Genomic DNA, 72089 nt, shown 5'->3' with positions numbered 1-72089 from the left:
AATAGTCTTTTAGCGATAGTCAAGGCCCAAGACAATTTGAATACACATTTCTCTTTCAACTATCTAAGACACCTTTTAAGGACAAAACAGAAACAAGAGTTCTAAGCTCAAAAGAAAACAATACCTCATATGTGGTGATTGACCCTATGATATTATCACAATGGAATTGAGGTCAAAACACTTGATAAATATGATTAATAAGCACCAACTCAAATAGAAATGTTAGATATTATTACCAGACCATCCATTAATATTTAATCTCATCACTAGTACAAAAACAGCGTATAATGTCGAATATTTTTGGCCTTTCACGTCGAATTCGATAACGACGTTATATCAAGAGACGTTAAATTGATGTCGAATTTAAAAAATTTGACATTAATTTAATGTCGAATTTTGCCAATATATGACATTAATCATTTTTTTTTTATTTTTTTTAAAATAATTGTAATCCTCTTTTACAGCTCTACGAGACCTGAAAAGCAGAACAAACAACAATTTTCAATTTTTGGTATTTTATAAAGCATAAACTATGAACAATAATATAGGATCAACCAAAGAACAATAACAAACAACAAAGAAGTTCAATCAAACATCAAACAATAATAACAAACAAGTTCAACCAAACAAAAAAAAAAATAACAAACAAGTTATCAACAAATAACTTATTCGAAACGAAAACGAAAACTAACCTCGATTCATCGGAATAAAGTGTTGCCACCAGTGAGAGAGAAAGTAGAATGCGTCTATGAAGGACAAGAACACGAAAATAATCGGTGAAAACAAACAAAAATCATACCTAAAGTAGTTAATTAACATGCATTTGTATCAAATGAAAGAAAGATTACATGTGATGGTCATCAAACTTCATTTGAAAAAAGTTTGAGCAGGTCCTGCGCGCTAAGATAAAATGAATGAATTTTCAATCTCCCGCTCAAAACTTTTTTGAATTCACTACGGGGCATTCGACGTTTTATGTTCTTTTACGTCGAATTGTAATTCTAAACAACGTTTAATAATTGCATTTATTTACAAAAATGTCACCGGTCATTTTTAACATTGGCTATTGAGTGGTTCGACGTTAAACGCGTGACGTTAGAAGCTATTTTTGCACTAGTGCATACTCGAGATGTATATGTCTCAACAATAAGAAGATATATTAGAAGTTTCACGTCATTTAGAGATAAGATCAATTCACAATGTATAAGTAAGTATGAACTTCACCTTACAAACCAATTTTGTAAGGATTGAGTTGGATATAAAATTCACTTCTTAACAAATATATATTATATATAATATCATTTATATTAATCGTGAAATGGACTTCTTCTGTGTGATTTTCTTTATTACAAATACATATACGTGTATTTTAAGGAATTAATCATGTGTCTCCTTTTTCTTCTATTTCAACAAAATATATATATATATATATATATATATATATATATATATATATATATATATATATATATATATATATATATATATATTTTTTGTTTGTTTGTTTCTAAACTTCCTAAACATTTTTTATCATTTTGGGCATAAAATGAAAATGATTACACTCATGTTTGTTTTAGAGTTTAGAATATTTTCATGGAACGTAAGAAATAGCAATTATTCAAAATAGTTACAATTTTAATTAATAATTGAAATAGAATTAATTAACATCACATTAAAAGATGAAATGGGATAAAATAAAAAATTAAGCTATTGAAGGATGAATTAAGTATTAACGGGTTGAAAATAAGGAGGTGGATTAAAGGTGGATAAAATATTCAAAGAGATTCAATTCATAACTATCCAAATTATTTGAATTTCATTTTAAATGAATTTATTCCAAACTCAAATCTATATATTTGGATTTATAATCCAATCCACATAATTGAATTAGATCGGACAATCTTTTACATTTTGAAAATCCAAAATCAATACGTATTTAAGGAAAACAAGTGAAATTAAAAACCAAGTTGAAGATCGACATGAGTTAGTTTAGATTAAATGTTAGTTATGTTTAAAAATTGACTTGAGTCAATCTTGATTGTCTTATTTCAATTCTATCGTAAGTCAACTTCTTAATAGGTCGTGGTCAAATGTCGATCCAAACCGACTTAAGTCGAAGGTCCATCCAAATCGATCTAAGTCGAAAATCAAACCATGTTAATAAAGTCTAAAAACCAATTGAGCTAATCTCAGTAATCAATCCAAATTAATCCAAATCTAATTACTCTAATTAAAAAATTTAAATTAAAATCGAGATTCATTTTAATTAGATAAAGTACATTAAATTATAGATCCAGTTGATTTGATAGGATTATACTAAATATTGAAAAATGTTGTCCACCCGCATGTCATGTGAAACATTGTAGGATTGGCATGAAAGAGTGCTGTTGTGATAATAGGAGAAAAAGTTAACAGTAGAAGGAATGAAGTCCATATCATGGCAACTAGTGCTCCATTGAATAAAATTTACAAGTGTCATTTTCAGGAATGCAAAATAGAGACCCTAGCTGGTATTATCGAATGGAAGTTAATTCAGAAAGAAATTGATTGGATTATGATATGTAAGGGTTTGCTTGTCCCTATTCTTCATATTGCTTCCATCCTTTCCCTTTTTGAAATGACCCCACATACCTCTATTGTTGTCGCGCGTGCATAATTGGGTAAGTCACCACTGTGCCTTAGTTTTTGCTTCACAGGCATGGGTCGACATGCACTGCTATATATACATATATATATATATATATATATATATATATATATATATATATATATATATATATTTTCTTTAAGAGTCTTTTTTTCCAAGAGTCGAAGATTGATTCCTTGGTCACTTTTTTTTCCTTTTTGGAGGTTGTTTAACTAAAAAGATAATATAACATCACCAATGTAATGTGTGTCTAAGAAAAAATAAACATAAAAAATAATCGATGATATTTTTATAAATAAAATAAAAAATTTGACGTCAAACTTTGTTGATGATATGATGTCGGCTCTTTAATATTTGACATCTAAGAATGTAGATTTCACACTTATTCGATGTCAAATGGTTTTAAAACATTAAAAAATCTAGTGTGTAGATCATTTTCCTATATTATTTCTTCGTGTTTTCTCTTCTCAAGCGAACTAGCATATGCGACGATATGTGAGACGACAACCAAAGTTTAGTTTTGCTTTATTTTACTTAAATGCATGTATTCCTATGTTTCTTAGTTGTGATTTTTGTTTGTTTTGACCAATTGTTTTCATGCAAACAATGCATTTTGAACCTCCTTGAGTGGCGACGAGTTATCCATTCTCATTGTTGGCTCTTCCTCCTCCTCCTTTGTCCAAGGACAGTTTTGAGAACATAACCTCCATATTTGTGGATCATGACTTGGATATAAAGTTAGTTTGATTTGTGGTTTGTATTTCATTTTGGTTTCCATTATTTAATTTACCTTTGCCAAATTGTTTTGGCGATGAGAAAAAAAATTGAAGATTTTTTAACCAACTTTTTTGTTTTAGAATGTTTAGCATTAAATATTTAGTTTTACATTAGTTTTATCTCAATTTTAATATGAATATTTAATTTTATTAGTTTTATTTTAGTAGGTGTATTTTTATTTATATTATGATCTATTGGGTGTTGATATTAATTTAATTGTTAGTTTTTATTAGTTATTTAATTGATTTTAAATTCATTAAATTTTGATATAATTTAGTTTTATTAGATACATTAGAAGAATTTATAAATTAAGTTCATTTTAGTTAAACATTAAGCGAACCTTAGTTTCTGTTTGAGATTTAGTATAAATGACTAAACTTTTAATTGTTTGTATTAAATATTGAATTGTTCGATCAAACAGTTTAGAAAAATTATTTTTCATAATTCTCTATAACGTGTACAATGGAGTTTATGTATAAATTTGATAATACTTTAGTTGAGACCATTTTATGTTGTTTTCCAGATACATACTTTGTTGTGATCATAAGTGATCACTTTCATTTCGTGCACTTTGTAGACTAATGAGCACTGTTGAAATTTTATCAAATTTATAATGTTAGACCTCTTCGTATAAGAGTTGACAAATTTTGAAAAAGAAAATTGATGGAAATAGTGGTTATAAAGACAAAGATGGTCCCCTTGCTAAGGTGGTATGACATTTGCCTTTAATACCTAGGTTAAAATGATTGTTTGTCATTAAAGAATATGTGAAGAATTTGAAATGACACGTTGATGGAAGAAAGTGTGATAAACTTTTTTGACACCCAATTGATATTCTCCACATTGGAAAAAGATGGGTTAAAAATTTTCAAAATTTGGTGTAGAGGCAAGAAAATTAAGACTTGGACTTACTATAAATGATATGAATCCATACGAGAACTTAAGTAGCAAACATAGTTCATGACCAATTTTGTTGATGATATACAATCTATCTTCTTTGTTGTGCATGAAGAGAAAATATATGATGTTGTCTATGATGATAATGAGTCTTAGACAACCTATAAATGACATTGATGTATATGTGAATTCATTGATAGATGATTTGAAAATGTTATGGGAAAAAGGCATCGATGTGTCTTATTCATATTGTCAAGAACCTTTTTGTTTGAGTGCAGTGTTATTTTGCACCATAAATGATCTCCCAAGCATATAGAAACTTGTGGTTACAGTGTTAAAAGTCATTTGCATGTCCCATTTGTGAAGAAAACACGAGTTATATTTAATTGAAGCATGGTCAGAAAATTGCGAATACAAGACATAAAAAATTTCTTCCTCAAAATCATCCTTATTGTAGAATGAAAAAAAAAATTAATGGAAGTCCTGAGGATGAAGTTGTGTCAAGACCTCACAATGGTAAAAAATATACAACCAGGTGAAAAACAATGACATTAAGTTAGGAAAATATCAAAAGAAAAAGATCACTTAGAAAAAATTTTCGGAAGAAACGATCAATATTCTTTTAATCTTTCAAATTAGTGTAAACCTGATGTGCGACATTGTATAGATATGATGCACATTGAAAAATGTGTGTGATAGTGTCATCGAGACTTTACTAAATGTAAAAGAAAAGACAAAATAAGGAGGAAAAGTGCGACAAGATTTGGCTGACATGGACATCCATTTTGAATTACATCCACAATTAATTGAAAGATGCACCTACCTACCCCTAGCCTATCACACTCTTTCTTAAAAAGAAAAACAATTTTTTTTTGCGTGTTTAAGTAGTTTGAAAGTTCCACAAGGTTACTCTTCAAATATTAGTAGCCTTGTTTTATGTAAGATTTAAAGTTGGTTGGTTTAAAGTCACACGATTGTCATGTGTTGATGCAATAACTTTTACCAACAACTATTTGAGCCATCTTACCTGCTTTTGTTATAGGTATTCTAGCATGTTTGAGTATTTTCTTTAATGTCATATGCGAGAAAGTTATTGATCCTCAAGTGTCAGATGATTTGGAAGATGAGGTCATCAGACTATTGTGTCAATTAGAAATGTGTTTTCCACCCTTATTTTTTGATATATGGTCCATTTGATAATTCATCTAGTGAGAAAAATTCGATTATGTGGGTCAGTTTTCTTAAGATGGATGTACCCAATTGAGATATACATGAAGATCTTAAAGGAATATGTTAAGGACGACAACTTAAATGTGGCAGGCTATCCATGGTGCTCCACTATTTCCCTAAAACGTGTGCAACGATTAATGAAGTTTGATATCCCTATGCTCGAGTGTTTGTGTCAACTTCAAAAATCCAATTTGTGGGAATGCCTTTGACACATTTATAGTTTGGCCTAAAGCATTAATCATGCCATAATTTGGCCTACCATAGGTATTATAATGTTATTCTTAATATTTTTATCTTAGAGTTTATAAATAAATGATCCATACCTTTGAGAGTCTTTATTTTAGTTCTATTGTTCCAAAAAACAGGTTATGTGTCAAATTGTTATCCATAAAGATGATGACATGACAAAAGCAAAAGATGATCCTCTAGGAAAGCTCCTAAGGAAAGTAAACAAGTTGAATAGATGACATTAGTGCTAGAGAGAGAGTTAAGAGTATTTGGTCTCTAGTGTCGTGTCCTATAGTACATTACTCTAAATGATGCACTAGAGATAATTGGTGGAGACAAGATGTTGAATATTTCAATAATACAACTTTGGTGCATGTAACATTTTTCATTGTATTTCATATTTAAATCTTGGAATTTCTATTTTTTTAATTTATACTTAACTATCTTTTTATAAGTATATGGATATAGTCATTTAGGACTAAGGTCAGACTTCCATGTATGAATTTAATTAACCTCGGATAATTCAATCTTCTAGAATCACACTTGACCACAAGCAAACGTATTTGTAAACATGGATGTCTGAGTCAAAAAAGAGATGTACGTTGTGTCCTACCTTGTGAGGTAAGTGTTATTGAATGTAATATTTTATGAAGTAATGTTAATTATTGGACTAATTATTTATGATTCATGATAGAACCCATTATTAATGGTTATCATTCTAAAATAATAGACAATTGTATAGTTTTGTTCGTTGCATAGAAAGATGAAAGATGATTTGAAATCCATGTTACTAATGTAAGTGTTACTTTTTTCATATAATCTTAGTTATATTAATCTAGTCTATGTTTCTAATTTAATTAGAGTTGGGGATAAGCCTAAAGCATAACAAATTCAAGTATTATATCCAAAGGTTGGAACTCATTTATCTTAAAGTTATTAACTTTTGCATGTCAATTTATGAGTTTGATATATGATTATCTTATTTGTCATGTTATATATATATATATATATATATATATATATATATATATATCTCAAAAATTAGAAATGAAATCAAACTTTAAACATTAATATTCATACATAATGAAGTTGTGTTACTTATTCAACGGTTTTTCATGAATTCATCCCCTATATAACGGATACCACTATGAAAAGAATAAGACAAGAATAAATACTGACACGATGAAGTTAGGATCCATAATAGCATTAAGGGACATCAAACTCTCACATAACTGATGTTTTTGACGTCTATTTTCAATTCTATTATCAATTTGATGTCTGAATAATTTTAAAAGTAAAAAATAACAAACGTGAAAAATTATTTTTGTAATAATATTATAAGTTTAATATAAACATGGAAAGAATTGTTTCACTCGGTGTGGATATATATAAATATATTTACGAGCAGAGAAGGAAAAGAATGTAATAAAAATATAGTTAAACAATACAAAATATTTCTATTTTGATGCAATGAAAACTGGTGAGAAAAAAAAATATTTTAAAATTATATAATTTGATTAATTTAATAAAAATAAAAAAGACCAAAAAAATACTAAAATAAAAAACAATATAATAGGTGATACAATTTTAATTTTTTTTTCCTTTTCTCCTTTGATCATACATTCAACATTAAATCTCTCATTATCCTTTCTGTACACTCTTCCAAATAAAGAGTAAGGAATATGGTAAATTGCCAAATGATAGGGCAAGAAAAATCTTAAAAATTCTTCATTACTCTTTAGTTTTTGCTATAAACCTTTATTGATGCAAAATAATATTAAAAGATAAATAAAATAAAAAAACAAATTAGTTTCTTGTAAAGCTAGGAAGTAAATAATAGAGAAATTTAAAATTTAATAACTAAAATGTCGATTTATAAATTTGGGAATTTTGTGATGACCTAGACCTTTTTGCCATCCGATAAAAGAAATCTTTAGTGGGAAAGAATATTGCCTTGTCAGCTAAGTGGCTTCGGCATTTTAATTTGGTAAGTCCTCTTTTCGGCTGTCCTTTTCTGGTAATCTGCTTCTCTTCTGGTAATGATTATTGTGTGAAATTGATGAGCTTCATTATTTGGCCTACTTTTTCCATCTAATTTCTTCTAAAACTAGTTAATTAAGATCGTTTTCAAGTCACAAAAATTAAAGAATTTTATGGTATCATTAAAAAGGAAAGGAAGAAGAATTCGTGTGCAGACATGTCTTTAGAAGGAAATTCACTCAAATGAGACTTGAGTTCAATATCCTTTAAACTATACTTTTAATACTTTTATCAATGTGAAATTTAAATTCACGTTTAAATTCTTATAACATTAATCTGAATTCTTTTTTATGAATCACTAACCAAAACTAATCTGATTATGATAGAATTAATAAGTGTTTGGAGAACAAAACATCGAAAGAATAAACAATACTAATATAATATAAGTTTAACTTATACCTATGTAATTTATGGCAAAAAAACTGATATCGAAGTGTCAAACCTTTTCGTCAACATGAATTTTTATGAAAGATTAATATGTTATTTCTAGAATAATTTTTATCTGTTGAGTAACGACATTTTCATTCGATATTGTCAGATTATTAAGATCGACTTTTATCCCTACTTAATGAATAGATCTTACAGTCAAGTTTTCTTCTGCCTTTACACTCGAGGACCAATCTCTATCCAAGAGAGATGTTTAAAGAAAAAAAGAAAAAAAAAAAACATATGTAATTTTTAGACCAAACCTTATACAAAAGGTCATTTAAGAGTGAATTACATATTGACCATTTTGTTTGTGACAAAATAAGGTAAAAAGTAGTGAGGATCATGCTATATAAACTCCATCTCCCCTCACTTCCCTTGATCACCCTCTCTCTCTTTCTCTCTATATCCACTCTTTATAAAATAACTTTCTCATACAGATAAAAACGAATAAGTGGCAGTACATAGACAACATCAATGGAGTCGGGAAAGAATTTGATGTTGCCACTCTCTCATGAAGATTCTAAACAAAAAGAAGAGAGACAGCGAAAAGTTTCAGCCATGACCAAAAAAGGAGTCTTCGTTGCTTTATCTTATATGGCCTCTTCTGGTTTGTGATTCTTTTTCTTATATACTACTTTTAGACTAAGTATTCTTGATTATGTACATTAATATCTAGTATTTTTTAGCGTATATTGCATAAATCTTTTAGTTTTCTAACTGTTCTCATCGTCTGAACATGTTCTTTGTTTCTAAATTAGCTTGAACATGTGAGATGGGATCGCATAGAATGAAAATGATTATGTTCATGTTTGTTTTAGAGTTTGTAATCTTTTCATCGTGTTTTGAATGTGAAAAATAGAAATTATCCAAAAATAGTTTGAGTCTCCGCTGATTAAGAATTCAAATTTGATAGAAAAAGTTAAATTTCATATAAATAATGAGTTTTTTAGAAAATTGATTAAAAGAATACAACACAAATATGACAGGAGTCTAACTTATATATATAAAAAAAACTAATATTAGTTATAATTTAAAATCCTAAGTTTCATATTATAATATTATAAAGATGATTAGACTTAGATTGAATAACTTAGACTTATCCTTAACCTTTGGACACTTTTATATAAACTTTATTTACATTTAATTGGTGTTGAATCTTCTAAATCTCTCTTCGGAAAAAAAAAAAAAACATAACACAATTGAGATGTATACTTTTAAGAAGCAGAGTAATAAGTTGTTGTTTTTGAAGGTTCATTGAAAATAAGGTGGTGGGTGGGGACCATATCTCATGTGAAACATTGTAGGATTGACATGAAGCTGTGGTGGTAGTTGTTCTTATGATAATAGAAGAAAAAGTTAACAGTGAAAGGAATGAGGTCCATATCATGGTATAAGTGCTCCATTAAATAAAACTTACAAGTGTCAACTTCAGGAATGCAAAATTGAAACCCTAGCTGGTATTATTGAATACACGTTTGACATTGCATCCCGAAGCCATTTTCATTCACATTATTTATATTTTCAATATTACTCTAATCAAATTTATTGCTGTGGTTGAATTTTAATTAGAATATTCAAATCAATATTCAGTTTTCATTCATATATCTTGAAAGTTTCACATCGATTAAAAATAAAATTAATTTAGAGTATATAAATAGATGATAGTCCAATAACGGATGAAATAATATGTCCAACAAATAACAAATATTGTTATAATAGGCTCTATACCAAATTAAGTCTAATTCAATCCCACAAAACCAACTTGTAAAGTATGGTTTGCACCCACTTATATACTATGAATTGACCTTATCTCTAGTCAATGTGGTACTTTCAACACACCCCCTCACATCGAGATATATACATCTCGAGTGTGGGAGTAGACATTAATAGGTGATCCAATAGAGGCCTGATAGTGGGTGAAACAATATATCCAACAAACAATAAATATCGCTAAGATAGGTTTTAACGATGACTCTGATACCATGAAAGTCCAATTTATATTTTTAATATTACTCTAATCAAATTTATTGTTGTGGTTGAATTTGAATTAAAATATTCAAATCAATTTTCAGTTTTCATTCATATATGTTGAAAGTTTCACATCGATTAGAAATAAGACTAATTTAAAATATATAAATGGATGGTGGTCCGATAACGGTCCGATAGCGGGTGAAACAATATATTCAACAAACAACAAATATTATTGTAATAGGCTCTAACTTGGCTCTGATACCATGTGTTAAGAAGTGAATTTTATATATTGGTTTTATGGGATTGAGTTAGACTTTTTAAAGTTCATTTCTTCACATTATATTTAACTTTTTTTAGAACTAATTATAATGCTAAGTTATTTTTCTTTTAACTTCACTTAAATTCAATTAAATTCAATTCATGTGAATTTTCTCAGTGAAATTGGAACCTGCTCTAATTAATTAGTATGTGGAATATATTGTATAGAAATTTTGGGAGGATGTGGGGTCTATTCTGTGGAATATATATAGTTTTGGCTTTTGTAAAGATGAGGCAATTTTTAGGCAGTTCTACTATGTGTTGGTTGTTAAGTGACCCAATTTCAGGTTCAGGTGCTTCTTTGTTGTCTCATTTGACCAAGTTTTTTCATTCATTACAGTTAATTTTCTTCCTTGTCATTTCCCTTTCTTTCTAAAAGCATATAATACATAAATTTTTTATTATATGGAGTCCAAGTCAAATATAATTTATACTTTTTTTTTTCCTTTTAAAACTGAAAATTCGATCTCTGAAATTGATAACCAAACATTTAATCCCTTAAGGATTCTATAATTTTTTCTTAAATTTCAACTTCTAAATCGGACTATTGGACGTGATAGTAATCAAACTTTTTTTTAAACATGTCCTCTTATACAAATTATAACTTATGAAAAAGTTCTTCCAAAAATATGTAACTTCAATTAAAAACTAATTCCTACAATTAATTACCAAAAAAATATGTTAATTTAGAGCTGGTTAAAAGCGAAATAGTTAATAAATCATTAAATTAGGAATGCTAGTTCATTATCATCCAATTTTAAAAACCGGCTTTAAATAACTAATGCTATTTCATAACTAAATTTTAAATTAATTTTTAATTAAAACACTTAACTGTTAACTAAATTGATTCTAATTAATATATTTTTATTTTAAATTTATTTAATTAACGTTAATTTAATTGAAGTTAACGAAATCTATTTTTAAATATAATTTAATTTGTATTAGTATAATCAACACTGGTAACAATAATTTAAACAAAAAAAAAGTGTACATTGGCTCTATTTTTAACAAAAATAAAACAAAAAAAATAGATAAAAAAAACAATTTGCAGTATATGAAGAAAATAAATAGAGATAAATGAGATCATTGTGAAAAAAATTATATAGAAAAATAAATAAAAAGATTTGTCAGTTTTAAATTTAAATATTTAAATTAAGTATAAGCTATCGTTTTAATTCATTTTCATAAATATACATATCACATATCGCTTAAAACGATACTAGCTTAAACAAATATTATTAAAATTATATTATATCAATATTAATCTAAATAAAAGATATAAAAAATAAAATTAGTGTTAATTTTACAAATACTAATTTAAATAAATATAAATATTAAAAATAAATAATATTAATATGATGTTAATTTATTTATTTTTAAGATTATTTTTAATTAGTGTAAACTAAGTCAATACTCACTAACACAAATATTTTACGTATCAACAAGAATTAAAAATAATTAGTTCAACTGAAGTAAGTTGACTCTATAACTGTCTAACAGAAGACTCTAATATTAGCATAAACTAGTGAGTTCTAATTCAATACTAAAACAAGTACTTTACTTTTATTTATTAAAAAGTTAGCATATATTTAGAATTGACTAAACTGATATATATTTTTTATAGTGAACATTGACTTAAATGATAAACACATTTTACATAGTATAAAATTAAATATAAAAATAATTTATTCTTTTTTAATTTAAAAAAATTTGCATTTGGTATTGAGTTGTTCCTGGTTGAGTTTTGCTTAAGATGATATTTTGACAGTATATTTTAATAATTTTTTTAACAATAAAATACATGTTATTAAGTCTATTTAAATTTACACTTAAAAAATATTTAAAATAGACAAATCAAAAAACTGTGACGTTGTTAAAAAGTCGTTAAAAAAAAAAAATGTTATCAAAAGAAATTTTTTCTGCATATAATTTGCCACACTGTAACAGTTGAATGTAATGACTGATTCTTGTACAGTTCTCTTGGTCATGTTCAACAAAGCAGCCCTCTCCTCTTACAATTTCCCTTTTGCAAATGTCATCACACTTTCTCAGGTTGCTCTTTTTTGAAGATGATTTTTCACCATTTCTTCGAGCTTCTTGTTGAAAAGTTACGGTACTTGTTGATTTCAGATGGTTTTCGCGTTTATGATTCTGTGTGTGATGAAATCCTTGAAGGTGATTTCTTTCACAACTAGTGAATCGCTGAGCGGTTCTAGCAATTCAGCAGTATTTGTGTCCTATAGGGCATTGGCCCAAACACTTCCTCTTGCGTTAACTTATTTGCTTTTTATGGTAAGCAGTTTTTTTTTTTTAAGTTTTGAGCCATTTCCGTTGAGAAGAGAAACGTACAAGCATTGTTTATACCTTTGTGATAATAGATAGTGACGATGGAAGCAGTGCGAGGCATAAACATTCCGATGTACACCACCCTGAGGCGAACTGTAGTGGCCTTCACAATGGTTATGGAGTATTTTCTCTCAGGGCAGATACATTCAAGAGTTGTTGTTGGAAGGTATCTCTCTCTCAATCTTCTCTTTGAGTAATGGTATCTAATATACATTCATTTGACATTGATACCCACAATAATATGATGTATTTGAGCAAAGAGGTGGAGTTGTGGCGATTAGGTTTTTCCTACATTGAATTATTGAGCGATTTTGTTACTTTGCCTAACGAACTAAGGGATTTTTCAGCGTTGGGATAATCATAGCTGGGGCTTTTGTTGCTGGAGCTCGCGACATCACATTTGATTCTTATTCCTATTCAGTTGTATTCATAGAAAACATGTGCAAGGCGGTGTACCTTGCTTCTGTTTCTCGTCTTGGTAAGATTTCATCATTTTCTTCTTCTACCCATTCTGTTCATTATTTTACCCATTTCTTCATTCAATATTCACAAATTCACAACTTTTCATAGGTAAATCCAGCGGCCTTAACATTTTTGGCATTGTATGGTGCAACGGTAACATTCATTGATCTTGGAGTTTTCTTTAATCTTCAATGCCATTTTCTTCTTAGCATAATAATTGAAGTTTTCTCGATTTTTATTTTCTATTTAGTGGTGATTTGTGGTCCAATCTTGTTTCTCTGGTCCTTACTCAGAGGAGATCTCCAAACAACACTAAACTTCCCATACTTCTTCTACCCTGGATTTCAGGTGCTTCTTTTTTTTTCTTAACTTCCTCTACAAATCGAATTCTGATACTTCCATCACAAACTTCTTTGTAATCTGATATTCATAGGTTTTTAATAAAACTACAGCATGTGTTTGTGTCATGCATTTCTTGTTATATAGCGTCACTGTCTATGATAGTTTTTGGAGGCATTATATGAAATTTGAATCTTACTGTTGTGCAGGTTGTGATGTTTCTTTCTTGTGCTTTCACTTTCTTTATAAACTACATCGTAGTGTTGAATACAACTATCAACTCGGCACTTACACAGGCAATTTGTGGTAATTTAAAGGTCAGTTATGTATAGTTTTGTCGTTACTCATTTTGCCATCCTCAAAGTATGTATCAAAATTACCTTAAGATTTTTCTGGCAGCACAAACCGTTAGTTTAAACATGAAAATTATTTTTCTCTCTGTTCATAGCCATGGACTCTTGTTCTATCTCTGATGGGAGGTTGATTCATAAGCAAAATTGTGTTTAAAAATATTCACTGTGGAATTGTATGAGCCATTTGTTTTTCTACTTACACAGGCAGCATTACTTCATAACAAGGTACACAAAATGTTTGAAGTAATGCATGCATTGTAGATGTTATGTATACCAATTTAGTTTTGAAAAATACAAATTTGTGCTTCTCATGATTCATATGTTTACTGTTTCCTGATCTGTTCCTCTGGTCCAGGATGTTTTTACTAGTGGCTTTGGTTGGTTACTATTCGGAGGACTTCCATATGATCTGGTAAGAACAAATTCCTTCGAATTCTTGAATTTCTTGATCACTAAGCTCACTAAACTTTTCTTCTTATGCTTTATCTGTTCACAGTTCAATATTCTTGGACAAGTTCTTGGCTTCCTGGGTTCTTGTTTGTATGCCTATTGTAAACTTCAAGGGAAATAGGGAAATAAGGACGAGCTTTTATAGTTTAACAGGGATTGACTACTTCCCTAAATGGATCAGAAAACCAGAAAGCATTGTATTGTGCCCCCCAAGTTTTGTAGATTTTTCATAGTGGGAAGGAAGAAAAATCAAGTATCAAACCATCTTTATAACTATTTACACTATAAAGTGTTCTTGTCTGCAATAGTATACCTTAGGGAATGAAAATAGAAAATGAACTAAATGTACATTAGAAATTAGAATTAACACATTTATAATGACAATAGATTCACTCAGCCACAAAGAACTATTAACACTATTTCAGCATTATAAGATAGAAAGAATTGTATGTAATTGATGTGTGTTCTTCTTCATCCTGATTCCTTTCCATAGGCTTCTTTAAATGACCTTTGCGACAATTCTTTGCTAATAACTGAGCTTTGCTTGATCTTTGTCATTAGTATGGAATCTTTTCTGCATTCCTCAATGTGTTCTTAATTAGGAGCTTCATACAGAAAGTCTTGATCATATATTTTTTGTGTGCTTCTAACTTTACTTGATAAGAAAACAATTCATAAACACATAGAATAAATATATAACATTAAATGTTGTTAAACATACATAATATACTATTTCATATAAATGTTGTTGAAGATATGAATCTTTATATTTGAAAAAACTTTTATGTAATATATACCTTAGAGAAACATTTGTTGTTACGTCTTGTTTACGCAAGACACAGTTTTGAATATACATAGCAAATATAAGAACGTACAGATCATCCATCGCTAAGGCTGATTGAATCAAAAGTCTATGTAAAGAATACTGAATTTTAGTCCTAAGTGATTATATTCAAAAAATACTTAATTTTATTTAAAAGACTGATTCCAAACAATACTCAATTTGAATTAAAATAGTTATATTTCAATCAATACTTAATCTTAACAAAAAATAATTTCAAGAAATAAAAATGATTGTTTATTAAATAATACTCAATTTTAGTTAAGTGTTTCTTAATTTCAAATAATAACTTGCTTAATTTCTAAAGATGTTTATAAATTTTTAATTTATAAAAGATTTTTACATTTATACCATATGAAAAATTTACCATAGTGAATAACATTTATTTTTGTTGACAAAAATTAGCTGAAAGGAGAATAAATGATGTTAAAGAAAGTCTTATAAGTTGCACACGAAAATAAAGGCACACCAATAAAATTTAAGAAAAATATTAACCATAAAAAAGTAAATTATCGATCTATATAAGCATATTTTCTCATGTGGTGGATGTTATATTCCTTTGTTAATGAAATACACCGTTTGGTAGCTTATTCTAGAGGTATTTTTAATCGGATAATTTTACTTTTCGATAAGTAATAAACAATTTTTTTAGTAAAATAAGTAATTGAATAACTTTATTAATTCAAAATAATTAAGTATTTCTTTTAAAATAACGTCACATAATTTTATTAATATTATTTTTAAAAATTTACACACTCATACACACATATATGTATATATTTATTTATTTATATTAAATTATATCAATTTGTTATTTTTTAATTAATTAATCATAAAAACAGCATAATTATATAAATAATAAAATTATACAGTTATGTATATAATTAAGTAATTTTATTTTAAAATTTCAGGATTATATTATTTTTTAAATACTATTTTCTCAAAATTATATATATTATTTTAATATAATAAAAATGTGAATAGTTTATAAAATTTGTTTTTTTTCCTTCCCTTCCTTTTGAGTATCCAACTATCCATTGCTTTGCTGAAATCAGTGGATCGATAGATACATCGTTTTGGCCTTCGAGGCATACACGCTTGCAGAGGAAACGAACGTAGATTCTGCAATTGAAAACTAATCATGTCAACTGTCTTCTCAGCTGGAACCCTTTCCCCTCTACGGTCGCTATCCTCTACACTAAAATTTTCTGATGTTTACCCTTTCAAATTTCATCCAAATGGGTACCATCCAATTCTCTCCAAATCCAGGTCACAGTCCCTAATTGCCAACTCTTTGCTATCTGATAAGTTTCCGACGGTGGCTGCCCCATCAGTAGGGCCTATTCCTCCGTCTCAGCTCATTGAAGTCGTTAAAACTGCAGCAAATACTGGCGCTCAGGTTTTCCGGTTTCCCCTTTTGCATTGTTATTTTCGCTCACATTTGTTATTCTCTGCCGCTTGGCTGTGCATTGAGTTTAGGATTTCATGATAACTCTGTGTGTTTAATTTATTTCCATTTTTTAGCTACTAAGGTTTCTTTCCTCTCCCCATTATTAGCAGGAAAGTAAGGGTCAATATTTCTTTTCGGACTCGAAAATCGAAATGCTATTATATTTCTGTGCAGCTTATATGAGACTCTCTCATTTTGAATATGGTTTTGGCATACGACCTTCTTAAGATGGATATTACAACTTGTTTACAGGTTGTGATGGAAGCAGTCAATAAGCCTCGAAATATTACATATAAAGGATCAACTGACTTGGTGACCGAGTAAGGTTTCATTGTAACTATAATTGATGTTTACCTTCCTATGTTCAAATCAATTTATCGAAACAAAAATGTGCTCTCTCCTCTTTTATCTTCCGTTTTGTTATCATATAGTTGGATAGCGCAGAATTTGGGCAATCCTTTGAGTTGCCCAATACTTTTCTTTTCAAGCTTTGTTATATGATGCATATTTCATGCCCTTGAGGTGCATTAAATACTAATCTTTGAACTTCTAGGCCTATTTTGGCAACTATTAGGATATATAAAATAAATCTTAGATTATCCTTTATGACTAGTTTCCCTTTTTCCATTATCCCTTTAAGACTGTTGTGTTTAGAATATTTTCTTAGATCATGATTTTGTCTTCATATTAGTTAATAAATGTTAGTGCTCTAGGTTTTAAGAACATACCATCTCATTGTAATATATTACAATATTCAAGATTCTATTGTTCAAAATTTCTTTACTCTCTTATCTCCATCAATAGCTAAAAGTCCTTTATTTAAACATGATATTGTAGTACCCTCCTTCTCCTTCTTTACCCGTCTTGTCAATATTCCATTGTTAACTACCTAGTTCCCTAATTGAGATTTCTATTTTAGTTCATAGTTCTTCAGATTGGTTTTTGTCTCTGGCTATTGTTAGCACTAAAGGACTTGCCTTGCCCTGCTCTCCCCCAATCTTCCCTTTACGCATCTATGGCCCCTTTTCATAGTCTCCTCTCTCAAACATGGTTTAAACGCTAGATTGGGGGCCAAAGGGTACATGCAAATCTATGGTCTTAGTTATGGCAACACCTTTCTCCCCTGCAACGAAGGTGAGTTTATTCATCTCTTTCTTGCAACGATTGCTATCCATAATTGACCATTTCATCTGTCAGAAGAAATCTGGAGCAATATCCTAGGTTTCATGAGTCCAAATTGGTTTGCAAAGTTAATTGATCTCTTTATGGCATCAAACAATTTCCACAAGTTTGGTTTGAAAAGTTCAATTTTGTTTGCAAAATTTTGATTAATTAGATCATTCAATCTTCTATTGTTGCACTTCATCGTTAAATGTGTATGTTGGTTCTCTATAGTTGTTAAAGTATCATAAATAGAAAGACATTATTACATTGAAACCGTGTATTCCTGTGACTACACATGTGCTTTATCTATTAGAATCACTATAAAAAATAGAATGGTATACTCTAATAATGAAGATATGATATGGAATTAAATAAAAAAATTGTAGTAATAAATATATAACCTAGATATCCTTGATTTTAAAATATTATAAAAGTTGTGTCTTATTTATATTATTTATATCATTATTCCCTCTCAAGTTGGGACATATAAGTCATATGTGCTCAACTTGTTGCAAATATGATTGATTGTTTGTTCATTTTTTAGATTTGGTGAATATGCCTGCCAACTATTCACCAGAGTTGACAAATGTAGTGGTGATGTCTCCTAAATCCAGATTTTCTACAATCAATCTCAATATGTTTGGTCCTTTCATAATAGACAGGATTAAAGACAACATGTAATGTTGCTTGGTTGTCCCATATGAGTGTTTTTGAGAATTTTCTTTAAAGTTTAAGTTCTTTGAGGAGTTGATTTAGCCTATAAGCTTGTAAGTGACTAGTACCATTGCCGTGATTTTGCTTTTTCACTTAATCTTGCCACTACATTTTATTTTTTTAATTACCTCTAACAATAACACAATACCCTGAAGTGGAGCATCTATCACTTGGTGATCTTGCCTGGTCAACATTAGAATATCTGCATAGTAATTAGTGAAAAATGTCTTCAAAATCTTCTTATTTATTTCAACATTTTTTTTAAGGTTTTGGTTATTACAAATATTAATGCTGAGAAAGTAATTTATGTGATTGATATCAATAAAATAATGTTTCTGTTTCCTATTTAATCGCCTTCACCACCATTATTTGCCATCGTTGATGTTAATGGTGGGATTGAAAGTTATGATCCACCCACTAGCACCATTGTTTGTGTGTTTTTCAATGTCTAGTATGAAATCTTTTTATTACATTCCATACTATTGGCCCTTTCTCTCCGGATGTTTGGATTCTTGATTTAGTACCAACTAATCACATGAGTTCCTTTTCGTAGTTCTTAATTTCACATGTCAAAATGAACAAAAAACTACCAATTATAACTTTAGATCACCTATTGTATTAAATTTTATTTTATATGTCCCACAATTGACCAATAACGTTGCTTTTGTACAAAAGCTTACAGATGATTTGCATTGTATATTTTAGAACCATGTCACGGAAAGAAAATTTTAATTGTTAAGTGTGAATAATGGAGAAGATTGGAAGAAATCTCCCTTATGTCTTTTACATACACATAGGATAGTTTATTTATAATGTAAGATATGGGTCAAGGCCCTTAATACAGAATGGGCTGAGCCCAATTAACATAAACACACATCTTAACATCTAACACTCCCCCTCAAGCTGGAGCATATAAATCATATATTCCAAGCTTGTCACAAAGATAGTCAATTCTAGGTAATCGTAAGGACTTAGTGAATATGTCTGCCAACTAGTTATTTGAGTTAAAAAACTCAGTCTTGATATCTTCGGATATGATTTTTTCTTGAATAAAATGACAATCAACTTCAATGTGCTTGGTTCTCTCATGGAAGACAGGGTTAGAGCTAATATGGAGAGCAACTTGATTATCACATATAAGTGTGTGAGTGACATCTCCAAATTTCAATTCACTAAGTAATTGTTTAAGCCACACAAGCTCGCAAGTAGCTGATGCCGTAGTTCTATATTCTACTTCTGCACTGGACCTTGCCACAACACTTTAGCCCACATTCTCTTTACTATAAATACATTACCCTATGAGTATTCTCTACACAAGATTAACCCTATACCTAGTTTTTTATTGTATTCAACAATACAAAAGACCAAACATTGCTTCTACATTTAGTGTGATAGGTCAATTTATGTATGATTGAGAGAAAGACACATGCAAACATTTGATACAATTCTTTAGTACTTGAAGTGAAGTCCAAGAAAGGGATTATTCTTCAAGAAAGAAGCAATTTGACCTTGAAGATATATACTAATGCAAATTGTGCAGATACTGACATAAAATGTACATATGGGTACTGTACTTTTTTTTTTTTTTTGAAGAAAGTCAAGTGATATGGAGAAGTAGGAAACTGGATAGAGACTCATTCTAGAGACTGGATTTGAGTCCTTGCTCAAAGTGTGTGTGAAGGGCTTTAGATGAAGATCATACTTAATTATCTCAAAATAAAGGTTGATATTCCTATGCAATTGTACTGTGATTACAAGTTAGCCGTGAACATTGCCCAAAATCCAGTTCATCATGATTGGACCAAACATATTGAAATTGATAGACACTTCATCAAAGATAATCTTGACATAGGGTTAGTGGTTACAACTCATGTCTCTACAAGATTTCAGATAATGTACATTTTCACTAAAAGGGCTTTCTTAAGATAGATTCCTGGATCTTGTAAGTAAGTTGAGAATGATTGATATTCATTTACCAACTTAAGAAAGAGTGACGTAAATAATGTATATTAGGATAAGAAGTATTCTCAATATGTTCATAGTAATTAGGTTAAAATATCTTCATAATCTTCCTATTCATTTCGGCATATTATTATTTCGTTTTTTAAAAGTTTTGGTTACTACAAATAGAGATGATGAGAATGTAATTGGTATAACTCTTTATTTTCTTACTTAGTTCAAGTATATATATATATATATATATATATATATATATATATATATATATATATATATATATATATATTATTTAAATAAAACATTTTTAAAAATGACTTAAATGAAATGTTAAATCTAAAATTATCTGAATCTATTTAAAAAGTAGTTTAAATTGATTTAAACAATCCGGTTCTTGTATAAATTTTTGAAATGTATTAAGTTTTTTAGAGTAATATATATTTCATCATGCCTATAAATTCTCATACATAATTAAATTAGTATCACATATAATTAATATAATAAGATGTGTAATGTAACATGTAAAATAATTATGATTATTATAGTATCAGTGCTAGTATTATTAATATAAAAGATTTTTATTGTTACAATATTTTTAAATATTGCTTGTTGCTATTAAATTTTTTCATAATACGCATAAATTGATTCGCGAAAACCCACTAACAAGTATATATTATATGAATATTTATTTTAATTGAACTAAAATATTCGAGCAATTTAAACTTTAGAAAAAAGAATTTAAAAAATTGAAAATAAAATAACTTTAGAGTAAAACTAAAATTTAAAATTTAAAACTTAAAATTAGAAAACGTAAATCAAAACTAAAATTTAGAACAATAAGCTGATCCAAACACGTTCCTGGTTTCTTTTGTTGTTGATCTTCATCGTATTGTGTAGAACTATATTTTCTTTACAGAACTGCACAAATGGAAATTAGATAATCTTGACTTCTGCAGAATGATAATGGAACTAACGAGATAACAGACAATAGCTCTTAACAACTTGTTTGCATGTTTTGTTTGTTTCGTTCTCTAACCAAATACGAGTCATTTTCTTAACCTTATTTTCATTAGCTTTTGAATAATTTGCAGGACTGATAAAATGAGTGAAGCTGCCATATTAGAAGTGGTGAAAAAGAATTTTGATGATCATCTTATTCTTGGGGAAGAAGGAGGAGTTATAGGAGATACGGCATCTGATTATCTCTGGTGCATCGATCCTTTAGGTCTGGGATTTCAAGTATTTATGGTTTAAAGCACGCAAACATTTATATGGTTTAAAGCACGCAAATATCTATATGGTTTAAAGCACACAAGTATTTATGGTTTAAGTCCTTATAAAGATTTTCTTTGTTTTTAAATCAAAGGAAGGAATTCTATAGCACCTCTAATTATCCACTTATTACGTTTAACAAAATAATGTGATTAAACTCCCTACTGGGGATTCAAAAAGTGTTCTTTGTACTTTTTAGGAACTAAAAATGAATAAATTTTGTATCCAGTGTCATACTTTTTGGCACCAAAAATAAATTTAAGCCTTAAATATTTTTTTCCTCCTTCAATGATTTTCTCAGACTGCATGTTCCTCATCCATTGATTTTTCTGCACATTATTTGTGTAGTTTAATTACAAAATTTGGATAAATTTGCAGACGGAACAACAAACTTTGCACATGGTTATCCGAGCTTTGCTGTCTCTGTTGGAGTTCTATATCGAGGGAAGCCTGCTGCTGCTGCAGTGGTAATTTAACCAAACTGTTTATGTGAACATGGGGAAAATAAACAATAATGGCTTCATATAAATTGTCTTTGTATCTCTGTATTGTGATATGTGCCCATATAATGGCTTCATGTAATGACTGTGTTTTAGCTTTTTGTAGTGTCTTGTTATGAAGACTCTCTTGTCTTGACTTGCATCTAGCAGTTTTGTTCACAATTCAAGCTCTTCATCTATGCTTTGTGACCGAGCATCTCATGCTTTTTTAGACTATTTTTAATACCTATTTTCACACTTAAGTTAATTGTTAAACACACCAAAACACTTATTATTTGTTATTATGAAAACATGAGTGTTCTAGGTTTGATATTAAGATTAAGACTTGTGTCTTATACGTCTATACCTAACATTATTATCACTTTTATAAAGTAAACTCTTATGTGTTTGAGTGAAGCTTATAAGTCGAGTTCAAGAAAACTTGGCAAGCAGCTAAACTCGAGTTTAACAATTTTGGACAAGAGAAGATATGCCAACTCATGATGGTTTTTTGTTTTCAGGTTGAGTTTGTAGGAGGTCCTATGTGTTGGAATACTCGCTTATTCTCTGCAACTGCAGGTGAAGAATTTTCCTAACTTCCATCAGTCCTTTAATAAAATTTAATACTTTATTTTTAATAGGAGTAAAGAAAAGGGACAGAGTGAAACCTTGTGTCTGAATACTGTAGGATAGATATATAGAAATAAATACATAAATGGAGAATATACTGTCTCCTCTAAATTAAAGATAATGTGTACATTTATTAGAATATATTTTAATAACTAATTTCCGACATATTTTCAACAGAAAGGATTATGCTAATTTTTTTCGATGGTTTTAATTTTTTCTGCTGATATAGTTTTCTTCTAGGTGGTGGAGCATTTTGTAATGGCCAAAGGATTCAAGTGAGCGCAACTAATCAGGTGATTAATGACAAAATGATATTGAATACAGAAAGTGAACAACGATCATGGGTCAACATGATTTCAACCCTTTATGGAACAATCTGAAATACTATTTGTATGGTGCTTCATGATTGTTGTATAACTAATCTTCTCCCTTTGTCTTAGGTGGAACAATGTCTTCTAGTGACAGGCTTTGGGTATGATCATGATGATGCATGGGCTACTAACATCGACTTATTCAAAGAATTTACAGATGTCAGCAGGGTATCCATCTGAAATCTATTGAACTGCACCTCATTTCTCTGCATTCCACTTCAATTTATTGACCTTGATATTCAGGGTGTAAGACGGCTTGGTGCAGCTGCTGTGGACATGTGTCATGTAGCATTAGGAATTGTAGAAGCTTATTGGGAATATCGTCTAAAGCCATGGGATATGGCTGCTGGTGTTTTGGTATGCTCTTCTAGTTTTATATCATAGAAAGTTATTCTGACAAGTTAGTAAGCCTTGCATCTTTGAGATTAAATCATGTTTGGGTTTTGCATGGAAAGAGTAATTTTTCTTGAAGAATTATTTCTGTAGTTATTATGACAATCAATCAAATAGTGGTTTAGGAAATCTTTCTAACAGAAACTTTGGTAAGAACAGGCTCAAAAGAGTAATTTTTCTTGAAGAATTATTTCTGTAGTTATTATGACAATCAATCAAATAGTGGTTTAGGAAATCTTTCTAACAGAAACTTTGGTAAGATCATGCTCAAGATGTATATATAAGGTAATGTGTAAGGTATTCAAACTTCAGAGTGTCCATGGACGTATTTACATTGTATCCCAAAGCTGACAACCAAGGACTAATATTGCATGTTGGGTGTGGCTTCCGCTGGCCAAGCACTATTTTAACATTGTGGTAGTTGATTTTGGAACCACTAGGTCGACCCTTGTCACAAGATAGACTTTACAACTAAGATAGTCAAAATCGAGATCTTACTATTGGAAAGGGAAGTATGGATTGTAAATTGGTAGATCATAATATGAATTGTATGATCCTACAAAGTTTCTAAAATTCAGACATATGTACACATCTTTCATAAACCAAAATATATTACATTGAGTTAGTTTTTGTTTTTAGTTTTAAAACCCATAAATAAATAAATAATTATATAGACAATTAGATCAGATACCTCTTGATAAGTACATGGATAGGATATGATAAAAGGCCAAGGAGGCTTGAGGCTAGGATAGAAATCTTGTATATTTTGTAATTTTTTGTATGGGACTCGTATTGGCCTTGCAAATTATTTGTAATTAGAGACTTTTAGACATTAGTTTTTATTAAGAGGCTTGTTGGATAGGCCTCATTAGTGATTGGGCCTAGGAGTACAAGGTCCATAGTGTAAAAAACTTTTTGTAAGCTCTTGTACTCATAATTGCTCATTTTGGAAGTTGAATAATTTCTTGAGTGAGAAATTCTCTCTACGTTGTTAAAATGAAATTTTGATTCTTATTCAAAGTGGCTAATCTTCTTTGACTCATCAATTTCTCTTGATTGTGGTTTTTCAAACTTATCAATTAGGTTAAATTGTGGTTTCTTCATCTTTGATCTCTTCTATATGTTTTATCCTTTGGTGGAAACTGTGGAAATAATCCCATTCAGTTTTAATAAACATTGTTCAATCTTTTTGCTTAGAACATTAAAAACCACTATTGCTTTGTTGATTTTGGAATGTAATTAGTAAAACAATGAGTTGCTTCTTGAGTTACAATTGAGAAAAACAAACCATGGTCTCACAGACAAAAAGAAAGAAAAACAAATCAAAGAAAGAAAGAAATAGAAAGAACTGAGACATATAAGATGCAAAGAAAAGAAAAACGAGCAACTGAAAGGAAAACAATACTCTTTGATACAAACCTTCACACTTAGTTAATCCTTTGGCTTGACCTCGTGTCTAGTGGCAAGCATTTTAGAGTTTAAAATTTGTTTAATTTCAAATTGAATTTGCAATTTGTTGTGTTTTGTTCTTTGATTCAACTTTCATTTTCTTTTGTTAATCAAATTTAGAACCATCCCTTTGGACTTCATTTTGTGTGCTAGTTTCTAAAATTAGCCTTTAATTCTAGTTTGTCTTTTTCTTGCAATTCTTTGAAGTATTGTCATTGTCTCTCTTCTCTTTGGAGTTGATCAGTTCTAATTGAGTTTTCCTTTATTTTCATTCCTCATATTCTTGATTGGAAGTGATTTGGTTAACCAATGTTTCTTTGAGAACTCACATCTTTCTAAGTTATCATCTTAGGTATTGTGGAAGCCTAGTTGGAACAACACCTTTGGTTAGAGAAAACACCAAAAAGAGTGTAAACACTTGAGAGAAAGGAAAAGAATAAATGCTGGACCATTTAAAAAAAAAAAAAATCAAAACATATAAGATTTCTATCCTAGCCTCAAGCCTCATTCTTGGTCTTTTATCATGTCCTATCCATGTGTATTCATGATCTTTTTTGATAGCATTAAAAGCCTTTTGTATCTTCTCTTTAGCTTTGTTCATTGCTTCACAAATGAACCTCATGGCTAGTTTTTTATCCAAATCAACCACTCAGAATTTATTGCATCTTTTAAACAAAATATGATATTCCTCCAAAAACTCCTTATCCAAAACCACATCTTCAATTATTTTTGCATCCTTTGTTTTGGTAAACCTACTAGACTTCCATTCATTACTAATTAATATTTTAATTAAAACTCTCTTGTTCTCATGATGAAACCCTTATCTCAAGTAAGATGATAAAAAGTGAGTAATACTCAGCCTCACCAAATCTCCTCCTTTTGTGAAATGTTGTAGTAGAGAAATTAGAGAAGTTCTTGAATAGATAAAGGTTGTAATTATTTTATCTTTTTGAATTCTCATCTCATGAATTGGGATATTCTTCTCATAACTCTCCAACATTAAGTCAACATTGTCCAACACAAGATGTCCAAAATAGCCTTTTCCACTTTGCCATGAACATTTGACTGGCAACTTTATAGTTTGTTGTATTATCCCCTAGCTATTCTACAATTGTATTTATCATCTCAAACTTTTTAAGCTGTTTTGAAATTGCAAATGCGTCAATGGACTTCAAAAACATGATTCCTTTTTGGGTTATTCACTAGGAAGTTTATTGTTGTCGTACTTTTCTTATTAGTCTAACCATCAGTCATAATTGTTCACTTGTTTTCTTATGAGCTTGTAAAGCAAGTGATGTATGTGTTACTTCCTCCATATATTAGCATTGAATTCCTCACTCTGTCACATTGAAAGGTATAGCACTATTGCAAAAAAACTTAGCAATTGCCACACATCCTTTCTCACACCTTTCTTAAGCATGGTACTGATGAAGGCTTGTGTGCTAACTACTCTCTTCGAGCATAAGAATCACACAAAATGAAAGGAATTAACAGTTGTATTAAATTTATAGGATTAATTGAATGCTGTTTCCTTTACCTTCCTATTTCAGTATTTAATTTTTTATTTACTAGTAATCCCTCGATTGAATTCAGTTTTATCACTTCACTTTCTTAACAGAATCATTTAATTATGAGAATATTGTGTACTCAGATGGTTGAAGAAGCTGGTGGCACAGTTTCTCGGATGGATGGAGGAAAATTTTGTGTTTTTGATAGATCTGTTTTGGTTTCGAACGGCCTGCTCCATACAGAGGTCAGTCTTTTCTGATTCTGCTTTTGGGCAGACAATCATGTTGCACCTATTGAACAGGATGAACCGGTTGTCCTTACACATGAATGTCTCCAAGTTTCATCACCATTTAAAGACAAATGTTTATAACAAGCAATCTATTTTTATTTTCATGTTAGTTTCACATCCCTATGCATAGTTAAAATATCCAAAGCATATTAAAAAATACAATTCTATCGTTGGGTTGTGTCACCTCAATTCCAAAGAAATATATAAGTTTGTCAAGGTTGTCTAAAAATGATGACAAATGTGATGATAATCACTATATGTAAGAACAATGTCATTACTATACATTACTAGGTATATATACACTCAACCCCTAAATGATGATAAAACACAAAATGATTAATGTCACTTTAAGTAATACCAAATTGTTGGATTACTATACTAAATCTTTCAAACCATGCCTTCAGACACTGTTTAAGACCATATAAAGATTTGTTGAGATGAAATATCGTGTGAAAGTAGGAACACATTTTTTTCATCCAGCTAATAGAGGGAACAACGTTGAAGAGCAGTAAAAATAATCTAACAAAGGACATCTTGGCAATCAAAGAAAAGGTGTCACCATAATCTGGCCCAAAGATCTTATTAAAACCTTTGGCCACCAAACATGACTTTGGCCTATCAATAGTGCGAGTAAAGCCAACTTTGATTATAAAGACCCATTGACAACCAACGACAAATTTCTCAGAAGGTTGAAGTACAAGATCCCAATTCTTACTGTTTTGAAAAACACAGTTCATCAAGCGTGACTTGTCTCCAATCAGGGTGTGTTAAGGCATCACTTGTGGTTTTATGAATTGACACAGAGAAAAGGGAAGAAAAACGAATATAATGAGATGGGGACAATCTAAGATAAATCAAAGTGACATATTGAGTGGAAACATTACGAGTGGAGCATGTAGTTTTGGAAAATGTAAAAGGGAGATCAAACACGAGAAGGGGGGACAAAGGAGGTGGCATCAAAGTAGAGTTAGAAGTTGGCCTATCAAAAAGGTGTAAATTGCTATCAATGATGATAAACTCAGATACTGAAACCCTAAAGTAGACCTAACATCACTCGGTCCCCAAATATGAGTGAACTAAAGCAAAATGAGACAAAGATCGTTCAACAATACTCTTAGCAAACAAACTACAACTATATTTGCCGAATTGACATGACTCACATTACAACGTAGATAACTTAGACAAACATTGTACAAGGCGTTGAAGCTTGAAAAGGCTAGGATGACCCAATTTTTCATGGATGAGAGAAGGGAATGTACAAACCAACTTGAGCAGATGCTCATAGTAGATAAAGGCCGTGGGACTAACATTTAATGTCTATCATTAGCATTGAATTTCGATATTAAAAATAAACAAAATCTTTAGTAAAATAAATAAGACAATCAAGAGAACAAGTAAGACTATTAAAGGATAATAAATTACGAGTGGAGTCTTTGGAACATAGAGGACATTGTCAAGGGAGAGAGAAGGAAGAAGTTGGACAACCCTAACACCGTAAGAGGGGTATGGGAGCCATTAACCATAGTGATAGATGATAAAAGACTATAAGTGGAAAAGGATGAGAAAAGAAACTTATTACCAGGTATATGATCAATGGCACAAGAGTCAAGGACTCAGGAGCCAAGAGAAGCAGGGTAAGTGAGACCAGTAGATGAGAGGCTTGTGTACAATGGAAGTGAAACTGTAGGCTTGATGTTCCGTATACCATTTTAGGGAGTCGTGGAAGAGAATGAAGGTCCGAATCATCAAGTTGAGGGGGCACCAAAATCAAGTCGAACAGGGAGGGCAGGCTGAGCACCAACAAGAATAGCCTGCCTAGAAAGGCAACCATCTAAGGCATAACATCGGTCAGTGGTGCAATAAAGTTTGTGACAACGATTGCACTGGGATGATCTCTATCGAGTTTGCACAAGCAGATGCAGTCAAGTGCTAAGATACCATCAAGTTGAGTTCAATGTGGGCACAGTTGGAGACCTCAAAATCTGATCACAAATTGATTAATCACCCATTGAAAAATCCATACAATGCCATCAACGTAAAGAAGGTGTGACATTGCTCAAGGTTTCTAGGCAGGAGTGACAACATGAGCAAATAGTTCATTGAAGAGAATAGCATGAACCTTGCGCATGTTTTCAACCATGGGACTATCAAGGCGTTCAGGGACAGTGATACTCAGAAGATTTTGGCGAACACCATTGAGGGATTGAGTATTATTGGTGTATAGTAACCATGGTCCATACTTGCTCCCAAATCCCAACAAAGGTGTCATGGGTGCGAAAAATATGCTTCAGAAAATGGTAAATAGTTGACTTAAGAATATACAGACTTAGACATCAGCTTCTGATCATGAAAGACAATCTTTTTGATTAGTTGAGGCTGCTTTCTAGGTAAGATGATCAATATAATTGTGGAAAATAATACTGATTTATTATTCAAATCAGTATTATTTTCCACATGGTATCAGAGCTTGTCTGATCCGCTTCCGCTGTTTTTGCTGTCTGATCCGCTTCCGCTATCTTTGCTCTCTGCCGGCGGCCGACCGCCATGGTCGCCGGGAGCCCCCTAAATTTCTCGATTTTTAACCTGTGTTTTGTAATGGGCTCCAATTGTCCTAGTCAAGTTCTGACTTTTTTCTTCAAGTATTGCCCAGAGTTTGTCTGAGTATCATTAGAGTGGGATTTGAACCCATTCCCTTGAACGCTATTGCCTTTGTTGTTTTTCTTCCGCTGTGAATTGCTACTCTTCCCCGCCGTCCACCGTCTGCCGCTTGTCTCGCATCTGTCCGATGTTGCCATCTTGCCACCGTTGCCGACCACTTTCGCGACCATCTTTGCAATTTTTTTTGGAGGCCTTCTTCACAATTTTTTCATCAGATCAATTTCCATGTGCAACTAGATGGCACCTTTCAGGATGGAGAAGAAAATAGCGGAAGCAGTAGAGGTAGGGATGACAACTGACTGTAACGGCAGCGACGGATTGCAGTGGCGGCACAAGCGGCGGATGATCGAAGCCCTGTTGCTCGAGAAACCAAAACTGGAGAGCGAAGTGAGCACCGACTGTGGTCCGATAGCGGCCCGATAACGGATGGAACAACATGCCCAACGACAACATAAATCGTTAGGATAGGCTCAAATTATGGCTCTGATACCATGTTACAAGCCGGTTTTGTGAGGTTGGGTTAGGCCTAAAACCCACTTCTAACAATACTCATGCCCCTTAAGCCAAAAGCCAAAGATTGATATAATAGACCAGTACATTAAACAAGAACTATAACTAACAGCTTGCAACTAAATAAGCAAGCTAACATCTCATACAAATTGATCTAAGATTTAGGCATCCCATAATATTTAAGTCCCTTCTAGTTTCACAATTATTAGTTTTCTTACACTTATTTATTGATTTGTTTGCATACAATATAAATGACTAGAATGAAGTGAACGAATTTTATAGACTGTTGCTAACGCAAATGAAAATACGATTTTTTGTGCCTGCTCCACAGCTTTTGAACAGAATTGGACCTGCAACAGAGAAATTAAAAAACAAGGGAATTGATTTTTCATTGTGGTATAAACCGGAGAACTACAGGGCAGACGTTTAAGGTACCAAATAATTGCTTTTGTTCACTGGAACCGTCATAGACTTTTATTCTCTGTATTTTGCGTCAAACACAGTAATTTCTATGATAACATCCATTTATCGTTCTACTTTAAACCCACTAGTGTTATGCTTACTTTTACGTTTTCATTACTACTTGTACACAAAGTCCTATCGTTATTACATATGTATGTGTTTATCTTTTTTTTATAATAATAAAACATAACAAAATTATAATTATAAAAATAATATAAATAACTTTTACAATTTGATCGTAGGTAGTTATAAAACAGTCATGATAACATTGAAATAAAAATGTGAACAATAAAAAAAAAATATCTTTAGATAAAGAAGTTTACTATTCCACTATATTATAAATCTTTAAATATTATTTTCTTTATCAAACAATTTATTATTAAAAATGTAATATTTAAAGGTGATAAAGAAAACTGTTCACTATTATATTTGTTGAACCCTCCAAAATATAATGGAAAAGAAAAAAATAATGCGCTTTTAAAATGAAACCTACCCATTGTAAACATTGAGAAAGTAAAGCTGACATACAAAATTATGGAATACAAAATTATGGAAGACCTACATCAGAAATATAAAGAAAAACATTGAGATTGATTTGAGTTGAACATGAATTTTCAAACAACAATCAACATTGAGTCTTTTAAAATTGCAAAGAGAGGTGAATATGTATGAAAACTGATATAATAATAATAATAATAATAATAATAATAATAATAATAGTAATGATGATGATAATAATGATAATGATACATATGTATCCTTGAAATAATCTCATTACTCGAAACTTTTGGATAGCGTCTGAAAAGTACCTTATTCAACATCTAATTTCAAAAAAGATAATCGTATTGGTCCAAAACTAAGACACCAACAACTTTGAATTACATTCCCGAATACATTTATACGCTCAAATGCACCCACACCCACGATGCTTGCATATTCCTTAACTTTCAGTTTGGATAACTCATTCATATAATTCCAGAAAATTGAAATACGATATGATCTATCCAAATCTTGAGTGTTGATTTTGTAGACAAATGAGAAGATCCTAATGATATTTGGATTGTTTATTCTATTTGAAGAGTCGTTGATAAGAGGGAAAGATTTACCTTAAAGACTTTATAATGATGAAATCAGTAGGAGAGATAAAATCTATAATATGTGAGTAATCATTAAATATCAAGTGTGAAGTGAGTATTTCTTAAGAGTTACTCTTATATTTATCGCATCGACATGGGTTGTGGATTTATCTTCCTATTAAAATAATACTTATTTAAAGAATATAATAACAATCTAATAATAATAGTAGAAATATAAATAATAATCAACAAGTCTAATAATAATAGTAGAAGTATAAATAATAACCAACTCGTTAAACTACTGAAATTTAATTATAATATGTAAATATGATCTAAATAGGTATAGGTTTGGACTACTTCATAATGAAAAACTCTAAATGACCTTATTAGGTCATGCACTTAATATGTCTTTTGAGTCACGTAAGAACATAAGTCTCCCAATCTCAAGAGTTTGATTTGGGTCGAGTTGTATGGCTTGCAAACGGGTTGGCCATTCGGTTGAGTTCATAGTTAGGTTATTTGGCCATGCTTTGTAGGTGGATTGGCCTCGAGGTTAAGTTCATGATATAATTAGGCCATTTGGTCATGCTTTGTAGGTGGATTGGTCTTAGGGTTTGGTTCTAATATACAATCTAGCCTTAGGGTCGAACTTTCTCTAGACTTTTAAGTAATTCTAACCTCGTGGCCTAGCTCTTAACTGAACTTTAAAGTAATCCAAGCCTCGTGGTCGAGCTCTTATCCAAGTTTCAAAATTATTCTTGTCTTGCAGTCAAGCTTTATAATTTTGGCCTCGTGCTCGAGCTTTATCGAAGCTTCAAAGTACTTGACTTCAAGGTCAAGCTCTCTCTAAGCTTAAAGTAGGATGGCCTCAAGGCCGAGTCCTCTTTGAGATTAAAGTAATATGGCCTCAGGGTCGAGGTCTCTCTAAGCTTAAAGTAATGTGGTCTCGGGGATCGAGCTCTCTATGAGCTTAAAGTTATGTGATCTCGGGGTCGAACTCTCTCTGAGCTTAAAGTAGTATGGCCTTGAGGTCGAATTTTCTTTAAGCTTAAAGTAATATAGTCTTGGAGTCGAGCTCTCTTTGAGCTTAAAGTAATATGGTCGAGGATAAGCTCTCTTTAAGTTTAAAATAATATGGCCTCGGGGTCGAGCTCTCTAAGAGCTTAAAATAATATGACATCGGTGTCATATTCTCTTTGAGCTTAAAGTAGTATAACCTCAAGGTCAAACTCTTTTTAAGCTTAAAGTGATATGGCCTAGGGGTCGAACTCTTTCTGAGCTTAAAGTAATACGGCTTCAAGAATGAGCTTTCTGGAAGTGGTGATCACAGAGACTGAACTCCTTGATGGCCATTGAGGCTGAGCTCCTTGGATGTGAAGGTTGTTTAGCCAAACCCTATGATGACAAATATGGTTGAGCTTCTTGATGGTTATAAAGGTCAAGCTCATTGGATGTGATGGCCACGGGACAAAGCTCCTTGATGACTACGAAGGTCGAGCTTTTTAGAGGCGATGACCATAGGGGCTGAGCTCCTTGATAGTTGTGAGTGTCGAGCTTCTTGATGGCTACAGAGGTTGAGTTCTTTGTTTGGCCTTGAGGCCTAGTTTCTTGGGTGGCTTGTCAAGCTCTTCACATCTCGCTTGGGTATGGCCTTTCCACCTTGTTTTGTTGATTTTAGGCCATTTTAGCCTCGTTTCATCATTTCAAGGCGAGCTTTTGTGTTGTTGATTTAAGGCCTTCTCAACCTAGTGCTTTGTTTATATTGTTTTGATGTCTCACTTATAGGACTTTAGATGTCTCGTTTAGATGTCTGGTTTCATCTAATATTTACATAGTTTTAAATAAAGTATTAACAATTTTATCATGTTATTAACATTTGTTTTAATATTTATAATAAATATTTTATAACAAATATATTTTTGTTTCAATACGTTTTATCTATTAGAGCGGTATAATATTTATGAACATTTTTATCTTCTAAATAAAATAAAATAAAATTAATATTATTGAAATCAGAATTCATCTAATATCACAATTAACTAAAAAAAATTGTAAAATTCAATATTTATTAATTATTCTTAACCAAATAGACCGATTACCATACCCACTATTTATATACACAAAACATCGTGATTCTTTATAAATGGAGTGTTTTTGACAATAAATTATAAATCATTTAATATTGCATAAAATATGTTTAATACATATTTACATATCTAAGTGGACATACACAAACTTGAACATGAAAATTTATGAAAAACAAGAAACATACAAAAATAGAATATTGAATTGCGTTTTAAAATTTTTGCAGTTTATCGTTTGTATAGTTGGATAATGTAAGGTGAGACAATATACGAACGATGCTTTATCAAATTCTTTTCTACACATCACTAAAAAAAATATTTCGATGAATTAGAATTTTTTATAACAACTTTTTAATAATAAATTATATGTTATTATTTTATTAGTCTACTTAAATTTATTAAACCAATTATAAACTATAACATAAATCGTTGAAAAAATATAATTTTCGTAAAAAAACCTTTGTGAAAACTGTCAAAAAAAATTAATACACATGTCAGTCTCTCTTCTTATATACTTATATGCTTGAAAGTTTTCACACTCCTATTGAATGAAAAGTATAAATAAAAGTTATTGAAATTCCTGAGTGCTAAATTTTGCATACCTTGAAATTAATTTTGTAATGTTTCTTTAAATTTGTAGAAAAATAAAAAAGACTATAATCTTAATTGAAAGTTATTTAGGTTATTAGTCTAAATAAAAAAATAAATAAAAAGTGATTATTCTTTTATTGGAAAAAAGTATTATTGATAGGGTTGGTGATCCTTTTTTAAAAAGTTGATGCCATTTTCTTTCTTGTGTTCAACTTGTTCTATTATTCCTTCCTTTTTTTCTCCATCGAATTCAACTTTATTCTTCTTCTCCTCAATTTTTATAATATTAATTTATTCTCTTTCTCTTCCTTCTTATCTATATAAACTCCTTCACTTCTTCTTCCCTCACACAACAAATTACTTTTTTATTTTTATTTTTTGCAGATTTTCTACCATGCCTTTCAAGAAGCCTCATCACACCTCTGACAAGAGCTGCATGAAAAAGGTAACTATATATGTATTTTCAAAATCAATTCCTTTGTTTGTAAATAGACTAGTTTAATTATTTTTTCTAATTATATTGTTTTCAAGGATTATCTATCAACTATATCAATAATTAATCTTCCTTCAGGAATTTCTCTAATTCTCTTTAGTATAATTTCTTTCTGACAACATTTTTTTACTTATAAAACTATAATTTTCTTGTCATATCAAAATTTGTTTAGTATTTTTTTTTTCCTTTTATTTGTGTGTCCTAAAAGTTTTTAGTGATACTCAGACCGGTTTTTTCCTTGAGTTATAAAGGTAACCATCATATTGCTATATTATTTTCTACTTTCAATTTTTTTTTAAAACACAAAAAGGAAGATTTTTATATTTTAATGCAAGTTCTCAAACTGAAATCAATTTGTGTATACAAAATTAAAATTAATTGTTTTCCTTATACCAAAACAGACACTCATTTGATACATAACCCTGAAATGAATATTCAAGTTTCAGAGCTGCAACTATAGAAAAATTATTGATGCACATCTACAATATTCCATTAACACTTGAGATATAGTTAGAGAAAACAAAAGCTTATAGATCTATAAAATATATAAGATGATAAGATGAGAAATATAAGAAAATAAATAAATATTTGATATATGTAATAAAGATATTTAACTATAGTTTGCGGTAACAATAACAATGTGCAGGACGACGACAAGTTCGAAATACTTCCCAGAGGACTCAATATTGTGTGGGGAAATGATTCACGATACTGGAGAATACCAGAGTGAGTATTGTCATCAGAACTATGATAATAATTTTTTTTAATAACTTTTTATAATAGGTTATATCAGAGTTTCAAAATGGGTCATTCAGTTTGATTCGGTTCAATCCATCACGGTTTGATCATTTAATCAGTCAACTCAATCTGATTTATTTATTAACAAGTCAGACAAATTTTAATCTGATCTGACCCACCACAGATTGTGGGTAAACGAGTTGGGACTCACTTAATTACAAATTTTTTTAAATAAAAAAAATTACAAACTTTCGATAATTCAAATCTAAACAAATTTCACCGGTGTTTAATTCATTTTAAAAATAGAAACTTAAATAATAATTTTTTTTATATAAAATTAAAATTAAATTTTAATAAAATAAAATTAAGTAGGTGGATTGGTGGGCCAACCTGACCCACCACGGGTTCAATCCGCATGAACTGGGTTTAAATCTGATCTGCATAAAAAAAATACAATTTTCTCAAACCCAACCCGGTTCGAACTCTTAGTGGACCAGGTTGACCCGCGGATTATGACCCATTTATACAATTCTAAATTATATGTCACTATTTTATTGATATCTATATTTGAAACAGACCAATCACAAACTATGAAAAATTGTCAAAAGTTATTAAAAAGACATTTTGTATTATTTTAAGAATGATGATGGAGATAAAGATTAATTTTGAGGAGAGGAATGATTTCAGGGAAGGTCCTGCAGAGCTTATACAAGTTTCATGGCTGGAGGTATCGGGTGTGGTACAAATAACAAAAGCAGGGACATATTCAGTTTCATTTGAGGTTAAAGTTAAAGAAGATGGATTTGGATGGGCAGGCACAGATGTTCTAGTGATGGCTAAAATCGGTAAAACAGGAAAATATAGGTTTCAAGCAAACAGGCTAAGTCCTGGTGAGAACATCATTCCCTTCAAACGACTTGAGATTCCTGTGGTCGGCCCATCGGATCTTCACTTTGGACTTTATGAAGTCTGGAGCGGAAAATGGAAGGGAGGCCTTCAAATTATCAAAGCTGTGATCCAACCTCTCAATTAACTTCATCACCTTCTTCCTATCTATATTCTTCAAATTATCAAATAATTCCATACTTATATATTTCTAATAAATTTTCTATTTTAAATTACTAATTCAAACAAGGCATTCCTATATCACGCATTCGTTTTACTTTTGCAAATTATTTCCAGATGGAAGAGTGTGGGATTGACAATACATTATGAGTCACTGTTTTATTGATTTGTATATTTGAAACAAATAAATCACAGACGGTCACGTAAACAATCCTTAAAAAGTTATTAAAAAAATTGTTAAACATATATTTTTCATTGAAAATATGGTGGAATTAAAAAGCAATTACTAACTCTGTCTTTACTTTACTGGTACTAGTTATTGGTATATGTGAGAGAGTGTTAGCTTTTTATCTCTTGTTATTCCAATTAGATATAAACATCAAAAGAAAAAAAAAAGATTTTAACGATATTTTAAAAAGTTTTTTAATGAAAACTATAACTTCTTTTAATGATAATTAAGAATTTTTTTGATTTGTTCATTTGAGTGGATTTAGGAGAAAGTAATGGAGAGAATTTGAAAGTAATTTTTTTATGTTTATTTGAATAAATTTGGAGGTAAGTGAGAATAGATTTGGAAGTAAAATTTGTGAGAATTAGTGTGAGATTTAATTTATGTGACAAATTAAAAAAATTTACTTCCAAATCTATTTTCACTTACCTTCAAATTTATTCAAATGAACAACAAAAAAAATTTATCATCAAATCTTCTCAATTACTCTCCCCTAAATCCACTCAAGTGAACAAGACCTCCATTTTACATAATATTATTGTTGAAAATCAAACATTTTCAATGGAAACTTTAACCATTAGATATGTACACAATATGAGAATAATTTTGATGAAAATTATTGTTATATGTGAAATATAAATGAAAAGTTATTTTAGTGTAATAATCTCGTTCAAAGAGGATATTTTCTAAATATGATTAGTAATTAGTATAAGGAATTATTATAAATTATATACACAATCTTTTTCCATTGATAAATAATCTCTACTATTAAATTTTGTAATTATTTTTTCTAGAAAGCTTTTTTGATTATTTGTGTACTAAGCAAGTGATATTTGGATCTGTATAGTGAAATGTGAAAGTAATTTCTAATCTTCTATTATTAAAGAATGTGTTTCTATACTTTCATGTTTTACTCCAATTTGAGTGACAGCTCTTTAAACTACCCATGATAAGTCATGTAAGCTATTAGGATGTTGTATACCTAATATATAAGTATTCAATGTTACATTAAGCGTATTTAATGTATATTTACATATGTGCGGAACAAACAACAACTTGAAGGTGAAAACTTGATATGAAGCTTCTCAATTGCTAGAAAAATATTTATAATGATTATTTCCTCAATACCCTATATAAAGAAGTCTTTCAAGTTGAAGAATAAAATGTGATTTATATTTGTCAAAATGTTGTCAATATTCTTGCTCAAAGTTTTTTTGTCATAAGCTTCAAAATAACATTGTTTGTGGTCTTCTTAGGAATTCAAGTGTGAGTCTAAGTCTCACATTTGGTAAAAATGAGAAAGTGAAGCACCATGTAAAGATGGAGACTCGTTAATCTATTGCCTTCAGGTTTTGAGTTGAGAGTGACATTAATTTTTTATGTGATTGGACTCATTGCTTAGTATCTAGTTGACTCAGAGCTAAATATAAATATTGTAGGAACACAACCACTTATGACTACAATTTGATATTATTTGAATCCAACCATTCTTAGATAAACTATTATGTTGAACTTCAAGAAGAGAATAGTCGTTGCAAATTCTTATGCCTATTTATAAGCTTCAAAGAAGATCTTATTTTCAACTTATCTCTATCTACCCTTAAATATAGACCCGTCAATTTGACTCTCTTTACATGATTTGGCCCTAACTCACGTGGGGTCAGAAAAATCCACAGGACCAAAAAGTCTCCTATAAAAAAAGTCCACAAGATCAAAATATTTACAAAAGTCTTATGGGTCAAGGTCAGTCCATGAGTCTCTTTTTAGAAAAAGTATTTATTTTGAACACAAAAAAAATATAATTAACTTCTAATTTATTGCAAGGGTGAAAATTAAAACAATAAAGATTTCACCATTAAAATAAAATTATTCTTTGCAGTATTTAAAAGAATTTGTATTTGGTCTTTAATAAAAAAAAAATTACTTTTCATTCTTTAAATATTTTTATATTTTAAATTTAACTTCTGAAAATTTATTTTAGTATGTTTTATCCTTAGTATTATATTGACTCTTATGAATTTAGTAAAAACACAACTTTTATTTTTGAAATCTGAACATTTTCATGATAAATTGACAACAAAACAAAATAAATATAACTTTAACTAACTCATCCAAATAAAAATTCATCTTTATCCCTACTACATCCACTTATTTACTATTTCAAATATTGATATTTTTTTACGAAAACAAAAATCACAATAAAAAATATAATAGTATCAACAATGTAAAAATTATACACATTTGTTTCTCTAATATAAAATTTTAAGAAAAAATTATAATTATTTAAATGTCAAATAGAAACATCAATTATATTAAAAAAATCAAATAATTATAAAAAAAGAAGAAGAAAGAATCTAGCTTAAAATTAAGTTTCAAAATAAAAGACTATAAAACATTGATATACACTTCTTAAATCACCTAATAAATTTCATGTTTTAAAACAGATATAAACAAGCATAAAGACATGTATTAAGCTCTGCATAAAAACGGAAACACATGCATATTTATCACATTATATCCAATTTAAAAAAAAAATATAAATTAAACAATAAACAATTTTTGGTAATTTTTTTTATAAATTAAACAATAAAAAAAATACACTTTTTTATAAAAAAAAAGACTTTAAGTTTTAATTCATATAAAATCAATATTTATATATTTATATTTAATTCAAAAATATATTAGTAAAATATCATGCAAAATTTAGAAACTATTAAATTTGTAAAACAAATAAAAGAAATAATTAAAAATGAATTAATTTAGTTTGAAGGCTAGCTACATCCTAACCTTACTCCAATTCATTTACGTGGACTTTGAGGGTTATGACTTTTAAAGAAAATTCCTATTAAGTAGACTAAAGAAATGGGGCTTGATTCTAGAAGAGGTCAGGGTCAATCTATGGGCTAGAGGCTCAAATGACACCTCTACTTAAATATAAAGATGCATTGCACATTCTCCATAGCTAGCTTAATCTAACAAACTTAGATCAAAGAACTTTTATTCATATAAAAGTAAAACATAGGATCATGTGAGGAATTTAATCCTTCCAAAATTGATACAGAGACTTGTCAGAATAATTGGTGGTCTACAATAACTTTAGCACATCTTTCAAGACACAGGACCATATGAGGAAGCCAATCCTTCCAAAATTGATACAGAGCCCTGTTATAATGATTAATGGTGTAGAATAACTTTAGCACATCTTTCAAGACACAGGATCATGTGAGGAAGATAATCCTTCCAAAATTGATACAGAGGTATGTTAGGATGATTGATAGTCTAAAATAATTTTAGTACATCCTCCAACACAGTAGTAAAAAACATGACTTATACAAAATTTTATTAGTAAACATGAGATAGAAATATTTTCTAAAACACAATAAAATAAAGTTGTATGAATTAAGTTGAACATGAATCTCTCATCCCCCTTTTCTCTCTTTATTGTTCTATGCAAAGTATATTTTAGTTGCTGGGAGTTCAAATCATTTTTCTTTTTTTCAATCTTTATTTCGAGAAATTTTAGTTGTTTTACTATTTCTAGATTAAATATAATTTCATTTAATGTCTTCAATTAGTATTATTATCAAATTTTTGTTCAATTTTAAATTAAATTAATCTTTGTATCAATTTATTTGATTGAAAAAAAGTTATTTTAATTTACTTAATCAAACAAATGAATATAACAGAATCATTTCACACATTTCAAAGTTAAATGCAAGTGTATTCAGATATAAAATTAATTTCGAAACAACATATACCATTCATTAAATAAATAAATAAACAAAATGGATTTAAAGCAAAGAGCTATAAAGATTATATATGCGAAAAGCTAAACCAGATCCTTTTGGCTAGCTTTATACTTTTTAATAACTAAAAAGTATAAATTTAAGTCTTTTATTAATAAATATTGATAACTAATATTTATCATTAAAAATAATAATAAAGAATTGTCGATAGACAAAGAAATGGACTTTGATATGAAAGGTTATGTGAATATGATAAACTAAAATTAAGAAGACTCCTTAAGGGTCCTTCGTTGGTCCAAACTAATAAAATAAAATGTTTTAGTGTAATGAAATCGTTTCTAGAGATTATTGATTAAATAAAATTAGTATTGGTAACGACATGTCTTTATAAATCATTCATATCTAAATAATTTTTATTACTAAACTTTTGAATTTATTTTATTCAACAAGCTTTCTTTATTACTTTTGAGTGTGAGATCTTTGTGGAGATAATACAGTGGAAAATGAAAAAGTAATTCTTAATATTCTTTTCACAATGTTGATTACACAAGCTGGTATTGACTTTTAATTTTTTATTATTATTTTCATAAGGTATGAACCTCAAAAGAAAAATTAATGACCGTTAAATCTTTTTAATGAAAGTTAGAGATTTCTTTTAGTGGTGATTAAGAATTTCCTTTAATGATGATTCTTCGGTTATTGTTAATAAAATTATTATCGAAAATCAAGTACTTTTAGTTACAACTTCAATCGTTGTGTGTAGGCAAACAATGATTTTACTGATAATTGTTGTTATATGTAATAAACTCATTTTAATTGTGAGGTTAATCGTTGAATAAAATCAGTAATTGAATTAAAAAGCAGTTACTAACTTTCTCTTTGCTAGTACTAGTTATTGGTATATGTGGGAGAGTGTTAGCTTTTTATCTCTTGTTATTCCAATTAGATGTAAACAAAAGAAAAAAAAAAGAATTATAACAATTTTTTAAATTTTTTTTTTTAATGAAAACTAGAACTTCTTTTAATGATGACTAAGAATTTCCTTTAGTGATTATTATCTAGTTGACAAAATAATTATCATTGAAAATCAAATATTTTCAGTGAAAACTTCAACCATTAGATATGTATGCAATATGATAATAATTTTGATGAAAATTGATGTTATATGTCAAATATAAAAGAAAAATTATTGTAGGAACACAATCACTTATGACTACAATTTGATATTATTTGGATTCAATCAGTTTTAGATAAATAATTTTGTTGAACTTTAGAGAAGAAAAGTCATTGTAAATTTTTATGTCTATTTAAGCTTCAAAGAAGATCTTATTTTATGTCTATCCACCCTTAAATATAAAGATGCATTACATATTCTCCATAGTTAGTTTAACCTAACAAACCTAGATCAAGGAGTTTTTATTCATACCAAAGTAAAACATAGGACTATATGAGAAATATAATCTTTCCAAAATTGATACAGAGACTTGTCAGGATGATTGGTATCTAGAATAACTTTAGCACATCCTTCCAGACAGAGACCATATGAGGAAGATAATCCTTCCAAAATTGATACAGAGACCTGTTATGATGATTGATGGTGTAGAATAATTTTAGTACATCCTTCAAGACACATGATCATGTGAAGAAAATAATCCTTTCAAAATTGATACAGAGATATGTCAGAATGATTGGTGATCTAGAATAACTTTAGCACATCTTTCCAGAAAATATTAAAAGTCATTATTTATACAAAATTTATTGATAAATATGAGTTTTCTACAACTGAATAAAATAAACATGAAAGATGTATCAAATTATACAATAGTAACATTATGCTGGATCACTTATCATATAATTATCTATTTATGTCTATTATAATTTATTTTTATTTTTAAATATGTTTGAACTCATATAAGTTTTTAACAAAAGAAAAATATCAAATTAACTTTTGCAGAAATTAATTGTTAGAAATTTTTAAATAATTTCTTTAAATTTGTGTATAGATTAATTTTAATTTATAAATAAACTAGTTTTCTTTTTATAATCATTTTATAAAAGTTTTTATTTAATGGAAGAGTATCTACAACACCCCATAAATAATAAGGTACCAATTTCTATCAGTGAAAGGTAACTATTTGCAGGAAAAGGTGATGGGAGGGCATACTCTGTTTTTGAAATTAAGTTGAACATGAATCTCTTATCCCCTTTTCTCTCTTTTATTGTTGTATGCAAAGTATATTCTAGTTCCTGGGAGTTCAAATCATTTTTCTTTTTTTCAATCTTTATTTCGAGAGTTGTTTTACTATTTCTAGATTAAATATAATTTCATTTAATGTCTTCAATTATTATTATTATCAAAGTTTTGCTCAATATTAAATTAAATTAATCTTTGTATCAATTTATTTGATTGAAAAAAGTTATTTTAATTTACTTAATTAAATAAATGAATATAACAGAATCATTTCACACATTTCAAAACAACATATACCATTGATTAAATAAATTAATAAATAAATAAATAATGGATTTAAAGCAAAGAGCTGTAAAGATTATATATGCGAAAAGCTAAACCAGATCCTTTTGGCTAGCTTTATACTTTTTAATAACTAAGTTGATATTGGATAAGTTTTGTCATCTTGTATTGTTTTGGGTGTACGAAAGAGGCACAGCTGGCCATGATAATGAAACAATAAAAGGAAAATTGAAAGTAATTATTTGACATGTTTGTATTGAAATGAAATAGAAAAACTGTTAAAATAGAAAAATAAAAAAGGTGTAACATGTTTTTTGGTGTATAAATTATCATAAAGAAAAAGAAAAAATAAAAATAAAAATAGTTAAAAATGATAGTGTTAAGTTAAAGTGAAAGCAGAGAGAGAGAGAGAGAGAGAGAGAGAGAGAGTTTAATGTCCAGGTACCTTTTGACGTTAACCGAAGCGGTCTCGTTTTCGCAACAGGCGTGATCTGACCCCCCGAGCCCCCCTTTGGCACTACACAAAACATAATTAAAAGGAAAAAACATAACAACCCAATTTAACCTTTTAAAATTGTCAGACAAAGAAAATGAGAAAGGTGCTCTCTCCTCCTTTCTTTCCTCCTCCTACTACACGACCAAAACTATGCCATTACAGGCAAGACCTAAAGTTTCAGACACATCGCACCAAAACCTAGGTAGAATCAACTACTAGACCACCTCGGTTCTCTCAACCAACAACACAATATAAACAACACACCCACGCACAAACACAAACACACGCTTATTTTTCCTTTCTTTCTTTTCCATTTTCCATTTTCCATTTTCCACCCTCTTCAAGATGCCCAGGCCAGGCCCAAGACCATACGAGTGCATGAGGAGAGCTTGGCACAGCGACCGCCACCAACCCATCAGAGGTTCCATCATTCGACGAATTTTCAGGTTCTTTTTCTTTCTTCTCTTTATTGCTCGCTCTATTCCTTCCCTCCCATTCCTAACCGCGCCTCACCTGTTTGATTAGGGTCGCCTCTCAGTTTCACTCTCTATCTACTAAGAACAAAAAGGAGTGGCAGGAGAAGCTTCCCATCGTTGTCCTCAGAGCCGAAGAAATCATCTACTCCAAAGCTAATTCTGAGGTTCTTCTCTCTCTCTTTCAACCATATGCATGTCACATTTTCTTACATCTTTTTCTTTACTTTTCCTTTCCTTTGCTTAGGCAGAGTACCTTAACCCCGACACGCTCCTCGACCGCCTCAATGATGCCATCAACACTATCATTCGTAGAGAAGAAACCAACGAGACCGGCAAGCTTTTGCCACCATGTATCGAAGGTGCTAAAATAAATTTCCCCTCACATTTCCTTTCTAAATTTTCGGAATCTGCTTGTGTCTTAAAGGAATTATAAATTTGAGCGCTTTTTTTTGTTTATTTTTTTATTCTGTTAGCTGCACTTAACCTTGGTTGCAAGCCAGTGAGAACATCAAGAAGTGATAGGCACAATATCTCCAGGACTTACCTTACATCGAGGAATCAACAATACCCTTTTTCTGTTTCTCCCGAATCTGTTGCTTCTAGCAATGCTTTAGCCTTTTTTCCAGTGTCAGATTCTATCCACCAGACCAGCCTGAATAACTACTCTTTATTAAACAACTTTGCTGCTGTTCACCATCACCAACCCTTTGCAGTGCAAAGTAACCCCTCATTGAACTTCGGTTCCGTTTACCCATTGTGTTATGGTTTTGAACCCCAAGAGCCTCCACTGCGGATCAACAACCCGGGGAACACTTACTCTGATACAATCTTTGTTGGCACACCCGTCATTACTCCAGCCTTGGAGCCATCTAGAATGGATCCATTGCGGAACTTGTAATGTGGTAGAGTCCATTGTCCTCCCAACAGAATTGTGAAAGAAACTGCTGTAAGTGTTGCGGAGGAGGAGTCGCGAGCCGGGGAATGTGATTTGTCTTTGAGGTTGGGTCTGTGTTTGCAGACTAACAAAACAAGTTCAGCATATGGCTTAGAAGATGTCAGGCTAAGAGTTTCTCAGGAGGCTAGTAAATTTGGCCGTTCATCTCAACAGATCAATGAAGGTTACTGTTTTTACCCCGGAGGAACTGGTTATGGTACCATTTAGTGCATGTTGTGGGAACAAGCTTCATTTGGGGAACTAGTTGTCTTTTTAGTTTCCTTGAGAAAATAACAAGTGATTATTTCTTCAAAAGAAGTTAAACCAAATATGCATTTATACCATGACGTCGAGGGTGATCTGAACAGGGGCAACTTTTCAGAAGGGCAATGCGTTTCTAGGTAGCTACGGGATGGGCAATTTTGCGGGCAATGACGGTTCCGTCCAATCTGTTTACTGGTACAATTGTTGGGTCAGGTTTTTAGTTTGTCGTTCTTGTTGTAGCATATATGCTTTTGCAATTCTAATAGATCCATGATGTTTAGTCCTCTCACGTGGATTCTCTGTCTGTCTCTGCATGTAAAAATTAGGTGGTGACATTGATTTTCTCTATCATTGCTGCAAAATTGATCTGTATAATTAGCTTGCTTTGTTTTGTTTCTACTTGGTTCAGAAATTGCCAAATTCGAGAAAGGAAAGAGAAACAAATGTCTTAATGAATGTTTATATGCCCCAACTTAATGTGTGGCCTGATTGAATTAAAAAACTGTGGGGCAAACATGGCTGATGTACTATATTTATGCTATCTGAACCTCTTCAATTCTTATGGTCATCAGTTCAATCTGCTAACTGCAAATGATCAACCGAGAAAGACGCCATAAGGTGCATTTTCCATTATAACGGGTGAATCATAAAAGTAAAATAAAAAAGAAAACTTTCACTTTAACAGGACTTAATTAGATGTATGACGACATCAGAGATTCAATATTCCTGCTCTTTCTTACACTTGATCTCATTAACACTGAGACTGTCCAATGTAATTGACAACGTTATTTTTGAAGTCAATCAAACTGTCGTGTTAGTAGAAGTGTGAGTTTCTATATCATAAAAGATAAATATCTGAAAACTCATTATTGATGCATTTCAAATTTCCTACTTGATCATCAAACTCAATAATTTAAGAATGAATATTTAGAGTTGCGGGAACAGAGGTTGGTTCCTGTATGGAATTCAACTCCTGCCTCTACGGTAATAATAATCTCTACTTTTATGCAAATGCAAATCCTGTGCAGGAATGGCAATAGGTCTGTAAGAGTGCAGACGCTTTTATGTATTCAATGCAGTTAAACCATTGGAAAAATTGCTCACAGCAAATGATTAAACTTCTGTGAAGTTCTGTAGATGCTTTTTGAATTAATTTGTAATTTAATTATAGCCGGAGTTTCACATCTTAAAATGCATAATCTCTTAATGCAGATTTTCGTGTTGTATATTATCAGACTGTAACTCCAATTCCAATTCTAATGAAAAATTATGGACAGACGTGCAATTAATAATTAAAATCAGTCTCTTACGTCTAACGATCATTCTGGTGTACTAAAGCAGATTGAATCTGTTGGATTTATTCACTTAACATGCCAAACATGGTGAAAAGAGTTAGTAGATTTAATCCACTAATTAATTGCCTTTTATGTATCAACATGGCAGGTTGAAGTTGGGACAAGGTTGATTTACTCGTTGGTTTGGTTGTCCTGGCTTTATGTATATATGAAATAAATTATATTTTATATTAGTGAAAATGAATAGTATGTATATATGTAAAAGAATAAAATGAGTAAAACATATTAGAAAATAAATTAGTGTTTTTTAAAATATTTTTCATTTATTTTGATATTTTAGATTTGTGTCTATTTCACTCTAGGGAAAGGACTTCATGCTTTAAACTCCGAAGCAATTTTAGTAAACTTTTGAAGTACTCTTTTGAGTGATTTGAGTGCAGTCCATCCTTTTAAAAAAAATTTATACATATATCAGAAAAGCCTAAACACATTGAGTGGAAACACTAAGAAGAGAGATTAGGAAATTCATGGATGAAAATGAGAGAGATGATTTCTACCACCAAAAAAGGAGGGTGCAAGGAGAGAAATAGGAGCGAGCAAAATGAACTGCATTGAATTAAATGGTTAAAACCTGTTGTAAATAAAAAATTAGTTTGCTTGAATCAAAAAATTAATTTAAATAAACTAAATTGAACTATTTTTTTTTATCTATTAAATCACACTAAATTAAATTGCACTGAAAATGGTTAAATTATTTTTTAACACCTAATGATAAATTCGATCAACTCAAATGAATTCAATTGAATTTTTTTTTGTCAATGATTGGATCAAATTTGAGCAATTAATTCAAATGAACACAACCACTTATGACTACAATTTAATATTTTTTTGAAGTTGAATTTTAGAGAAGAAAAGAGTCATTTCAAATTCTTATACCTATTTATAAGCTTTAGAGAAAATCTTATTTTTAACTTATGTTTATCCATCCCTAAATATAAATATATATTACATATTCTCCTTAACTAGCTTAACCTAACAAATCTAGATCAGAAAATTTTTGTTCATACCAAATTAAAACATAGGATCATATGAGGGAAGATAATCCTTCCAAAGTTGATGCAGAGGTATGTTAGGATGATTGGTAGTCTAGAATAATTTTAGCACATCCTTCAAGACATAGGACCATATGGGGAAGATAATCCTTCCAAAGTTGATACAGAGGTCTGTTATGATGATTGATGGTCTAGAATAACTTTAGCACATCCTTCAAGAGAGAGGACCATATGGGGAAGATAATCCTTCCAAAGTTGACACAGAGACCTGTTATGATGATTGATGGTCTATAATAACTTTAGCACATCCTTCAAGACATAGGACCATATGGGGAAGATAATCCTTCCAAAGTTGATACAGAGGCCTGTTATGATGATTGATGGTCTAGAACAATTTTAGCCCATCCTTCAAGACACAGGACCATATGGGGAAGATAATCCTTCCAAAGTTGATACAGAGACCTGTTATGATGATTGATGGTCTAGAATAACTTTAGCACATCCTTCAAAATACAGGACCATATGAGAAAGATAATCTTCCAAAGTTGATGCAGAGATATATTAGGATAATTGGTAGTCTAGAATAATTTTAGCACATCCTTCAAGGCAACATTAAAAAATATGACTATACAAAATTTTATTAATAAATATGAGAGAAATATTTTCTACAACACAATAAAATAAACATAAAAGATTTTTCAAATTGTACAATATTAACATTATGTCTGATCCCTTTATCATATAATTATTTATTTATGTCTATTATAATTTATTTTTATTTTTAAATATGTTTGAGTAAAGATGTTCATATAAGTTTTTAGCAAAAGAAAAAGTATATAAAGTTTTTAGCAAAAAAAATGTTCATATAAGTTTTGAACAAAGATGTTCATATACATCATTATGGTATACTAAAAGCAGACTGAATCATTCTGGTGTACTAAAACGGTTCCTATATCATATTATTTTTGTAGTGTATATTTATAATTCTAACTACATTTTATTTATCATATAATTGATGTTGTTTCTATCTAACAAATTGTTAACATTATATCTTCCCTTAAAATGTATTAAAAAGGTTCAATAATAAAATTCCTAAGATAAAAAAATTGTGACAAAATATGCAATTAAGTTAAAACTAATACGTTTAGTTTTAATTTTTACAAGTAATAAATTATAATCTTATCTTTTGCACTGCCTCTTTACACATTTTTTCACAATTAATTAATTATTTTTCTTGTATCTATTTTCTTGTTTAAAGGGAGATTTTATCATGTTAACATAACCTTTTTTTTATGTTTTATCATTATCTCTGAATTAAATTTAATTAGTTTTTTTTACACAATGTTAAAAATAATTTAATTTAATAAATTAAATAATTTGATGAAAAATTTAAATATAATACTTGTATTTAAAGTATTATTTTATCATAACTTTAATTGTGTATAATTAAATTATTTATTATACATTTTAATCCTATAAAAATATTATCCTACACTACACAAGTAAAGGTAAGAAGAAGAAGAAAGAGGACAGGTGGCAAGAGATAGAGCACCATGACCCTACTCAGTGCCCAACACACAAATTGATGCGAGCTCAACTACTTCTCAGCATTGTGTCCTAACTCCCAACTCACGTCTTCTTCTTCTTCTTGGTAACCTTTCTCTTCTCCTCCTCAGATCTCAAACACAACACCAAGCATTACAATTCCTCAATTTCAGAGTCACCGGAATTAAAAAAAATTGTAGCAAAAAAAAAGTTTGTTTTTTTTTTCTTTCTCCTTGGTCCTATGTTATTGTTTTCTTTCCCCCTTTTTTTTGTTTGAAAAAGATAATTTTTTTTTTAAATTTCTGTTACTGGATTTTGCAGGTGAAAAATGACGAACTTAGTAGAGCAAGAGGGTGATGCTAGCGAGGAAACTTTCACTTTGGAGCTACCTGCTCCACCTGGTTGGAAGAAGAAGGTTTGACACTGTTTCTCTTTCTGTTATTAATGCTCTGATTCGCTTTGACTAGTTGTTTCATGGGATTCGCTACTTAATTCACTTTAATAGACGGGTTTTGTGCCCCCCTTCTTGCTTTGGCTTCAATGTGGGTTTTTTTTTTTTTTTCTCTCTCTCTCTCTCTCTCTCTCTCTCTCGCCATATTCGGTCTCCACTGCGTGATTTCAATACTCTGTGACTTTACATAAATTAGGGTTTTAGGTACTTTTTGCTAGTTTGTGTTGAATTGTCTGTGTTGAATAAACGTGCTTCAAAATTCTCATGAAATAATCCTGAAAAATTATAACAGACGAGTGTCAATTGTTTGTTAGGGTTCTCTGGTCTCGCCTTATATTTTCCATATCCGGAAATGCGTTTTGATTGATTCTATTGTGGGTCTTATGCAAATGTATCCACAGACACGTTTATAACCTTTATATGCGAAATTGGTAATGTATTATTTATAGGACTAACGTCTTTATATTGAAATTTTGACATGAATGAAAATGTTTTTGGCTTTGGATTTTTATGTTTTTCAATTAGTAATAAGGGGTTATCACTGGACTCGAGTTGACTTTTTTTTGTTCCAGCATACTTGTTTATTGCATTAAACTTGTTTTGAATTTGGCAGCTTATCGCGGGATAATGATTAGTATTTTCGAGCTGGAATAGTTTTGTTGATTGTTTTTCCCTCCAGAAACAAGTAAAGTGTGTACCAATCGTGAAATAAATTCCTTTTTTCATTATGATAAATGAATATGTAGCATAGCTTTTCAGAAAGAAACAAAAGTATTTACACTGAATTGCTGGAATGAAGTCAGCATTTTGTGTTTTGCTAGATGCTTTTTGCAAATATTTATTATTGTGGAATTCTGATTGGTTTTTAAGGAGGTGAGAAAAGAAGAGAAACTACACAAATTTGGAAAATGTCTAAAATCATTTCATGTATGAGATTTGAAGTAATTTTTCATCTCAGAGTTTTGTTCTCAAAGTTATGTTTTTGTAGTGTTGTACCATCTCTCTAGTACACCAAGCTGATTTTCTGAATTCTTTCTAGCATTCATCCCACATGAAATTACTTTGCATAAAATAATTCAGTATTTCTTACTTGACTTTAGTTGTTCTAAATTCATTGAATGACTGGTTATAAGGAAAATATTTTGGAAGCTGCGTGCTACACTAGATTAGCTCTTCTAAGCTGGTTAGGTTGGACTCCAAGCTACTGTTGTTAGGATTGTGTGATTGTGTGATTGCACTCATCATGTCATGTATCATGGATTAGAAATTCCGTACTAATCAAAGCAGACAGAAAAATGGGTTAGCCACTTAGGAGTCAATTGAACTCCAATCATGGGGCGGTGGAGCAGAGCAATCCCCCAATGCTCCTGAAGAATTTGTCACAATCACAGCCGTAATACAACCAGTTGCTGCAAAAATCATGGCATTTTGTGGACTTAGCAGCTGCTCCTCCACTTTGATCTCTGGATGGCCTCCATCGCCACCCTCTACCTGCCGCTTAAGTCATAGCGCTCCCACATCTGTGTTCTGCCATCTGTCATGGGGAATTAGGGTTGCAATTTGACTCTCATAGATGCCACGGGTACTTAGCTACCACTTAGAAGAAAAGTTGGTGGGTCCTTGGGGGATTAGGGTTGCACTTACACTTCATAGCTGCTGCTGCGCTACCACTTAGCAGAAGGGTCCTAGGGTATTAGGGGAATTAAGCTCACACGTATTTTTGTTTTCATCTTTCTGGTTTTATTTATTGGGATTCAATTTGAACCCAATTTAGTTTTTTTTTTTTTTTTTTTTTAATGTAAAACATTAATATAATATAATAAGTTAAATAATAATAATAACAAAAAGTATAACAGTATTAAATGTATAATAAATTATTGAAAGCAATATATATAATAAACTGATTAACAATAAGTACTTAAAAGTGTATGATATAATAAGTTAAAGAATAATAGTATTAAACATTATGTATTGTTTTGATTGGGGAACGTAAGATATTACAATATTTGCTACAATCCCCAAGTTATGAGTTTTCATTCCCCTCTTGATCCTTGGTTGGATCTTGATTTTAACAACCTTCCTTGAAAGCTGTGACTGAGGTTATCTTTCTATATTTGGCAATATATCTTTTACATATTGCCATTGGAATCAGAGTACGACTTGCTTTATATATCACAACATTGACAGAAGGTAGAACTATTACGAATATACGACAAAATCATTAACATTTAGTGCAATAGATGCAACATAATATGTCGTTTTATAATTTATGATCTCAAGAAGTTATGCAAGCCCTGTATCAGCAAGTCAATTATCTGATCTTTTTTTAACGACTAAAATTGATAAATTTACTGGACATCAAAAAATTCAACAGGCCATTCTTTTCACTGATATAATGCATTGGTTAGATTTAAATTTTTAGAGGCTGTATGGCACATTTGCATTGAAATGTTTCTTACAAAATCATGTATATGCAATATCGTTAAAATGTTTATGATGGCCCAACATCAGATTGGCCGCCAATCCTGATACATTTGGAAAGAAGAAATTGATTAATACAAAATTGGAAATAAGAGTTCAGTTAAGAAAGTGAAAAATTCTAACCGAATAGTCTATTTCTGTTAAAAGATTGGTGGTGGAGAGCTGTGATAGTGCCATTAGGGATTGAGAAATGAGCAAGTTTGGGGAGAGAGGGGGGAGATAGGAAGAATCTTTCGTGAGAGTAGTTTGTTTTAATGTTTTAAATACCATTCTATAGGCGGCTAGCAGAGTGGTTTTCTGTAGAAGCAGTGGTTGACCAAGTAGGGACTTGAATAGCAGTTGTAGTGAACAGGATAGCAGCACCATGTGTTGATCTCCAAAATACCCTCTGAGAAGAGAAGTTAGTGATACTTTGGGGGGCTATTTTCAGATTTTAGTTTCCAAAAATAAAATTTACAGCTGTAATAGTAGTGAAAATCATTAAGACTTGGACTTCGAAGATGTTGTTTGATGGTTGATGTTTCCTATCTAGGAAGCTTGTATTTGACTTTTCTTTAGAGTATTTACTCGTTTGTTTTGCTTAAGATATTTGTGACTTTTTATTGTAATTATGAATGTCATAAAGTGTGAGTAAACTTATTGTTGTTTAGAATTTATATGTATACTATATGGTATGAACTAAAAAAATGTTTCAGAAAGCAATTTTGGGGTCAGCTGCAATGTGCCACTTTTTGAGATTTAAAATGCTGATATGTTTCCTCTGTATTCTTCTTTCTTTCCTTATTTGTTTCTTTTATGTTCTTTGTTGCTGGGTTCTTTAATGAGGAGTTTGCTCCTCATGTGATATCCCTAAAATCTGCAGTAAAATACCAGATTCTATTAGTTTTGTGAATAATACTATTGGGATGATATCTGAACGTGATTGGAAGATACCCTAGAAAACTACCTTATATTGATGTTGTATTAATATTAATGATGTAAACCTTGGCTGAAGGTTTTGAAAAGGGGGTTGATCTTTCCACTCAAGCTTCAAGAGGCTTAAGAGAGAAGTTAGGAGAAAGAAACTTGCACTTATGAAGATTTGGGTTAGGTTCTTGGTATGTTTATGATGACTAGGTTTGGTTCCATCAAGGTCTTGGGAGGAAAGTGATGAACGTCTAACCAAGGATTAGGGAGAATGAATCGTTTTTGACAACGTCCACTGAATGATTAAGAAAATAGAAAACAAGGAAGAAGATAGGATAATGAAGACACAACAATCACAAATGATTAATTAGTAAAGGATGATTTGTCACATTGAATTAGCAATTCAAAGATACGAATCAAAAGTTCTACTCAAGAACTTTAAGAAAGTTTTTCTCACAAACCAAAAGCTTTCGTTTGTAAAATGAGTCTTAAACTATGACAAAAGTTAACATAAGCCTATTTATACTAGGGACTAAGACTACTATGCCCATCCACTAATTTTACCCATCCAGTAAGGAATCTAATTAACAAACAAAAATAATGCCCATAAAAGCCTCTAATTATAAAATATAAATATAAATACAAAGGCCCAATAAAGACGCCACACAAAAAATAAAATTTTTATTCTAATCTTAAGCCTTCTTGGTCCTTTATCCATGCACCCATCATACTGAGAATTGGATTTCAGATTTAGTTCTTAATTACTACGAACAAAAATAAGTGTTGGGTGTACGCAAATGTTCAGTAATCTAAAAAATAAAATCTATCCAAATCGAGATTTGAATCTTATGAGGCAAATCTCTTACTATCAATGTTTGTAGATCTTTCTTAAGGACAAATGACACCTTATTAAAGAAACATCAAACAACACTAAAATGAATGGACTATTTTCAAGTTTCACAACTAAGTCAATCCAATGCAAATATTAGAAACTTCCTCAAAAGCAACAAAAATCTAAGAACAATGTTCTTTAAATTCCATACAATTTTGATTAAATTTAAGGCTAAAGGACTAAGTATTTAATACATATTCATCCATCCCCTTGCTTGGTTCTTTTTCATCTTCTTTTCTTCAAATTATTTTTTCCATTGCTCCTTAATATACAACTCTTCCCTGGGTAACAACAAAATGATTCACATGATTAGTAGTTTTGAATACAAGTTAGATTCATAATTTGAAATAGAAGAAGGGATCAAATTCTGCAATCCATTTTTACGGATTGTTTGTTAATCCACTAGAGGACTTTAAAGTAACTCTTCCACTTCTCATGTTTTTTTCTAACTTTTCTTTTTCTTCTTTTTTCTGAACTCCTTTACTCTTTTTTCCTCTTAATCTCTTTTCTTTACCATCTTTCTTTTGGCTTTCTCTTTCTCCTTTCTTTGCTTTCCCCTTTTAGCATTTCTTTGTTTTCTCTAAACTCGTCTTAAGTTTCTCTCTCTTTTTCATCGAGTTCCTTCAACTTTTGTATTATTTCTTGGTATCATCTTTCAAATCTGTTTTCTATATTATTTATTTTTGTCATACTTCAAATTAAATTGTCAAGAAAAGTAGGGGATCTTACCACTCTTCTCATGTGTTTACACTCTAGTGGACGGTTCCACTCTGTATTTACACTCATATTGGCTTTTCAATAATGCAAGACTCTTGCCTTTTTCCTATTGTTCTCCACTTAAGTTTCGTACAATAATTAATAATCAAAATAATCTATTATCAGGATTTACTTTTGAGAGTGGAAATCACTAGATTTGAAACATAATTTTAGCACCAACAAGAGAAAAGTAGCGAAGAACAATTTCACTTCCGATAAACAAGACAAACATGATTCCTACGGGAGAACAAAAATTAGAGAAGACACTTCATGCTCAGGAAAATTGATAATTTAGGAAAACAAGAAAAACAAAGAAGAAACAGAACAAGATAGACAAGAATCTAGAACAGGGAAACTTAGTTAAGATAAGTTGAGTTCACTAGGTCCAGAAAAAAAAAAGCTTCAAAGAGCTTGATTACCCAAGTAAAATATCTTCTGAACCAATTTCAAACGTTGTGTCACTTGCTCTTCCTTTTTTTCATTATCCACAAGTTTCGACCAGACTTGATGTAAATTTCAGCACCAAATCAACCTCCAAATCAAAATTTATAATTCATTCAGATTAGGATTTAAACAAACAGTTAACATTAGGGTTTTTGTAACACCTACTTGGCTGCCAGTGTAATGACTTCTGGCAGCCTTCAAGCAATCAAATTTCTGTGGCTATTTTTGTGAATTTTATTTTATTTTATTTTTTTTGCAGAAACAGCATATAAGCAGCCCTATTTCCCACTAAATTGACGTGCAAAAAGTAGCCCTAGTAATAAGCTCTTATATCAGATGATGATGTTTCTTCTATGCCTCTATAAATTTCGGATCTAAGACATGTGGACGCAACACATTACAAAACTCAAAATTGGGTGGTTCTAATACGAGGTCAAAGTTTGCGATTTGATACCTAAACCACTAAAAAGGGTTATGTGAAACTCAATTTATGATTGAACGTAAATTGAAGAAATCTGAACCCTAAAATTGCAGTATTGGGAATTAAAGATTCTGAGTTGTAGAATTGCAATTAGAAAGAATGAGAATGCAAAGGTAAGTGCCACAAAGAAAAGATGTTTAATAAGTTTTGAGGATGGTCACTAATTCTTGATAAGACCAAATTGTTCAAAGGAAAAACCCTAGCAGAGAAATTTCTCGTTCTTAGTAATAACTAAAACATTTTGTTCATTCAATTCATTCCTAAATTATTCACACCATGCATTTGGAAGTAAATAAATGAAATTGTTTTTCTAAACATTGCGAGCATAACTAATATGTCTAGGTGGTTAAGTGAATCATAGTTAAGCTTGAGGTCAAAGGGTCCCATTCCTACATTTAAGTACTTTAATATTTTGTACATTTTAATATTTAATAAGCCTTGTATTAGTCTTGGGCTTCTATCTGGTCACGGGTTTGGGCTTGGTCTTTACTGTTCACTTCAAGGATGTTCCCCTTTCCTCATAGTTTTGTCCCCATTCCTAACACAATAATTCAAGCAAAATCTTGTATTATGATTGTTCTTTTTTGTTTGATTTTTCCTGTAAGACGATAATTAGCAAATCAAATACTGTACTTGATTGCAGTTCGTCCCAAAGAAAGCTGGTACTCCAAAAAAAAATGAGATTGTGTTCACTGCACCAACAGGAGAGGAGATCAACAACAGGAAGCAGTTGGAAAAATATTTGAAGGCACACCCTGGTGGTCCGGCTGTATCAGAATTTGATTGGGGCACTGGTGAGACCCCAAGAAGATCTGCAAGAATCAGTGAGAAGGCGAAGGCAGCTCCTCCAACAGAAAGCGAACCCCCAAAGAAACGTAATAAAAGAACACCAGCTTCGCAGAAAGAAACTTCCCAGAAGGAAAAAGAAGAGGACACAAAGGAAATGGAGATGCAAGCAGATGATGAAATCGCTAAGGTTGATGAAGATATAGAGAAGGAAAATAATGTGGTAACGGAAAATCAAGATGACAAGACTGCAGAAGATACAAATATCAACAAATCAACTAACCATGGAGATGCTAAAGCTGGAGAAAACGTTGAGGTACGTAATGATGAGGAAAAATCCAATGCTGCTGATGGAGAATTACACGCATTGAAAGATGAAGTTGTTGACAAAGGAACTGAGGGTGCAGTTTCTCTGAGAAATGATGAAGAAAAGATTGGGCAACCACGGGAAGAGACAAAAGAATATCACAGGTCTGGGGAGCCCGAGAAATCTGAAACATGCAGTACTGCTGACAAAACAGTTGAAGTGGAAGCAGTGAATACAGAAGAATACATCAAGAGTACTAGTAAACTTGAAGAAGTTGAGAAAATAGAAGGAACGAAAGTGAATAGTGAAGAACATGACAAGCTTGATGAGATAAATAAGAAGGTTGAAGCTGAGTTGACTGAGAATGGCAATCATGGGAGTTGAACTGGTGAGGTAAAAGCCTGGAGCAGGCAATAGATTAATAAGTTCTAGGCGTCTCCTCATTCTGACCCTTCTAAATCTGTTTGAAGATGACTGTAGTTTTTGTTAATGTTATATATCTGATTATTTATTGAAACTACAATATACAGTTATAGAGCATAGCCATGTAATATACCATCTGTGCATGTATTGGACAGATGTGTAGCTTGTAGTTGCTGTTGTGACATGAGGTAAGATGTATGATATGGACCTCAATCATATGTAAGGCAGTGATCCTAAATATCCTAGTCTTATGCTATTATGGTAGGTCTTGTCTAAGTAATTTGGTCGGTTGAACAACGGTTCATATGGAATTACTATTTTCTGTTCCATGGTTTTGGATGATTTCACTTTTCTAAATAACGTGAAAGCGATTAATTATGAATTATTCTGTTTTTAAACCTTTAACCCACAAAAAATTGTTTGAACTCATTCCAACTTCTAAAGACAGTATTGATTGATATAGGTATTATCTAATTTTTAATGGAAAAGGAAATGGATATTGACATTTTTCCGTACTCCAGAACTTTTTTCTTAGATAAATAATAAACTACTGAAAATAAAAGATAAAACGTTTTCTATTCTGAGCCTCAGATTCAAGCTTCTATTCTCTGGGGTGAGAATCATTGTCTAAAGGCCGCTTTGGATGCTGCTGGTGCTCTTCTTAAACAGCCCTTCAAGCACCAGAGACCTTCATGAAGCTGCTCGATGGAAAGCAATGACTACATTCTTGCTTTTGTCTTTTGTGCCAACTACTTGGTCTATTTATCATCCAATGATGAAGACATGGAAAAGGTTGACTAGATTTTGTCATTTTGTTTGTCCATGACTTTATGCTTAAAGAAAAGGGAGAAATGCATTGATAATGTTCAGGGATGAATAATATGTTTTTGATGATAAGAAAGAGGGAGTTTACAAATTAAGGGGAGCATTTCAAGTTGATGAGTTGTAATTTTTTTTATTTGCTTAGAAAATGTAACATATGTTATAAAATTTGATTTTATGATTGAAGTTTTGTTTCTATCTTTTCAATCGCACTTTAACATGTACTCAACTAATTAAGTTTGTTTTAAGATATATTGGAATATAAGTAAAAGTTGTTTTGTTTTAACAATCATCTTAACACAAACTTATAAAACTCTTAGAAAGAAATAACATTTTTTTTGTACGATTTTACTTAGAAAGATATTTAAGGAAATTTTGAGAGAAATATTTTTTAATATTCTTTTCTAATCTTCGTTCCCCTTGTCAATTTTCTTTCATATTATTGATATTTTCTTGTGAACACATCTAGATCTTTATGAACCAAATGACATTATACACGACGAGAAATGCCATTTAGTGCATGGTTTTTACCATCTCTCTAAATGGTGAAGGTTTAACATAGTTCTCGTTGTTATTGCAAATTTAATAGATTGCTTTGTGACTATTCGAGCAAGATTCAAAGCTCAGGTCATAACAAGCCAACCATATCACTTAACACGTTAGGCAGGAGAAAGTGGAGTCCCTTCAGGCCTTCATGGAAAGGTTCAAAAAAGGTGTCTTTATAAATACAAGACCTCAACACGAATATGGCCATGTACCACTTGATTATAAGATTACGACTATAACCGTTCATCGACAACTTATGTATGAAGCCCATTGAGAACATGGACGAGTTGAGGCAGAGAGCAACCAAGTATATGCAGGTTGAGGATATGAGGCACTTCTGTAAGAAATACCGAAGGGTCCTCATTTCAACAATTACATCCTGTTGAGTGTGCCTTGAGCGAAAATATTAGAAAAGACACTCAATATCGACTTATTGCCCATTCCTAGGAAGAAGTCGACTCCTCTTAATGCTTATGGAAACAAGCATTATCTTTATCACTAAAATCTGGTTCATACCACAAAAGTGTGTTCAACCTGGAGGGATAAAATCGAGGAGCTCATCAGACCACCTGAGGCAATTTGTGAAGAAGGATTGCTTAGACAGAAGTCCACCTTGTCAATAGAGTCTAACGCATAATAATAAAAGAACAAACCATAGGATCAGGCGAAAAAGGGTGTCGACCAAGTACAAAAGCCAGAGCAAGAACAAAAGCAAAGATCGCCCACCAAGGATCATATAGGTTCAAGGAGGGATAATCAAGAGGTATGAGTTTGGTACCTATTGGTGGAGGGTAATACATCCTATAATTTGTTGTTGGGTTGGTCATGCTTAAACACATTTGAGGCCATAATGTGCATGCCACACTTAGTCGTGAAGTTTCCATTCGATAATGGTCGAATCTGAATGATGCATGTAGGTCAAAAGGTAGCTTGGGAATGTTACGTTGTCAGTCTGAAGGTGACACCATACAACCCCTTTGGAAGGTTCACCGATCGAAGGTGGTGATGGTTGATCTAGATCCCAAATCAAATGTCACTGATAGGATGAAGCCATAAGTAGAGACCAAGAGTCTGAAGATAAGTCGATCGGATGATCAAGTCCCTAAGTTAACTAATGACTTAAGTAGAGGACATTGAACAAATGTTATTGGTCATGCTCCTAAAAAAAGAAAGATTTGTTCCTTGGACATCGACGAATATACCCAGAATCCAACCAAGAGTTATGTCCCATAAGTTGTCTTTCTTCAAAGAGGCCAAACTAGTGTAGAAGAAACGCAAGCTAGGGGAGGAGAGGTGAAAAGAGGCCGAGGCTGGGGCAGAAAAGCTTAACAAAGCAAGATTCATTTAGGAAGTCAAGTACACCACTTGACTTTCCAACGTGGTCTTGGTGAAGAAGTCAAACGATCAATGGAGAATGTGCACCGACTTCACTGACTTGAACGAAACTAATGATGCATATCCTCTCCCCAGTATCGATCAACTGTTAGATTGCACCTTATGGTACTAAGTGCTAAGCTTCTTGGATGCTTATTTGGGACATAACCAAATTCCCATGTACTACCCAAACAAAGAGAAGATTGCGTTCATCACCGAGCGGACTAATTACTACTATAAAGTGATGTCGTTCAACCTGAAGAATGTAGGTGCAACCTATCATTGCTTAAAGGATAAGATCTTCAATGATCAGATAGGTAGGAACATGGAGGTATACAAGATGTTGAGACCCGATATCTATTGGTCGAGAAAGTCACTCTAACATTGTTATTTGCCAACAAATGACTTAGGCCCATTTTCAAAGTCACTAGCTAGTCATCCAGACCAATCAAATGACTTTGCATTTGAGCTGCAGGGATCCCAAAGTAAACTAATTGACACCTATTGGACCTTGTATGTGGGCGGATAATCAAACAAAAGGGGAGGAGGAGCGTGCATTGTTCTAGAAGGCCAAATGGGGTATGCATGGAACACTTATTAGTTTTAAAGTTTAAAGTGTCAAATAAACCAGCCAAGGACTTGGGAGCACAACGGCTGAAATGCAAGATCGACTCACAACTAATGGTTGGCCATGTACAAGTATGATTGTTGGCACTTTTACTAATTGAACATGAGCCGACTTAAGCATCAAAGTATCTTTAGTAGGAAGAAAGACAGAGCAATGGATTGTGTTAGAATTAAGTGGTGAATAAATATGTGGGTGAGTATGTCACTCACAAGATAATAAAAATGGCAAAAAGGAAGATAAAAAGTTAGAGTAAGAAAATAAAAAAGAAAAAAAATGGAAAAGAGAATGGAAAAAGGAAAATCTTCCTTGATAGAGCATCAAATAATAAAGTAGGTTTTAGAAATCAAGTGTCATTATCTATTTAAAAAAAAAAAAAAAACTCAAGAATTCCAAAAATTTTCTTACCTTTGCCTTGACCTTATTACAACCTTTAAAAGTCCTCATGATCATTAATTGCATGTTTTTGTGAAGTATGTGAATAATAGAGTCTTGCTAAATATCAAAGGTGTCTGTCTACTTACATAGATATTTTGAGCGTAAACACAAACCAAAAACACTTGATAGAGTTGGGGAGAAATAAATACATTTTGACTTGAGTTATATCTTTCATAATTGATTTCTTGGGAATTCAAAAGGTTAACTCATGTGTGAAGAATAGAGTTATCCTTCTTATATGTCTTTTATCTCTCAATCAAGTTTCAAGTAATGATTTCTACATCACAAGGTGTTTGAATCTATATGCATATTGATAATATAGTTTAAGAGTTTCTAGGTTTGATTGAGAATGTTCTTTGACTGAATTTAGGAATTTTCATATGATTAAATGTGTTTTTGCTACTAATTGAGAATGTACTTTGATTGATGGTAAAAATTTCAATTATATATAATTGAGAATTTATTTTGATTAATAAACTTTTAATTTGGTTAGCTTTTGCAAAAGTTGGTTCATGACGATGCTAGGTTTAATGTCTTCTTTTGATTTCAGTCAGTCAAATAACCATTTTAAGTTGGGATCTCAAGTCACATGCAGCCAAAAAAGGAATCCTGGGTAACACTTCTGTGTCAATTAGAAAAATTAAGTACATTGCTCTCCATTCTCTTCATTTAATGAAAATGCAAAAATGAAAACGCAAGGACATGTTGCAATTTTTTTGGTTCAAAAAAATTTGCTCTACCATTACTAATCTCTGTGGACCTAGATTGTTGTTTCACTCTTAATAGTTGTAAATAAATTACATGGTTCTTGAGAAGTAGAATCAGCAACTGATTCCACATTGCTTGACATCAGGTCCCTTGGTTTTCAACACAAAAGGGTCAACTCTCACCCAAACTAAGGAGAAGATAGAAGCCAAGAGCACAGACCATATGACAATAAGAGTTGGTGTTCTGTTCTGCCTACCCATTAGACCTTTAAGGAAAGGATACAAATGGACAATAACCCATAAAGAAAAGAAGAGTTTCCCAAGCAGTGCTCCCCAAGAATGTTCTCCACTGTTTATGGAATCTGTGAAGCCAGCCACTATACCAATGAGGTTGATTATTATGATGGTGGTTGGAGGTATTAGAAGTGCAGTCCATCTAATGGTGTACAGTTCACGAAACTCTACATCATCTGGAGCCTTTGATACAATGCTGAAGTTTGTGTTCACTCTACCCAGTGGAAGAGCTCCCATAATGCTCTGCACAACGGCAAAGAGGTTTGCAGACACACTCCCAATCACCCAGAATTGCTGGCTTCTCCACCATTCCTCCAGGCTAACTCCACTCCATCTCAATTCAAGAATCGCCGAGGCAAAGATTGAGATGAACAATGCGGTGAAAACTAGACTTGCAAAGGTGCCAACCTGGAAATCAATCACTCTTCGTCTGTCAATGAATCTTTCATGGGCAGAAAACCAACCAACAATCAAAAAGTTATCTTTACACTGTTTAAACCATTCAAAAAGCATCTTTCACTTTCTCAACAGTATTTTTTTAATACTGTTTCGGGAAAGAAAGGAACAGCGATGATGTGATAAAAAGAAATGAGAACTATAAATGAAGAGTGTTTATACAATGTAGTTAGGTGTTCATGTATCACTGTTTTTTATTTTTGTACATTGTAATTTGACATTTTATTTGGAGTTTAAGAAATGTTCAACAAACATAAGCATTACAGTTCATTTAGTCTAGACTGCTTAATTTAGACATATCTTACAAGTTGGCAAGTTAGAAGTTACTGATTATCCAATGACATATAATGTGTCTTTTTTTTTCTATAAAGCAAATGAAAGTAGTGATATAATAAATAGAAGGAAATAAATGATACCGATGGTGTGATGAATTTATCAGTGAGCAAGCATATAGCAGGAACGATACAGTATATTAGGAGGGGTATTGAGCTGAAGGGGTAGACAGTGCTGTTAATATAGGCAATCCTTTGGAGTCCCTTGAGTCTTCCACCACTGAGGCCATACAGAAGAGGGCAATGGTGGCTGAATAGGATCTGAAGTGATCCCACTGCCCATCTCAGCACCTGGTTGAGTCTATCTGTGAGGTTGATAGGAGCTGTACCCCTGAATGGATCTCTTTTGGGCATGCAATATACAGACCTCCAACCATGACAATGCATCTTCAAACTTGTCAGAGTATCTGCTGCTATAGATCCATAACTTAAACCCACCTGTGCATTCCAAAAATATTTCACCATTCTATCTACCACTTCAAATAACTTTTATTATATTGTTTAAGTTTCTTCAACTTTTTTACAGAGACAAATATGAATAGTGTAAAAGGCTTTTGTTTTATCATCTAATCACACAAAACTAATAAATTTGATGAATTTTCTAATTATTATCTTGCGTGTCATATCAAAGATAATTTGGAATTGATTGGCAGTGTTAAAACTTATATTTACATTGCATATAAATGAATACCTCATATCCCCAGAGAGTTCTGTCTTCATATTTAGAACCCATGACATGAATAGCTTCTTTAAGCAAGACTTCCTGACTGGAAGAAGGATCAATACCACCTTCTTCAGTTAATGAAGAGTTCATGATAGGTGTGGACTTCCCAAATTTATTTTCATCATTCATCTGTGACTTCAATAGTTCTTTTTCCTCATCTGTTGCTGCTGCAGAAGAAGAGTAGTTCGAGATATAGGAGATAAGAAAATGATTCTTTTGTGTGTTTTTGATAAATACAAAGGATTATGATCACCTGTTATGCTAGCTTCTTCTCCATTCTCATCCTGTTTTGAGTGTACTTGCACCATGCTTGGGCGTTTTGAAGACACTGGTGAGTCACTGCCAGTTAAGGATTTCCTTCTGAAGATACATGCTGAACCAACATAAGCAGGTCCCTGAATTCCATCTAGGCACCTCAAGTTAATCTGCAGAAAAACAAACACAAAATGTAACCTATCAAAATCTACCCCAATGAAGGAAATAAATGAATTCAGAAGAGATAAAAAGGGTGTAGGACGAGAATTAATTCAGTGCCAAAACTGTAGCACTCACATCAAATAAAACAGTGTTTTTATTGGCATAACGATCATGCCTATCTAGGCTGTCAAATCTTAGTGGAAACTGTACAAAGCCAATGCCATTCCCAAGTTGTATGTCCATAAAGAAACACATGGCCTCTCGCACGACTTTGCTGTTATTTACGTAGTGATTGCAATCCAAGTTGAGCACAAAAGGAGCATTGCTTAACACTGCTGATACTCGAAGCTGGAAATTCGGCAGCAACATTTAGGCCAAAAATGAAAGCTTCTTTTAGCTTCACGTCAAGAGAATGAGAAAAATTAATCTTGAGAAATTATGGTGCTTGAAATGCTTACCAAGGCGTTGATTGCACCAGCTTTGCCGTGGTGTTGAAATGCAGGCCTTTTCTCACGAGATGTGTAGACAAGACAAGGAAGTTCATTACCAACATTGTGTGGAAGAAGAACCTGTATCATGCTTGGATGATCTTTGGGGTTGTTTCCTGGCCATGGTGTCTCATCTTTCAGAGTCCACCCTTCTGGGGGAACTCTCATAGATTTAGCCACCAATGCATTTATTCTCACTTTAAATTCTTCGTATTCTCTCTGCCATGCAAGTGCCAACAAACAATGAAGCCTTGTTGTTCCCATCGAACTAGTATAAATGAAGAGTTTAATTGCTAAATTGAAAGTTAGTTCTACCTTTGACCTTTCCTAAATTTAGTCACTGCTATTTCACCGAATTATGACTTATAACAAAGCCATATGGTACGTAGTGATTAAATTCGAATTATAACATTGTTTAGATTGTTAACTTTGAAAAGTTTGGAGCATTAGCGTGTGACTACACAAAGACCAATGGGGGGATCAAATTAAGAAAATAGTAGAGAAAATATTCAATTATATATTTTTTAAAAGGAAGAATTAAAGTTTAAGACTGTTAATGCTAACCTTCATAGTACGCCGTTCTTTTACGTAAGTGGATTGAAGCTTATCCTTTAGAAAATCTATTTTCTCAGAGAAGTACTTTTCTGGTGCTCTGGGTTCTATAGAGAACTTTTTGCAGAAAGGAACCCACTTTCTGGAAAACTCAGCAGTTTCTTGAAGAGCTTCAAAGGTGAGCATGGAAGCTCCGTCATCAGAAACATAGCATGAGATTTTGTCAGCAGGGTAATCCAGGGCCAAGATTGAAAGAACAGTGTTGGCTGTCACAAGAGGAGGTTCCTTGATTGGATCCACAGTAGTGACAATGATATCTATTGGAGAAAGCATATTCGGCTTGTTCTCTTGTTCAAACCTGCAGAGAAAATTGTAGACATTTAGCTTATCAATTTAGCTTCCAACTCTAATAAAACTCAATCAATCATATCAATGCCTTTGTATTCTTAAGAATTATGTTAGTGTCATGAACTTCTGACTCAATCATTATAATTGCGCAAGTCTTGCTCTTGGAAGTTACATCCATTTACTTTACTGCAGAGAAATTCAGAACAATTAACCTGATTGAAAGACGATCAAGATATGTCTCGCGATCAATGGGGAACCATTTGGGAATCTGATCAATCATCCAGGATAATGCAAGCCAGATTTCACACGTTACAGATATGAACCATAGTCCAACTGCATCAGGTACTGGGTGGAAGATTCTGTACTGGAAGAAAAGTAATAGAAGGAGGAATCTAGCCACAACCATCATTCTGTAAGGACTGAGTTTGCCTGATGGTATTGCTACTTTCCTTGACAATGGCTCTTTCCTGCATCATGGTATATCATATCACAATACATTAAAGCAGAATCACAAATTTCCTAAATATCAAAGGCTATTCTAGTGCTTACATGGCCTTTTCCTGATCAACTGAGGCATCAGTTTCAGGCCACAGATTCCCTTGGCGCAACATCCACTCATCTATGTTCTCCTTGTCATCCAACTTTGCACCTGCTTCTTATGAAGATATGTCAATTATGATAAGCGTCTTGGCTTCATTCTATTTCTCTTTATTTATCCTCAAAAAGTTCCATGATATCAAATCACAAACTCAAAAGAAATAAATATGATTTGGAAAGACAGTGCATCAGACAATTATATACATACATACACATATATATGGTTTGGCTTGATTTACAAACTTTAGCTCATCAAAAGATCACTGCATATACTCCACTCAGTGTGGCAGATTCCCTATAACTTCTAAAAGAGAAGGCCAAAACATACCAGGTTCTCCCGCACTTGTAGAAAGCAGCTCCCCATTCACCTGCGAGTTATACAATTAATCTAAAGTACTGTAGAAACGAATTGTTCAACCAGAATAAAAATGAAAGTCTCTAAGTTATTACTACATATACGTAAACTGCATGCTTGTAGAATACAATTATTCGTACTTCTTAGAGTTACCTTTGCTAAACCCGATTTAGAATTCCCATCATCATCTCCATGGATCATGTTTCCCTTTTGCATCTCTTCGTGCTTGAATTCATGTTCAATGTCATCCACATCGTCTTCATCCTCATCTCCCTCCACTCTTGGACTTCCTTTGCACATCAAGAAATATCAATCAAAACATAAGTTACAAAGTACAAAACAAAAGGTATACACATATACATTACAGTAGCTAAATTTCCAATTAACCTTTGATGCGCTTGTATCTTGTATGACACTGAGGACAAACTTGAGTCCCTTCCCTTCTCTCATACTCATAGCATGGCCTGCACACAGGGAAACCACACTCTTCACAAGCTACAAACAAGTCTCCTTCAACTGTAACTCCCACAGAATCACCACATATCTCACAGAGCTGACCATCTAAGTTCTTCACCGGCTTAGGCTGCAGCAAATTAAGGTTGGTCTATGTTATTCAAACAGACAAAAAATGTTACCTTATAATTATGAAAAAAGTTATAACCTCATCGTGTCCTTGAATGGCCACAAGCTCTTTGCTGTTTGGAGTACCAGCAAAAAGACCTGTACTAGCTTCCATGGTGAATGGGGAATGGAAGCAGTGCAAGTATCTGTGAGAGGTTGGGTTTTGCATATATATCTATTCTCACGTATGCATGTGCCCGTTTTTCACGTGTCCACATAAGGCTACTATTGATGGTTGTGGGATTAATTTTGATTTGAAAGGTTGAAGTTATACACTGCAACAAAATAAAAACTGAAACTGGGGTTAGAGTTTAATCTGTGTATATGAAATATAGATTGATGCAGACACATCTTTAGCATCTGTTGAGGTGATGAGTGAAAGTTCTTTCCTTGTTAAGGTTCGTAGGTAGAATGAGCATGTCATGTTTCAGTTTCAAAATGTTTATATAACTGGAGAAACTTACGTTGTTCCTAATGCTTGACGTTTTATTATGCAGATTATCATTATTCTAATTTCAGATCATGCTGCTGCATAGTTTGAAACTCAATCTTTTTCAGGATTCTGATATTTCTATAGTTTTTGGTAACATGAAATTGATGTGTAAAATGTGGAAGTAGCCATCTGTTTTCTTCATCAATAATAAAATATAAACTCTCACTTTGTTTATATTCCATATTAGCATCATGGTTGAGGTAAGTTTAACCATTGATTTTGTAAAAACTAAGATGTGATAGCTACATTAAAAAAATTCTGCATGAAGATATGCATATGATATGAACCCATCTTCCGAAATTAGCAACATCCTAACCCATGAGGCAACATGATCAATGCTTTTTAATTAATTAATAAAACATACATCTTTATAGACTTGGGCTATGAATGTTTTGAGCAAATATATTAATACAGTGAGGATGATCCCTTCAAACGTGTTCATTCAATCTCACATATAGAAAATAAATAAATAATTTTTTTGCTACTTATATTAAAGATATAATATTTTGTCAGTATATGAAGGTTGGTATGATATATATCACAATTATCACGTAAAATTATTTTATATGATAAATTAAAAAATTATCATATTTATATATTAATATGATAACTTTTTCATAATATTATATAACGTATATATAAATATTTATAAAAGTGTTACAATAATGATATGAATATTTAATATTATTAATAAATAATTATATGTCATATAAATAACTATATATATATATATATATATATATATATATATATATATATATATATATATATATAAAATGAAGCATATCATAAAAAAAAAAGAAAACAAGAATAAAAGAAGATCAAGCCAAACTCATGAAAAAAAATACGAAGCAAAATTCTCAAAAAGAAACTATACACAAGGAAACATAGGGATATAGAAGCAATGAAGTATTATTTAGTATTATATTTATTTTAATAATATATTAATAATAAAAGCAATAAAATGTCCATGTGTACCATGTGTAAACTTAAATTATATCTTCTCCGTTACATAGGCCATAAAAAACTTAATCACACATTTAAAAGTATATGGATAATTTTTATATAAACTTTTACGATAAATTTCAATTTCGCAAAAAAAATCAAAAATTAAAAACATACTTAATCCTATTTTAAAATATTTATATTTATATCTTTTAATTATATAATATACTATTGAAAATTATATATCATATATTCATTGCAATATACACCATATTAAATATTATAATGTTATAATTTATATATATCATATATTATCACTTTTATATAGTGATAGTATAATATAACTTTTTTCATATTTTGTCATTTCTATAATATTATGATATTGTTTTAATATTATTTATTTCTATAATTTTATAATATCTTATATCGGTATTATATTGTTATTTTGTAAAAGTAATCGTTAATATAAATACGAAGTGTTTTCTAATGTTGATATATTGCATGTTATTTTTTAGTTGACTAATTGTTTACTGAGAAATATTTTATAAATTGATTTGAATGTATTGCTTCCTTGCTCAAGGAATGTTGTTTGGGTTAAGAGTACTTATGTTTATATTGCATGAATCATATTCAAAGTTGTTTACCTTAAAAAAAATAGAGGAAATAATCTTCTTTGTTTGACTATCACCTTGGATAATGATATTGAATTTTTGGGAAATAAGAATGTATTCACAACAGGATCATGATATTTTGACAACACTTTTTGACAATTTTTTTTACAACGGTACACGTGTCATCACTTTATTGGTCTATTTGAATTTATATTTTAAAAAATGTTTAAAACAGACCAATCACAAGTTGCCACGTATGCGTTGTCAAAAAGTTGTTAAAAAAATATTGTTAAAAGAACTTTTTCCTTCATAATAACACAAGAAGATGAAATGAATAATTTAACACTTGAAGTTTGACATAAAGTCGTAAATTTGTTAAAAGTCACACAAAATATGGTTCATCAATAACAAATAAATGGATATGGGAGATGAAGTATCTTCTAAGATCTTCGTATTAAAATGGCTATATATTTAGACACAATCTTGAAAAAACATACTTATCATTGTGATAAATGCTAATATCAAGAAAAAAAAAAGTCAAGAATAACATAAATTTGATAAACATTCCAATTTGTTCTTTTTACATTGAAAAATGTGTTTTTTTTACTAAAAAAAATGTATATAGTTTAGTCTGTGTATACATGAAATAATATATTAGTTTTGAAAAGAGTTGAAACTCAATCTGCTGTGTTTTTAAAAGCTTTCTTTTGTAACATACTTTTCTTGTTCAAACATAACCATTTTCATCATTCTCTCATAATATGTTTTGACTATAAGATGTATTGTTGTATTAGTATCCATTTCTAAGGATATGTGTGGTTAACTCTACTAACATAATTCAATATGTCTTATCATAACTAAACTAATATACTTATTAATGATGCTGTGAGTTTTACTCCAAAATTGATAAATGCATATTCTTAAGAAACTTTGATAGATACATGGCTTGTAGGATATACAATACTAGAATCTTTGTTACAGAAGAAATAACTGATGTTAAATTTAATGGGGATTTATAGAATGACAAGAAACTATCATATCTTGAAAATAAGTTTGCAGATCCTCAAATGAAAGTGAATAATGCTACATCAACAAATGATGCTCCTTCAACTTCAGAGGTTGCTCCAAAGTCAGAACATCATAAAGACCAAAGATATGTGACTTTTCATCCTAAAAGCACGTCACTCTTACATTATATGCTTACAAAATAGTCACATTGAATCGCTCTAATGTAACTATTACTACTAATATTTACATTTTCTACCATTTTTAATAGTATTACATCGTTTAAAAGTTGAAGTTTAAAACAGTTTAAATATTTTTTTCTTTTTTATATCATTTAGAGTGTCTTTTTAAATAAAAAATGAGACAGATATATTCATCATTAGTTTTGGACTCAATGTCTTAAAGTTGCATATTATAACAATACAGTAAAGTAAAGGTTCCTTGCCTTGTAAGGTTCTATCATTTTGTGTTCGTTGAGAATACGATGAAGCCTACCACTTACAATGGTTATGGTTAACATTTTGCTCTCTTATTTTAATATTTCTATGTTCTTTTTGTTGGGTACAAACAAAGTCCCATATCAGAAAAAATAAGAGATGAGGATGAGGTTATATACAGATAAGATACCTCCATTGATAAGAGATCTTTTGGAGTGGTACCAAAAGCAAATCTGTGAGAGCTTGACTTAAAGTAGACAATATTTTAACAATGTAGAGACTTATGTGTATGTGTGAGTGTGGAACCCCTCCCTACAAATGGTATGAGAACCCAAACACATAAGAGATGAACCCCTCCCTACACTTTTTTAATTACAGTATTTGAATTTGACATTAACATACCAATCTTGCAAATAATGAACATATTAGTCTGCAGTTTTGGTTTACTCTACAATCGTGGTGCAGTTTCAGCCAAACCATATGGTAATCAATATGCTTTTGAGAACATTTACAAAACTGATAACAATGTTTATGCTACACAAAATTTTCACTCGCTCCTTATTCATACTTGTGCAGTGTCACTTTACTGGTTTTATAAATCATGAATTACCTACAGACATCTTTGAAAGATGTCTAGCAAAGAATACTAGTCTTTCAGCAGTTGATTCCACATAACTTGGTATCAGGTCCCTTAGTCTTGAGGACAAACGGATCAATTCTTACCCACAGCAAAGAGAAAATAGAAGCCAATAGAACTGACCAAATCACCACAATGGTGGGTGTGCGGTTTTGCCGACCCATCAAACCTTTAAGGAATGGATACAGATGAACAATCACCCAGAAAGAAAAGAAGAGTTTTCCAAACAGTGGTCCCCAGGATTGGTACCCATTGTTTATGGCATCTGAGACTCCAGCAACAACACCAACAATGTTAATGATCAAGATAGTGGTTGGAGGAATTAGGAGAGTAGTCCACTTAAAGGTGTATAGTTCTCCAAAGTCCTCATCATCTGCTGCCTTGGATGTGACTGTGAAGTTGGTGTCAATTCCAGCCAGAACCTTTAGCAGACCTTGTATCACAGCAAACAGGTGAGCTGATACTCCACCAATCACCCAAAACTGCTCATTTCTCCACCACTCCTCAATGCTCACTCCACTCCATTTCAACTCTAGAATACCAGTTGCAATGATTGAAGAGAAGAGAGCAACAAAGTACAAACCGGCAAAGGTGCTTATCTGGATCAACAGAGAAAAGTAGAATTATGAATAAAGAATCTTAGTACACATGTTATAGGCTGGTTGAATTAGGATTGAAGAACTGGGCCTTTCAGCTATAATGGATTAAAAAGTTAGCCCTACTACATAGTAAACATGATTAGCATGAGCGTCATGTCTAGTGGTTTTTGTAGCCTATTATGGTGTCATGAGCAGCTAAGTTCATAATAGGAAGGGAAGAATAAGATCCTTACTTACCGGTGGCATGATGAATTTGTCAGTGAGTAAGCAAACTGCAGGAAGAATACAATAGGCAACAAGAGGAATGGAGGTGAATGGATACACAGTTGTGTTTGCATAGGCAAATCTCTCAAGCCACTTTAGCTTCTTTTCCTTGAAGCCATACCATAGAGGGCAATGGTGACTGAAGAAAATCTCAATAGAACCAAGTGCCCAACGAAGCACCTGATTGAGACGATCTGACAAGTTGATTGGAGCAGTACCCTTGAATGCAGCTCTCTTAGGCATACAGTAAATAGACCTCCACCCACGGCAATGCATCTTAAAGC

At 31.3% G+C, this 72089-nt stretch overlaps 6 protein-coding genes and 1 non-coding gene across 9 annotated transcripts in view; 5 read left to right on the top strand and 2 right to left on the bottom strand.

The window, feature by feature from the left end:
- The first annotated feature begins 8644 nt into the window (after positions 1–8644).
- Positions 8645–15025, top strand: LOC106755720 (nucleotide-sugar uncharacterized transporter 3). Its single transcript, XM_014637930.2, has 10 exons — positions 8645–8855; positions 12513–12589; positions 12668–12829; positions 12916–13049; positions 13231–13361; positions 13454–13498; positions 13596–13693; positions 13894–14001; positions 14393–14449; positions 14534–15025. Exons 1-10 carry the CDS (start codon positions 8723–8725, stop codon positions 14606–14608), a joined length of 1020 nt encoding a protein of 339 aa, XP_014493416.1. The 5' UTR covers positions 8645–8722; the 3' UTR covers positions 14609–15025.
- A 1325-nt stretch (positions 15026–16350) lies between these two features.
- Positions 16351–30748, top strand: LOC106756510 (phosphatase IMPL1, chloroplastic). Its single transcript, XM_014638972.2, has 10 exons — positions 16351–16727; positions 17031–17098; positions 21704–21837; positions 22263–22351; positions 22885–22942; positions 23234–23286; positions 23434–23532; positions 23608–23721; positions 26858–26959; positions 30504–30748. The coding sequence occupies exons 1-10, from the start codon at positions 16470–16472 to the stop codon at positions 30600–30602; spliced, it is 1074 nt and encodes a 357-aa protein (XP_014494458.1). The 5' UTR covers positions 16351–16469; the 3' UTR covers positions 30603–30748.
- A 3965-nt stretch (positions 30749–34713) lies between these two features.
- LOC106755561 (protein PHLOEM PROTEIN 2-LIKE A9) lies at positions 34714–36747 on the top strand. The gene is made up of 3 exons (XM_014637734.2): positions 34714–34830; positions 35525–35604; positions 36304–36747. The coding sequence occupies exons 1-3, from the start codon at positions 34780–34782 to the stop codon at positions 36647–36649; spliced, it is 477 nt and encodes a 158-aa protein (XP_014493220.1). The 5' UTR covers positions 34714–34779; the 3' UTR covers positions 36650–36747.
- Positions 36748–43701: 6954 nt separating this feature from the next.
- On the top strand, positions 43702–45698 carry LOC106754635. Its single transcript, XR_002667289.1, has 4 exons — positions 43702–44071; positions 44151–44265; positions 44346–44460; positions 44575–45698. It is a non-coding gene; the product is annotated as an uncharacterized LOC106754635 (transcript).
- Positions 45699–49160: 3462 nt separating this feature from the next.
- LOC106756502 (methyl-CpG-binding domain-containing protein 11) lies at positions 49161–57458 on the top strand. Of its 2 annotated transcripts, none has more exons than XM_014638964.2 (3): positions 49161–49297; positions 49513–49606; positions 56246–57458. In XM_014638964.2, the coding sequence occupies exons 2-3, from the start codon at positions 49520–49522 to the stop codon at positions 57077–57079; spliced, it is 921 nt and encodes a 306-aa protein (XP_014494450.1). In that variant the 5' UTR covers positions 49161–49297; positions 49513–49519; the 3' UTR covers positions 57080–57458. The 2 variants fall into 2 exon arrangements, with proteins under 2 accessions (XP_014494450.1, XP_022634618.1); XM_022778897.1 differs by having other exon boundaries at positions 49216–49403; positions 49515–49606.
- A 4092-nt stretch (positions 57459–61550) lies between these two features.
- On the bottom strand, positions 61551–66964 carry LOC106756452 (cellulose synthase A catalytic subunit 7 [UDP-forming]-like). 2 transcript variants are annotated; one of them, XM_014638889.1, is made up of 13 exons: positions 66855–66964; positions 66581–66776; positions 66347–66483; positions 66167–66206; positions 65791–65893; positions 65454–65708; positions 64906–65251; positions 64312–64560; positions 63989–64201; positions 63690–63861; positions 63404–63603; positions 62797–63150; positions 61551–62332 (listed from the first exon to the last, which is right to left on the bottom strand). In XM_014638889.1, exons 1-13 carry the CDS (start codon positions 66927–66929, stop codon positions 61745–61747), a joined length of 2928 nt encoding a protein of 975 aa, XP_014494375.1. In that variant the 5' UTR covers positions 66930–66964; the 3' UTR covers positions 61551–61744. The 2 variants fall into 2 exon arrangements, with proteins under 2 accessions (XP_014494375.1, XP_022634617.1); XM_022778896.1 differs by having other exon boundaries at positions 63404–63600.
- Positions 66965–70677: 3713 nt separating this feature from the next.
- Positions 70678–72089, bottom strand: part of LOC106756174 (cellulose synthase A catalytic subunit 7 [UDP-forming]) — a 5314-nt gene continuing 3902 nt past the window's right edge. The window contains exons 12-13 of the mRNA XM_014638475.2: positions 71779–72089; positions 70678–71541 (exon numbers count right to left, since the gene is read on the bottom strand). The exon at positions 71779–72089 is cut by the window's right edge and continues 43 nt beyond it. Coding sequence (XP_014493961.1) covers positions 70960–71541; positions 71779–72089 — 893 coding nt within the window. The 3' untranslated portion in view covers positions 70678–70959. The remainder of the gene's footprint in view (positions 71542–71778) is intronic.

The sequence above is a fragment of the Vigna radiata genome, chromosome 2 (genome assembly GCF_000741045.1).
Source record: "Vigna radiata var. radiata cultivar VC1973A chromosome 2, Vradiata_ver6, whole genome shotgun sequence".
NCBI classification, from domain to species: Eukaryota; Viridiplantae; Streptophyta; class Magnoliopsida; order Fabales; family Fabaceae; genus Vigna; species Vigna radiata.
Note: the sequence above shows the minus strand (reverse complement) of the source record. Positions and strands in the feature narration are given on the sequence as shown.

Bases quoted from the DNA above. Each gene is read 5' to 3' on its own strand.
- LOC106755720 (XM_014637930.2), top strand. From the start codon at position 8,723: ATGGAGTCGGGAAAGAATTTGATGTTGCCACTCTCTCATGAAGATTCT. The intron at 12,590-12,667 runs GTTGCTCTTTTT...TGTTGATTTCAG, and splicing joins ATGTCATCACACTTTCTCAG to ATGGTTTTCGCGTTTATGAT. The intron at 13,694-13,893 runs GTGCTTCTTTTT...ACTGTTGTGCAG, and splicing joins TCTTCTACCCTGGATTTCAG to GTTGTGATGTTTCTTTCTTG.
- LOC106756510 (XM_014638972.2), top strand. From the start codon at position 16,470: ATGTCAACTGTCTTCTCAGCTGGAACCCTTTCCCCTCTACGGTCGCTA. The intron at 21,838-22,262 runs GTCTGGGATTTC...ATAAATTTGCAG, and splicing joins CTGGTGCATCGATCCTTTAG to ACGGAACAACAAACTTTGCA. The intron at 23,533-23,607 runs GTATCCATCTGA...CTTGATATTCAG, and splicing joins AATTTACAGATGTCAGCAGG to GGTGTAAGACGGCTTGGTGC.
- LOC106755561 (XM_014637734.2), top strand. From the start codon at position 34,780: ATGCCTTTCAAGAAGCCTCATCACACCTCTGACAAGAGCTGCATGAAA. The intron at 34,831-35,524 runs GTAACTATATAT...AACAATGTGCAG, and splicing joins ACAAGAGCTGCATGAAAAAG to GACGACGACAAGTTCGAAAT. The intron at 35,605-36,303 runs GTGAGTATTGTC...GAATGATTTCAG, and splicing joins CGATACTGGAGAATACCAGA to GGAAGGTCCTGCAGAGCTTA.
- LOC106756502 (XM_014638964.2), top strand. From the start codon at position 49,520: ATGACGAACTTAGTAGAGCAAGAGGGTGATGCTAGCGAGGAAACTTTC. The intron at 49,607-56,245 runs GTTTGACACTGT...ACTTGATTGCAG, and splicing joins CACCTGGTTGGAAGAAGAAG to TTCGTCCCAAAGAAAGCTGG.
- LOC106756452 (XM_014638889.1), bottom strand. From the start codon at position 66,929: ATGGAAGCTAGTACAGGTCTTTTTGCTGGTACTCCAAACAGCAAAGAG. The intron at 66,484-66,580 runs GTTAATTGGAAA...TGATGTGCAAAG, and splicing joins AAGATACAAGCGCATCAAAG to GAAGTCCAAGAGTGGAGGGA. The intron at 65,252-65,453 runs GTTAATTGTTCT...TTTTCTCTGCAG, and splicing joins CTTGATCGTCTTTCAATCAG to GTTTGAACAAGAGAACAAGC.